General features: G+C 41.7%; 2 protein-coding genes and 1 long non-coding RNA gene across 5 annotated transcripts; 1 reads left to right on the forward strand and 2 right to left on the reverse strand.

Moving 5' to 3' along the window:
* Positions 1-7,411: 7,411 nt before the first annotated feature.
* Positions 7,412-32,614, reverse strand: LOC120743090. Of its 3 annotated transcripts, XR_005698051.1 has the most exons (5): positions 14,041-15,380; positions 10,203-10,541; positions 9,924-10,022; positions 8,858-9,377; positions 7,412-7,448 (listed from the first exon to the last, which is right to left on the reverse strand). XR_005698051.1 is itself a non-coding variant. In XM_040046621.1 (4 exons), exons 1-4 carry the CDS (start codon positions 32,543-32,545, stop codon positions 8,932-8,934), a joined length of 921 nt encoding a protein of 306 aa, XP_039902555.1. In that variant the 5' UTR covers positions 32,546-32,614; the 3' UTR covers positions 8,316-8,931. The 3 variants fall into 3 exon arrangements, 2 of the variants coding, with proteins under 2 accessions (XP_039902555.1, XP_039902553.1); XM_040046621.1 differs by lacking the exons at positions 7,412-7,448; positions 14,041-15,380 and adding an exon at positions 32,509-32,614 and having other exon boundaries at positions 8,316-9,377; XM_040046619.1 differs by lacking the exon at positions 7,412-7,448 and having other exon boundaries at positions 8,316-9,377.
* Positions 32,615-55,185: 22,571 nt separating this feature from the next.
* LOC120743094 lies at positions 55,186-62,499 on the reverse strand. The gene is made up of 8 exons (XM_040046623.1): positions 62,481-62,499; positions 61,628-61,723; positions 61,478-61,539; positions 61,098-61,212; positions 60,801-60,862; positions 60,133-60,235; positions 57,821-57,886; positions 55,186-55,899 (listed from the first exon to the last, which is right to left on the reverse strand). Exons 1-8 carry the CDS (start codon positions 62,497-62,499, stop codon positions 55,673-55,675), a joined length of 750 nt encoding a protein of 249 aa, XP_039902557.1. The 3' UTR covers positions 55,186-55,672.
* A 6,369-nt stretch (positions 62,500-68,868) lies between these two features.
* On the forward strand, positions 68,869-71,034 carry LOC120743092. Its single transcript, XR_005698053.1, has 3 exons — positions 68,869-69,339; positions 69,641-70,021; positions 70,396-71,034. It is a non-coding gene; the product is annotated as an uncharacterized LOC120743092 (long non-coding RNA).
* The last annotated feature ends 1,055 nt before the right edge of the window (positions 71,035-72,089 follow it).

Here is a 72,089-nt window from a genome sequence, read left to right on the forward strand (position 1 = left end):
TGAATGTGACAGAAAAACACGACTAGAATTTACACAAACGTGTTTACAGGCTGACTTTAATGTGTTTCTGCACATGCTTGTCCTCTGGTCATGTGATCATGTGGTTTGTAGGAACGCTCCTCTTCCTCAGAGGATCCACCTGTGCTTCCTCTCCTCTCTCCTCCACCTGTTACAGTGAGGGAACGTCCTCCATGATGGAGGAGCTGCTGGAAAGTGCTGAGAGTTTCCTCCAGAGTGAGACCTCTGTCACAGTTCAGAGGATCTACGGCAGCAGAGACCTTCATGGACACTAAAAGTCTCAAACACACAACAACAACATCACACTGACTCCACTCTGACATCACTGATCAATAATCAAAGAACACACAGATCAAACTGATTGATCAGCCATCAGAGGAGTCGGATCAATGGAGCTGCTTCTGTTCCTGATGTCCCCTGTTTGATCCTGGACCTGAACTCTCCCTGCAGAGGAGACACAAGACAGTCAGAGACACACACACACACACACACACACACACATAAAATACAAACCTTTGACTTTGAGCTGCACTGTTTTCCTTCTGATGATCCATTCATTCCTCACAACGTCACATCTGTATTCTCCACTGTCTCTCTCTGTGGGCTGTTTCAGGGTCAGACTGAGGTCTCCAGTTTTCAGCAGGTCTTCATTCATCTTCGTTCGGTCTCTGTAAACCTGGTGCTGTTCTTCAGGCTGCTCAGAGCCGTTCTCATACTGGTGGACCATTATTAATGGTTCAGGTTCAATGCGCTCCCACTCCACTCTACTATCTCCAGGCAGGTTTTGTGTGGTTTTGAAGGGCAGCTGGACAGACTCCGCCCCCTCCTCCACCTCCACCTGACAGACTGAGAGGACAACAAACACAAAATCAACATAATAAACAAAGTGGCACAGATCATGTAAATATAAATTCTACTACATCTTTTATTTCATGCCAGAACCTGCTGATATATTTATATAAATGTATATTTAACACACAGCTGACCTCCATCACACTGCTGGAATAAAAACTACTTATTGTTGCTGGATGAAGAATGCAGAGCGATCTGGACCAAATTGTTATGAAAATAGGATTTTAGTGTCATAAATATTATTGTTTTGTTTTCAGTTAAACTCATGGAAGGTGTTGTGTCTCATTGCGCTGTGGATCAATCTCAGACACCTGTCAGAATCAGTTTGTCAGGTACGCTGCTGTGTTGCAGCCTTTAGGCTTCTAATGGAATCATTTTAACTTCAGGTCAGCTGGGATCAGTGATGGTTGGAGGGAATTTTACTGCAGTCACAGAAATCCTAAACAGGGAGGAGGAAAAGAATTCCACTGAATCATAGCAGGAAAATGTAAGGAAATAAGATTTTATTTGATAGGCTAAGGGACAGATTAACTAAGTGAGGCAAATTATTGTGATGTCACAACCACATGGTGCTCTATTAAAAATGCACTTTAATTTATATCCACCAACATTTTGCAGAGTTCAGTGCAAATTAGTGGCTCAAAAATCCTGTGTGAGCTCAGGTTTAAGGCAAGTGTTTCTCTTTGAAAACAGCTTCCCAGTTACTCTGGTACTGTGACACGCACATGAAGGCACAGACTGCTTCTTGTTTTTTTACAGCACACTGAAGAATTCATCATCATCATCACCTTTATTTATAAATCACTTTAAAACAACCACAGCTGACACAAAGTGCTGTACATTGGAACTATAAAATAAAATTACATGAGACAATTAAAAGAGAAACTCAATCTCACTGAAGTTAAAAGCCAATGAATAAAAATGGGTTTTAAGTCGTGATTTAAAAGTGGACATTGAAGGGGCCTCTCTAATGTGCAAGGGCAATTTATTCTGTAATTTAGGAGCCACGATAGAGAAGGCCCTGTCCCCTCTGAGCAGAGAGGCTTATGAGTTCCTGTTAGGAGTAGGGATGGGCATCGTTTAGGTTTTATCAGATACCGGTGCCAAACCGGTACTTTTGAAACGGTGCCAGTGCTTAAACGGTGCTCGAACCGGTGCTTAAAGAATGTCCAAAAACCTCTTATGTTTTTATTTTTAGCAGTCTCTTTTTTTCTGCAAAATTATAAGCACCGTTCAGCCCCACGCACGGGGCGATCCGCGCTAACTCGCTAATGGAGATTTACCACACCCGCAGTAGATGTGCTCAGTGTGAGGTCTCGCAGCAAGCTATGAAATACGGCGCATTTCTCAGCTTTTAAAAAAACGCTATAGGTCGCCAGGTGTTTCATCAGATTCGAGGAGTTACCTCCTTTGCACAGTATCAGCTTAAAGCACTTGTTGCAGGCTGCTGAGTTTGCATCTTTTGCTGTGAAGTACAGCCAGACTTTGACCGCTTCGCCTTGGGCATTTTTAATCTGTAGCTCTGCTCTAAAAGAACGCGTTTGAACCAGCTGCAGACATTTGAGCAACAACTGACTGACCCCGACATAAAGTGCGTTACAGTGGTCCAGAGCAAGGGTTAATTCAGGCATTGATCATTGCATGCATGAATTATGACAACCTCCCACGTGTGACTCGGCCTCCACACCTGGCTCTCCTCTGTGTGTGACTCCCACAGCCTGGGCTTTAGAGACAACTTCAATGTTTTCTGGGACAGGAGGCATCTTTCTGCAGCAGAAGATTCACCGTTCCAAGTCATCTATTTTCTTGTCCTTGTCCTTTATGAGGTTATTTTAGTTGTTTTATTTCATCCATTAGGTCATGTAGCATACCTTGTTGTTTAGCCACTTTGCTCAGTTCATCAGACATGAGTGTGTGAATAAAACACAGGCTCCATAGTCGAGACTACTTCTGAAAGCTCATTGTCTATGAAGCTGCAGTCAGTCGCCCTGGTCCTTTAACCGCGTTACAAGTGGCGAGGATCAGCTGACTGTACATGAACATGATTCAGCATCAGATCTGATCACTTACACACTCTGATAACATCTCCCCTCTCTGTGCAAATACATGAACACTGCTAGAAGCAACAACCACATCAGGATCAATCACATTCTGATTGCTTTTTGTGTTACATTGAGAACAATCTGCAGTAAAGTGTGCGTCACACACCTGATTTATTTCAACACTTTACTTTGAAAGTGAAACAAACACATATGAAATAATCCAGCCACAGAAACTGTCCACAGCTTTCAGTCTCCACATTTGAAGCTCTGCAGGAAACCCTGACAGCAGCTTTTTAGCTCCAAAGCAGGTTTAGCTCTGGTGCAGACTGTTGGTGACTCTGCCCGTGGACACAGTTATTTCTGCAGGTGACCTTGTTACAGGTGCATTTGGAGGAGACTCAAAGCTTTGTGGCAGGGAGTTTACTGCAGACTGCAGCATGTTTAATAGCAAGCATGATGTGAGCCTGATGTGGCTGATAGCTGCTTCTAGCAGTCTTCATGTATGTGGAAGGAGAGGGGAGATGTTATCAGGACCAGTTGCTGATTGGACGTCTCAAAGCTGTGAGCGCAGCGCTGAAACTTTGTCCTGTAGCTCTTCACTCAGTCCTCACCCTGAGTGTTTAGAGCCCAGCCCCACATATTCCTGCTCCTCAGGAATTCTGGGATTTGGAGGAAACACAGCTAAACTGACCTGAAGCTAAGGGGGAGGAGCCACAATACAAGCTGCATCCAGCCAATGGGTGCACTGTTGAGCCATGAATGTGCAGAGGGTCACATGTTTAGTCCCATTTGTAGAAATGTGTCCATAATGAAGACAAATGCAGTCACACAGCTCTGCAACAGCACAAATCACTTTGATGGAGTTTGTTTGTGCTGCTCTCAGATCTGTACAACACTGACATGTGTGTCAACATGCTGCAGACTCACAAAGATGTGCCGTGTTAGCTTCATGTGTCCATCTGACACTATATTATAGTGACTTGAAGAAATCGCTGCAGCATCAATGCAGAACAAACAGAGGCCACGTGTGGCACAGTTCCTGTAACGGGATGAATCCGTGGATGTGTCGGGATCTGACGCTGAATCATGTTGCTGTTCTTTTCCACATGGTGCAGGTCAGCTGTTCCACACAGATGTCAGCTTTCTAGAAGAGTTAGTCTGGAATAAAGCAGCTCTCCTCTGGACCAATCCTGCCTCCAGCTGAGCCGTCACACATTCACACACAGTCCCAGCAGTTTGTAGCACAGCAGTGATGCTTCTATCAGAAACATGCTGCTTCTCCTTCATCCTCCTCTCATTGATCTGAATCAGCTGTTTTCACAGAGAAACGCTGCACAAATCCTTCACTCCACTATTTCTGTCAGCAGAGGACTCGCTCTATCATGGCTGCTGCTCCTTTTTCACTCATTTGTGCTTTGAATCCAATCTGTTTCTCATCATCACCATGAACAGGCTGCTCATCAATCAGCACATTAGCTGTAGATCAGCTGCACACTGATGAAGATGCTCAGACAGACGGGCTGGGCACACAGAGGACTTTATGATCTGTTCTTCAATTCAGTCCAACATGGATCATTTCTGCTCACAGTCCAATCATCTCTGGAAACTTGTGCTTCCATGGCACAGCTGGGCTACTTCAACAAATAGCACTACACCTCTGGTTGTCAGCTTCACCATCGCTCTCCCCGTGGCTACAGTACAAGTGAGCTGACACATCCATCAGTGGAGGCTGTGGGCCAGTAAGGAGCAGCAGCTGCCTGCAACATGGGCTTTACATTGAAAACAGCCACAAGTCTGGGCCTAACCACGCCTTTGGACTTCTTCTTCATTCCAATGAGATTTACATTTCAGGGAGTTCCCCTGGAAAAAGAGCCATTTTGAAAGCTGTTTGCTGACTTCATCAATAATCTGCTTCAATCATCCAGATGAGAATCCTGAGAATGGAGCAGCCCTGATAGCAGCTCATAGGATCACAGTGTTTTTCATTCAGCTGGTTGATTTCACAGGTTAGGAGGTGAACAATCTAACTGTGCTCCTCCTTCCACCTTTGGACCACTCATTTAGTGACAGCCAGGATGTGACAATCAGCTGTGACACAGGAAAACATGAGGTGGGAAACTCTGGAGAAGATCTGCTTTTCTCTACAGGGAGGCTCGCACATCTAATCTGCTCACCATCACTCAACTCACTTCAACAACATGCTGACTCAGTCATTTCTGCACGTTTCCTCATGTTACAGCCCTGACTTCAGTTCAGCTGAGGAGGAGATGAGGGAGGAGAGAGCAGTGGTGGAGGAGGCAGATAAGGAAGAAGAGGAGGAGAAGATCCAAAGAGGAGGCAGGGGGAGAGGCTCAGGAACAGTTAGATCAGAGACTTTGAGCCATCATGGACTCCCACTCCTTCCATCCAGCCCTGTGTGGATCAGCAGCTCCAAAATGTCTGCTCACTCATGTTCTTCCTGTCTGTGCTCTTCTTTCATTTCACTCATTATATATGAGCTGCTCCTAAATCACACTGGATATGGATTTTCTGTCCATCCACACTAATTCTCTTCATCCTCACCTGATTGTTTGGATGCTCTTTGACAGCACATTGAAAATCCTCACAGTGACTTCTATTGCCACACTGACTGGACACATACAAAGTTGAAGGCTTCATGTGTTTGGCACAAATAATACTTTGGTAGGTCTGAGTTGTGTTTTGAACTATCTCTCAGGACCAAAGTCTTTTTGCTTCCTTCAAAAAGAGCTGAAGGCTTTTTACCTCACAGTTTGTCCTTTGATATTATTGGATGATGGACTGTGGGAAACACAAATGTGCACTTCTTAATGGCTCATATGTGCTGTGAAAGAGCTCTTTGTGATCTTGAAGCTTTTCAATAGTTTTTCTTTGGCTGTTTGTAAAGTTTTCTGTGTGAACTCTCAGGAATCTGGAGCAGTCTAATAGAAGTCTACTGGGGTATAGAGGGAGGAGCTTCTGTCAGACTCTTTCTGATGAGGAACTGAAGCCGCTCTCATGGTCTCATCAAATCATCAGACTCTGCTGAGAACAACAGTCATGTGACCTCTCAGAACAAACAGCCTGTTAGTTTCCTGCTGCCTCCATCACTCACTTTCATTCACTCTCAATCACACCAACATGTTAAAGCAGCGCTATAGCTCACCTGGCTGAGCAGGTGGGCTGAAGGCGGGGCTTACTACAGGTGCCTGTGTGTCCCTCACTCTCTCCCCACTTTCCTGTCTACTCTCTGCACCTATATAATAAAGGCAAACATGCCTCCAATAGAAACCTTTGCAAACACAAAGTCCCACAGCAGCCCCGTGTTCTCCGGCTAAAATGAGAGTTTTTGTCAGTGGAGTCTGGTGGCTTTAACCACACAAACATTACAGCTGCGCTCAAATATCACAAAGAGCTGTGACAGCAGAGAAACACATGAGCATCCTCCAAATATCATCTAGAAATAGAAATGTGTCCACTGTGGGACGTGTGAGGCTGACATTAATATGTCTTAAAGTGGGAGATGAAGAAATGACTCCAGGGCCCAAATCATGGAGACAAACATCAATCCACACTTCACTTTGTTTCCTGTCTCTAAAGTGGGAATATTTCAGTGTGATGAACAAACGGCCTCCAACAAATGAAGCTGATTTCCTTTTCCTGTCTTTTCTCCAGCGGCCTCAGCTTCTTCCTCTTTCCCCTGTCTTCTTCTGCAGACGCTCCTCTGTAGCTTCAAGCTGTTTCTCTTTACAAGGAGAGCTACAAACCTTTGCATCCAGCCACAAACACCCCATGGGCTCCTCTGGGTCATCACACTCAGCATTTTCACAATAAAAGCCTCGTATTTATGGCTGCTCCACCCTGACATGTGACAACATCCAAATGACTGGATCAAAGTGTTTGAATGATCTCAGCAGCTTTAAAACTATTGATATTTATACATTTACACTGATTTGGACTAAACGAACAAAACTATTGATTTGATCCAAACTCACATCATGCCAGAGGCTTTTATTTTGAAGTTAGGATCATTTTAATGGTCTTCTTAGTTCATTTAAACACACAGTTGCTCCGCCTGACATTTTTGGCTTTTAGATCAAAACATCAAAGAATTTATTTTATTTGAATGAACTGAAAATAGATTCAAACTAAAAGCTTTTAGAGAATAAACTCCTACATGACCTCTGACCTTTGACCTGTATCTACAGCACTGACCTCTGACTTTCAGCTCCACTTGTTTCTTCAGCAGGATGTTTCCCTCCCTGCTGTAGACGGTGCAGGTGTAGGTCCTGTTGTCTCCATCTGTGGGGTGTTTCAGGGTCAGACTGAGGTCTCCAGTTTTCAGCAGGTCTTCATTCATCTTCGTTCGGTCTCTGTAAACCTGGTGCTGTTCTTCAGGCTGGTCAGAGCCGTTCTCATACACGTGGACCTTCCCATATCCATTCTTCCACTCCACTTTAGCGTCTTCAGGCAGGTGAAGTGTGGTGTTGAAGGGCAGCTGGACAGACTCCACCCCTGAATCCACCTCCACCTGGGGGACTGAGAGGACAACAAAGCACAACATGAGCTTGGATGGAGACATTTGTGTTGCCTCTAACAGGCTGAATGCTGCTGCTTCACTGGGAGCTCACTGTTAGATAGAAAGTGGTCAGTGTGAAGAGGAGACGCAGCAGAAAGATGAAGACTGACAGGAAGAAAGCAGTGAACAGACTGTTGGAGCTGCTGTTAGTGGGACAGGACTTTATTCAGTCTCTGAGGACCAGATTTGACTTGATGAAGCAGAGAAACACAGTCTGAGTGTTTCTGTCACACTCACTTCATCACACAGCTCAGTTTGACAACATGTGGAAGAATTTGATAGAAGCTTCCTTTAGTAAAAGCACCAAGAAAACACCATGAAAACACCTCACTACACACTAAAATGCAGTACTGGCAAATTGTACATAAAGTATGAAAAGTCAAAGTACTTATTGTGCAGAAAAATGTTCCCATCAGTGTCTGTGGATCAATATTACTGCTGCACATGTTTAAGGCTGAGCTCATTTCAAATCCTTTCTATTGTGTTGAATCTGCAGTAATGCATCATATTCTATAAAATCATATGTTTGTAGTGGCTGTCCTGTGAGGACCACGTCTCTCTAAACAAACAGCTGTTAATGAGCTCACAAACACAGGCCTACAGCTGGATTTGAAAAAGTCCATTCAATAGAAAATCAACAGTCACAGCTGGATTCAAAGGCTTGAGCTCTGTGTGACATGGTTACCTGTCAGCATCTACAGGGGGATTCAAATATGAAGGAAACATGAAGGTGGTGCATTAGAAAAACTGCTGCTTTCAAGCAGAGCAACAAACTGTTTGAACTGATCCAACTTTATTCACACAGACAAAGATTTGTGCATCAGCTGCTGTTTGCTGCTATAGATATAATCCAGCTGATGTGGAGAACTACATGTGACACTGTGATGCAGCCATGAATCTGACTGATTTCTTTCCATTTTCAAAGGTTGATGCATCAGTTAAAGTCCTTAAAAAGCTCAGAAATAAAGAGAAAGGTTGGTTACAGCAAAGAGAGGCACTGGCAGCCTTTAAGACACTAAACAAGAGAAACAGATCAGAGAACATCAGACTGAATAAGTGGAATAAAGTGAAACAGAGAACTAACGCTCCCTAAGAATGGAGCTGTCAGAGGAAGAGAGCAGCAAACTGAAAGTCTCTGTTAGCTGCAGAGCTCTGAAACTTCACACAGCTTTGGATGATAACATGGAGAAAGGATGTGGAGATGTTCACACTTCTGCTAGAAATCATCTTCTAGTTATTGTGACTCAGATATGACTGATTATAGATGAGGACCAAAGAAGGTTGTTACTGAGATTTGAGCTGACTTAGCTTAGCCTGTGTTTCAGCCACATGCTAAACAAACACATGTTCAGAAACTAGAAGATGTTACCTTTCAGATGAAGTCTCACACATGAACTTTGCTCCTACAGTTCATCTGCTGAAGCTTTTACATTTGGCTGGAAATCAAATAAAAACCAAAACAGCCACAAACATCAGACATGCTAACACTGTAACATTATTGGATGGAGCCACTGAGACTGAACCACCATCATGAGTCTGACCTCTGACCTTTGACCTGTATCTACAGCACTGACCTCTGACAGTGAGCAGCACTTCTTTCTTCAGCAGGATGTTTCCCTCCCGGCTGTAGATGGTGCAGGTGTAGGTGTTTGTGACTGTGGGGTATTTCAGGGTCAGACTGAGGTCTCCAGGTAAGTTTCTCTTCATCTTCGTTAGGCCTTTATAATCTTGGTGCTGTTCTTCAGGCTGGTCAGAGCCGTTCTCATACACGTGGACCTTGGTGTATGAACCAATCTTCCACTCCACTTTAGCATCTTTAGGCAGGCAAACTGTGGTTTTGCAGGGCAGCTGGACAGACTCCACCTCTGAATCCGCCTCCACCTTGTAAACTGAGAGGACAACAAGTCACAACATGAGCTGTAGTAAAAGTTAATAATGATCTTTTATCCCTTCCTGACAGTGTACTCATTCCTCTGCTTCACATTTGTGCAGGATTTGATTGCATAGCTGATCAAACTTTCCTACAGAAACACAGTGTTTGTATTAAAATAATCAGACTGCAGTGGTTTCAATCATTTCTATCTGTTAGACTCCAGTTTGTTTGCGTTTTCCTCACTTACAAACATTATTGATGGAATCCACAGGCTTCTATGCTGGGAATAGTACATCATCTTTACTTCTGTTAGACAACATTAAAAAAAACACTGCATACATTTGCATTGCTTTGCAGATGATACTCAGATATTTGTATTCATAATGAAAGATCAGTCAGTCAAACTACAGGCATCTCTGAAATGCATGAAGATCTGGATCACCTAATTTTGTTCCCCTAAATTCAGACAATGCGAGGTTATTGCACTCTCCTTTAAAAACCTCAGAAACACAATCATTGATCAACCATCGGCATTATGGGTAGTGTAGTAGGAGACACTCACCTGACATGAAATACTGTCGGAAATGAAATAAAAGACCTCCAGAAACCACAAGAAGAACCAGGAGAACCAGGAGAGCTTTGGCCCAGGATGGAAACCGTTCTGTGGAGAAACACAAAGAACAACATGACCTTTGACCTCTGACTCATTGATATTCACAAATCTAATGAATAGGCCAATACTTCACTCAAAGAGCCAACATGTTTATTCTGACAGTTTTAAAATAATAAAGTTTTCTCTAAGTGATGTCAGATGTGTCTACAGCAGGTGTTTGTTGCTGACCTTTGACCTGCAGCTGTACATCACTCCGACTCAGTTCACCTATAAAGTCTCTGACGGAGCAGGTGTAGGTGGCGCTGTCAGACAGTTGGAGGTTGGTCAGGGTCAGGCTGAGGTCTCCAGTATCCAGAGCGTCAGTCTTCATGGATGTTCGGCCGCTGTAACGCTGGTTTTGATCTTTCAGTTCGTCTCCTTGAAGCTGACGCTGGTGGACGGTTGGAGGACTGAGGTCGGAGCGACTCCACACCACTGAGGGGTTTCGAAATCTTTCTGTGGGAAACTGACAGGACAGGATGAACGAGTCCCCCTCATACAGCTCCACTCCTGAGGCATGCTGGGAAACTGAGGACACACAGACAGAGACTCCATGAGTCACTTTGAGGTAAAGATCAAGTTTAGACACATTTACAGAAACCAGGAGACAGAACGACAGAAACATTCAACATTTTAACAACTCACAGATAAAAACGAAAGATGCAGGAAGTCCAGAGGAAGTGGAGGAACGATCTGATGTGAGGCTTTAAAAGTGATGAATACAAGTTTAAAGTCAGGTGTGTATCTAACAGGCTGCCTGTGCTGTGAGGATGGAGTGATGAGGACTCGTCTCTTTCAGTTTGTTAAAAATCTGTCAGATTAACTGTGGATGAGCTGGAGGACACTTTTGGCTGAGAGCCGAGTAGAGAGAAGTACAACAGTCCAAACATGATGAGATGATGGAGGACTTTTTCAAGCCTGCTTCAAATATTAATGTGTGATTTTATTTCTTAAAGGGGACATGAAACCGTACACACATAAAGGCTCATTTACAGCACAGCTCATAGATGTAACTCTGTCTCTGAAGCTGGATTTAAGAAATAAGTGCTTAAAGTGAAGTTTTACAAACATGGTTCAGAACTGAAGAAGCTTCTCGGATGAGAGGTGAAACGTCTTCAAGCAACTTAAAGAAGTCCAGACGCTTTTCTTTGCAAGCTCCTTAGACTACGATGACCTGGATGACTGAGAACCTTCACAGACATATTTTATAAACATGTTTAGCACCATCTTGTGTCCGTACGGGACGTAACATCATGTGGTTGGTTGGGGCTAATAGACTTCCATTAGTTTATGTTAGCTAACTAGTGACTGGATCAATAACTCAGAGGAAAATAAGGACAATGAAACTGAATCAGTTTAAGTGCTGCAACAATGAGTTTGTGTTAAACCAGGATAAACTGTCCGCTTTACTGTGTGTTTAGCAGTAAGAGGCTGCTCGCTGCTCTTTGTGTATAAAACACTTTATAAATGAGGACTGTGAGCAGGAGAGCCTGTTGGATCCAGCAGACTGACACTCCAGCTTTTCCTCACCAGGTCAGGTGGACCAAGCTGTGCAATCAGCGCTGTTTTATGGGATCAAATATGATCTCTGTCACCAACACCACAGGTTAATACATGCACATCACAGCAAATACATAACAGCTTCTTACCAAAGACGATTGGAAACCCTGACATCCATCAGCATGTCAGCAGCAAAAATAAATCTCGTTACAGTTTCCTTCACTTACGTTTGGGCTTCACTTTTCTTCACTTCTAATATGAAGGAGTCAGTGAGGTGATGGAGGAAAAAACAACAGGTCTCCAGAAAGTGCGCCATCTCTTCCTCTGAGCCTCGCTGTTTTTCCTTCCTTCACACATCGACCTACACAGTTATATTTGTGCTGTGATTTGCACGTAGTAAGTGTGATGTTGTAAACTGTCTGCATGTGTTTTGGGGAGAGAAAGATTATTTACCGCATAAAATAGCGCAGACTGCATCAGCTGATTGCGCCACTCCGCCAGAGGAGGAAAAATCTTTTTCTCTCGTTTCTGGTGAATCACCTGTCTCAAACAGGCTCTCATTGATCCCATTAAACTGATTCAGAGTTTCAGTGTCCTTTTTTTCCTCTGAGTTATCAATACTGTCACCAGTTAGCAATGACATTATGTCCCGTTCAGACACAAGATGGCGCTAAACATGTTTATAAAACTTCACTTTAAGCACTTATTTCTTAAATCCAGCTTCACAGACAGTTACATCTATGAGCAGATCTCAGGGCTGTAAATGAGCCTTTATCTGTGTCAGGTTTCATGTCCCCTTTAACTGGAGAAAGTAGGACTGTAGGACCTTTGAGATCTGTGTACAAACAGAGCTCAGGGTCAAAGGTCATCCCCAGAGTGGAAGTCCTGATATTGGAGGACAGATTTTCAAGATTTTTCCAAATTAAAGATTTGGGGGTGACTGAAAGAGCTCACATGTGAAATCAGTGAGGTGAAGGAAGTTTGTGAATCTGATCTATTTAACATCAGATCAGCATCAGATTCAGATTACATCTGTGTTACTGCCATCAGTGCAACATACAGTCATCAACATGACAGTGGAAATAACAGTATTTACATCTGAGCTGATGACAGGAGAGGGAGAATAAAATGGGGCTAAGAACTGAGCCCTGATGAACTCCACATGAGAGCGAGGCTGAGGATGATCCTCCAATCACCACAGAAAAGGATCTGACTGATAACGAGGAGAGAAACCAGGAAGGATATCATGGTGGACCACATCAGATCCAGAACTGGGATCCAGAAGAATCAGCAGAGATCAGAGCTGTTTCTGTGCTGTGGGGAACAAAGCTGAGAGATTTCTAGAAATATTGCTGCTGTTCATGTGAAGGATTAACTGAGAAGCAGCAGACTTTTCAAAGTTTGAGATAAACAGGAAGTTTGAAGTATAAGATGAGCTCAGGACCGGATCCAGAGGTCTTATTACCCGGAATAAAACCGCTGGGTTGTTCATCTCCTCACAGGTCCTCTCAGCTCTTCTGCTTTGTGTTTTCTATATCTCTGCTGTAATCACTGAGCATGGAGGACTTAATATTCTGATGTTTCCCTCAAAGGGCGATGTCATCAAGGCAGATTTCCATGTACAAATAGGAAATGATCTAAGAGTCCCTGAGATCAGGGCTATGAGGGGCAAGAAAGCTAAGAATCTGCTGGCTGACTCTGAGTTTTAGACGCTGAGATGGATCAGGTTTTTTGTGAGCAGGAAACGAAGCCAGGGATTGTAAAGAATAGATCCTCGGGACCACAGACAAGCAAATAAACATCACATCATTCAGAGAGAATCCAGAGAGCAGCACACGCTCAGATAACTGCAGTATCTGGAGGAAGATTTTTTTTTTTCAATAAATATTAATGTTGGCCCGCGACCTTGTTCCAGTTTTGAATTTTGGCCCACTGTGTATTTGAGTTTGACACCGCTGCCCTAACTACTCATGCTGATTAACACAACACACACACGTTACATGCACTTCTCTCCACCACCACTAGATGTCTCCACACTCTGTGCTGACTCCAATGATCAGAGCTGCTGAGCCTGTTTGCAGACAGAGGAGGAGCTCCTGGTGATCCGTGTGGCACTAAAAAGCTCTGATAACGTCCATCCAGCAGCTGATAACAGGGACATTTGGTGCCATGTCAGAGCTGCACAGTCAATCATCAGTTTGGCTCTTTAGTTTGAAGAGTTCAAAGCAGCAGCAGAGAATCTAAAGTGTGTCACACAGCACCAAGTTTCCTTTGGTCACATATGAAATGTGAGTCAGAGCTTCAGCTACACAACAACACACACAGCAGCTGATTGTAACATGAGCTCATCTGAAAGCCACCAAGAAGAATCCAGAGATTTGAAAGTTGCTGCTTTGGATTGTTAGTTTGATCTGAATCAGAATCCAGTGTTTGATGGAAATCTCCTCCTGCTGCACTTCAACACATTAAAGAGAGAGAGATGAAAGAAAAGCTGATGATGAGAGCAGAGAGAGGAAGGTGTACTTACCGTGCAGGAGGATCACAAACACCACAAACATCTTCATGTTCCTGTCAAACTCAGAGACTCTTTAAAAGCCCTTCAGGACATCAGCTCACAGCAGCCTCACTTTCCTCTGCTGATCATCTACTGACACTCTCACACTGCTTCACTGTCACAGCTCAGAGTTCAGCTTCACACTTTGTTAAAGCACATCTGTGGAATGAAGTCCGGCCGGCCACAGATCACTTCTGAGGAAAGAGGAGGACGTCGGCTTTCCTCCTAGTTTCACGCCCGAGCGCTCCGGTTGGAGGCGGCTGCTGCGGCCTCACCCTGACACGCACAAAGCTCCGCCTCCAGTCCTGACGCTGAAACATCCACTGTAGCTACAACGATGCAGATGTGACCCTCAGCAGCTGGATTTCCTCTCCATAGATGTGTTTCCATGCAGATCATGGACATAAAGCAGCTCCAGGATGAAGAGTGTGAAAGAACTTCTTCCACTACAGTATTCATTACAGCACTGTGGCACTCCACAAACCCTCACACTGTCTCAATCCCTGTTTCCAGTTTGACTGAGAGAAGGCCTGAAGCTCAGCCAATCACAGGACAGGAAGTGATCAGCTGACACAGTGATTTGAAGCTGTCAGGGTGAGGCTGCTTCATGCAGGTGTGAAACTATGAGGAAGCTGAACGCCTCCTCTTTCCTCAGAAGTGATCTGTGGCAGTCTGCCATCATGTTTGGCTGCTCACACTAAGGCTACGTCCACACCTACTTTGGAAAACTGAGATTTTCTGTTTGTGTTTGTAAAGAAAATCTCGCCAAAAACGCAGTCAAACACGGTCAAGAACATGTCAAATCCACGCCGTGTAGAAATGTTGGCCAATCAGGAGTCTAGAAGCCTGGGAGGGAAAGAGTGAGCAGGTTTGATGCAAAGCTGAAGTACTTCTGAAAAGTGTTTGTGTTTTTAAGTGGCTTCATCAAATGTTAATAACCAAAAACAGTACTCTGGCTGCTGCAGACTCACAACTTAGGAATGAACAAATACATACAGCATGCATAAATTTAAATTAAATACAAATTAAATTCATTAAAAACCGACAACGACGTGGCGTCTGGATTTAGGTTGTGAGAGCGTCTGTGTTGACTCTGTTCACTCTGACGTCTTTGTAAATGGAGGGACAGTAACTGTGTGTGTACATGTACGTGTGTAAAACTGCAGATAGATTAACAGCAACAGTATTTTGTGTATATCCACCATTGTAGAAATTCATCTCATCTAAACAATAACGTGGCGCACAGCGGCACGTCAACAAAGGCGCACACCTTTGACGTTGTGTGACTAAACCTCTGTTTTCCTCGTCAACACAGGATCAATAAAGTTTACATTATTATTCACATAATGTGAGGAATAAAACTCTCCTCTTCTCCAGAGTTGGGCAGTAAGTACTTAAGTACAATTTTCAGGTATCTGTACTTTACCTGAGTAGTTTTTTCTAACTACTTTTTACTCCCTACAATTTTAAACACATATCTGAACTTTCTACTTCTTACATGTGTTGGGATTTTCCCAAGTGCATCATTACTGCTTTTGCTATAATGGTCATATTTTATTAGACATTTAGGAGTTTTTATTTTGAGATATTAGAATCAGAACAGAAAAGAAAAAGAAGAAAGAAGTTGGTGAAGAAGTTTACAGAAGGAGAGGGAGAAAAAACACTGAGGATCTGCTCCAAACTGCCTAAATAAACAAAAACCCAACAAGGACCCCCACCCCCAAGCAGGGGCCTGACAGAGCCAGGGGGCCAGGCCCCCCAAGCAGCCATTAGCCAGAACACACCCGAGCACCAAGAACCACCAACTCACCAGAGGATGGGGGCACCAGCCACCAACAGAGAGTGTTGGGGGGAAATAGTGTCTAGTTTGATAGTTTATCAGAGATTTCCATCATGAATTCATTGTGGAAACTGAGCACAAGTTAAAGACCAAACACAACTAAATGTGTTTATCATCCAAATATAAAGGGTGTTATAATAATATGTGGCGCCTGTTAAAACCTGCCTGGTGACAGATGACACTGACAGTAATCTGCTGATGATTGAACTGCAGATTTAATGCAGGAATATTTCCTGTTTGAACTCTTCAGGGACCCGTGTATTTCCTGAGCAAACACTCTTCTCCTCATGCTGCTGCTGTGCTGGCAGCTTTAAGATGCAACAATAAATATTTCTATTGATTTGCACAGAAAGCTTTGAAAAAGCAACAGAACAATAAAAGCAGCAGCAGCTCTGACTGTGTTCATACCAACTTAAATATGTCAAAGTCAGGTTTCTGTTTAAAACACTGAATGTTTGACTTACAAATACACAGATTTAACTACATTAACTTAACTGTGGTATAAAAACTGGATTCATTGACTGCTATGTAGCAAACATAGAGCTCAGTTTAACACACAGAGTAGAAAGGTCTGTATAAGAATGAAGCTGCTGATGCAGGACTGAACACAGTATGAGGAATAAAGGACTTTTCTATGGTTTCCTTTAGCTGTTGCTAGCTTGCCATATTTATGCCTCACTATTAGCAACTTGTAAGACATGTGCTATTTAGCCAATTCTGGGTCTGCAGTGACCCCTTGTGGACATTGTGAGATGTTGCTTGTGTTGAGTAGATGATGTGTTGTGATTGTTTTCCTAGTTATCTATGACTCTACTAATTATAAAATTGCCCATTTCTGTTTCCAGAAAACCATGTTTATAGTCACACGTGCTGTTTACTATAAAACAAGAAGTTCAAGTTTGGCTGCACCGAACTCAGATTCAGCCTCACAAACATTTTCATGTAAACAAATCTTTTGTGGGACTTAATTAAAGACAATTAACAAACTCCTGGACTGCTGCAGTCTCTCTGACAGAAGACTTAGACCAGACTTGTGTCCCCAGTATAAATATATTTTACAAACATCCTTCAAAGAGCTACTTTTTACTTTCTTATTTGAAGTACATTTCAGAGCCTCTACTTTTTTACTTTTACTTGAGTAAAGAAGTTGAATCAGTACTTCTACCTTTTACTGGAGTATTTTTAATAGTAGTATTTGTAGACTTATGTCTACAAAGTCTATTTGTGGACTTAAGTACTGAATGTCTGTACTTTGCCAACTCTCCTCATGTCCTGATGTGTTTACCTGTCCAAGCTGCACAGGTGAGTCTGACTCTGAGCTCAGCAGGATTCAGCCTGAAGCCTCTGCAGTGAGACAGCACCCTGACCCTCACACTCAGCTTTTTATTCTGCTTCTTATTACACTTAACCTCCTAAGACCTGAACTCTTCCACAGCAGCATTTTTAATTTCTCTTTGATATTTGGGAATATTGGGACCTGATGAATGTAAAAACAAAGAATTACCAGATTTTTTTTTACCTTATTTTTGTTTTTAAGAAAAATAGGAGCCACATATGAGGAAATTCGTTTAAAATTTTGATGGAACAGTAGCATTATAATGTCCTCGTAAGTGGATATCAGGCCCTTGTAGAGCAAAATTGAGTATTTTGGTCTAAATAACCCAAAATGTGATGTCCACATATGTGGACGGCAGGTCCTAGGAGGTTAATGGTCTGTGTTTGATATGTGGACTCACTTATATATTTCTCATTGTTTTAATCCACAGCTCAGACTGTTCTTTTAAACTAAACCAATCGTTTCCTCCTCTTGCTGTCAGTGTGGTTACTGAACATGAACTCTGATCTCTGAGTGAGAGCAGCACAGACTGAATACCAGGATAACAACCTGACATACTGTTTGGTTTTTACATGTATTATTATTAGGGCTGTCAGTTGTTAACGCGGTTAACATGAATTAGCCCACGTTAACGCACTAGCCACTCAGCAAAGACCAAACAGACCCCTGGATGGGCTCAGCCAGCAGGGGGGCTTCTGCAGAAAGGACAAACTTTGGACAAACTGCCCAAAATGCAGTGACAGAGACATTTCAGGGATTTTGAGTCAGTCTGCGCTCCAGATGGATTAATTGTTAATTGCGTTAGTCATGATGATGGCATTAACGTGTTAATGTGGCTTAAATGCGTTAACGCTGAGTAACTCCTTATACGGATTGATCTGTGTTAACTTGTTAATGTGAATTTGCCCATTTTAATGTGTTAACACTGACAGCCCTGATTATTATTATTTTATTTTTTTGCCTGTCCTGTCCGGCAGTGTAGCAGGACAGGACGAGAATGAGAATTATTGTCTGAAGGCCAAAAAAACAGAATTATTTTTCCAAGTGCATCATTACTGCTTTTGCTATAATGGTCATATTTTATTAGAAATTTATTCGAATTTTTTATTTTGAGTTATTACTATCAGAACAGAGAAGAGCGTCTGAAGAAAAGAAAAAGAAAGAAACTGGTGAAGAAGTTTACAGAAGGAGAGGGAGAGAAAAATGGAGATGGAGAAAAAACACTGAGGATCTGCTCCAAACCTGTGTAAAACACACACACACACACACACACACACACACACACACACACACACACACACACACACACACACACACACAAACAACAACAGAGAAACCGTGGCAACAACCAAGATATGTACAAGTACCAATAAATGATAACATTAAATGTTACTGAGCAGCACACAGGACTACATGATATGTTTAGAGGCTTCAGCCAACCAAGATAGTGTGTGTCTGTGACTATGTGTGTGTGCACCTGTGTGTGTGTGCGCTTGTGTTCAGAAGGTTTCACCATGTAACTGTCTAATAGTGGGTATGTGGAGCCATAGCCCCCCCCCCGCAGGAGATGAAGCAGGCATGGAGGAGATGCAGGCCCCAGACATCTAGATGCCCCCAGAGTACGAGAGTCCAAAGAGGCTCACCGCAGGGGGAATCGCACTACCTACTCAGAAAAGACCAAAGCAGACCCCTGGATGGGGTCAGCCAGCAGACACAGTGCAGAAGCCCCAGGGGGCCCCGGCAACGAGCCAGCAGGCCACACCAAGCAGATGCCGGGAGTGACTCAGTCCACACCCGAGCACCCAGCCCTGGACTGGTGGACTAAGGGTCCACCAGTGAGACATGAAGTTAAATACCCAGGATCCTGATCTCCATGGATGGAAAACAGAGAAATTGAATCAAGTGGAAGATCTTTCAGACTCATTGATCCAGCTCATTCTTTGGATATAATCAGAAATTATATCAGCATCATTTTGTACTTTCTTTGGGAAAATCAGACAAACACAAAAACATTATTATATTTTGAAAAATATGACAGCCACCAGTGCTCCCCTCAGCCTCCCAGTAGATGCAGCTGTGGTATAACTGTCTAAATCCTGCATCACTTTGTTCTTGTGTATTGTTCACAGATACTCATGAGAGTAAAGAGTAACTTGATTATTTAGAATTCCCTAATGCACCAAAGGTTAATAGATCATATATATAGTGATCCGTGTTGTCAATAATTGTTGAGAATACATTTTTAAACTCAATGAAGCTGGGACTCAAACAGCAGAACATTTTATACCACATTTGTCTTTTTAATTCCTTGAATATAATGGTATCTTTAAAATTACATTTATTATTATTATTATTATTATTATCATAACAACTGAAAAAGCTTCTCGGATGAGAGGTGAAACGTCTTCACGTAACTTAAAGATGTTCCAGAGTCTTTCCTTTCCAAGCTCCTTAGACTACGATGACTGAGAACCTTCACAGACATTCCGATTATTATTATTTGATTTCTTTCATATTTATGCCTTTAAGTGTTTTTATTTAATTGTCACCTGGTTTACTAAGTTGTATTTGACATTTCTGTTCAGCTGGAGCTTACAGACAGATTGAACATTCCAAATATCACCGTGTTATTTCCGGTTTGTTGTCACCGTTGATCAGGTGCACCTGTGATGTGTTTACTGCGGAGAAACGGAGCTCAGAGGGCTGAATGAGCTCGGCTCAGACCGGAAACAGCGCAGACACGAGGCTACGTTAGCATGGTTAGCTAGCTCTGCCATACCAATCTGCAGTGGCGTGCACAGACATTTTGGGGGGCAAGTGCTCCAGGGGGAAAAAGGGCACTTTTTGCATATGTGGAAAACCTTTTCTTTTTATAATAAAAAAATCGCACAGGTTAAATGCAATTTGACTTTTATTTCAAAACATTCTCTAAAAATCAAAAATCACACCACAAAAAGATAAAATCTGTATCCAACTCTAAACTATACATACATATTCTCAAGTGTCCATTAAATGGAGTGTACTGCTCTAAAGAAGCATCCTTCTTGGTGCCATGTCTTTGTAGATGTTGATGACCTCGTTGTAATTGATCTCCACATCTTTCTCAATGGCCAACAAGAGGAGATCAGACAACCTTTCTTCTCCACACAAACTTCTTAGTTTATTTTTGATTATTTTTAGCTTTGAAAAGGATCTTTCAATCTGTCGCAGTTGTCACTGGTAGTGTTGCGTAGATCTGAATCATTTTGACAAAGGCAGGAAAGATCAGCTGGCCATTGTTTTCCCTCAGTATCAGAAATATTTCTCTGAGGTCTTTTGAACTAAAGCTGGAGTGGAAGACCTTTAATTCTGTTTTGAGCTGGTCCTCATCTTCTCCATAGAATTCACAGAGGATGTGGACAGCTTCAATGGCTTCTGGTTGGTGGGCCTACCAGTTAGCATGCACAGTTAAGGGCTGGAAGGACTGAATGATTCTGGCCGTTGGGCTTCCAGTATTGTCCCCTTTGAACCTCCTGTTCAGTTCCCCAGTCATGATGTCCAGAAAGGTGAAATATACACCACTCCTGAATATGCCTCCACTGACTCAAACTGAGCACCTACTTGAGACACTGTGGTGCTGTGTTGGAAACGCACTGGAACTTCCGCTTTCTCTCCTGACCAGGCACCACGGTAGGTACTGGAATGTTGAAACTCTCTGCCTTCTCTGATGCACATCTAAATATCTCTCCAAAATTTCTCCTCAGACCTCATGGTTTGCAATGTGTGAAGCACACCATCAATTACCTTGTAGGCAGTGGAATGGTCCAACCCTTTCTTCCTGCAGAGAATCTGATGCCAAAGCAGTGACTTCGAATACTGGTGTGGTGATTTCCATGCAGAGAATGAACATAAAATTAATGGCATTTCTGTACATCTGAGCATCACCTTGGGCCAGGTTAGGTGGGTCACTGTCACTGATGTCATCAAGGAGCATCAAAATGGCTTTCAAATTTCTCTGAAGTGCCTTCAGTGCTTTTTCCCTGCAAGCCCATCCGTATCTGACAGCTGCTGGAGCTCCATAACACGTTGTCCAGGAAAGAGAGACTCCTGAAATTTGACCAAGGCAGCATGACGCTTTGGGGAGCCTGAGCAAAAGGCATACAATTTCTCCACCAAGTTGAAAAATGTCACAAAATGCTTGCTGGACTTTGATGCCTCCACTAGTACCAAATTGAGGCAATGGGCTTTGCAGTGCACATAGAGGGCCTTCTCATTGTGTGCACGGATTCTAGCTTGGAGACCTTTATACATGCCACTCATGTTGGCTGCTCCATCATAGCCTTGACCATACATGTTCTTCATCTCTAGGCCATTCTTTTGCAGAAGCAAGAACACTGTATTCTCCAGCTCCTGGCCTGTAGTTGTATCAACATTGCACACTTCGATGAATCTCTCCTTTATTTGCATATGATGAAAATATCGCACAACAAATGACACTTGCTCTTTGTGTGAAACATCAGAGGTTTCATCAAGTAGAATGGAATACATTTCAGCCTCTTTTATTTCACGTTGTATCTCCTTCCTGATGTAAGTTCCTAGTGCTGCAATGATGTCATTTTGACTTCTGTTGGAAAGCAGTGACACCTGGGGCCTTGTCTTGGTGGCTTTAACTGTGGCAATTTTTTCCAAATGCATTTTCAGCACACTATCGTAGCGGGAAAATACATTGACTAATTCACGAAAATTGCCACGGTTATCACTGGACTCACCTCATCATGACCTCGGAATGCTTGTCCCTGACGTGCAAGATACACTGTTAGGTCAATTAATCTTGTCAGGATTTCTTTGTTTGTCTGCCTCTCTCGCTCTCTAACTTCCACCCCTTTTACGTCTGAAACATCAAATGCAGACTGAAGGGCCTTTTTCTGGAAATTGATCCATCTAACCATGCTTGTCATGTGCATCTCTGCGCTGGAGTGTTGTTTGATTTTTTCAAGAGCAGTACTCCACTTTTCTGATGCCATCAGTTGTCCAGGCTGTTCTGCTTTTATATTTTTCATCCGAGAGGAAAAGCCGACAACTAAAACAATGCATTGAATTAGCAGTGGGTGAGTATTCCAGCCACACATTAGCAGAAAACCACTGTTTCTGGAATGATCTCCCCTCAGTTTTTGGGTAAGGTATATCAGGCTGACATGGGCCCACATTGCAGCACATTGAAACGTATCTGTCATTGCGCTTTATTTTAAATGTATGGATGTGTGTTGGATCTGTTGGGTAAAGCTGCTAACTTTGACATTATGTGATCGATCTGTTCTTCCTCATTGTGGTCTTCAGAGAGCACTACATCAGTGTCTGTAGGCCTAACTGAACCTGTTGCTGCATTGGTCGCGGCTTCATCTGTTTCTATATCTCCCTCTTGCTATGCTGGTAGATGGCATAGAGCTGCTTCCCTGCTGTGACTGACTACAATGGAACAATAATAATAATAATAGTATTATTATTTATCATAATAATAAGCTTAAACAGATAGTTTTAATAATAACCCATACTGCAAGTCTTGTAACATAGAAATAACTTTCGTAGGTACAAAATAATAGTTAGCTCAATGCCTGCTGATTAAGTTCATTAAAAACTAAGTGTGAACAGCTTTTAAGATTTTTCAATAGAATTAACTGCAAGGAGCAGGTTACATTAAAACATTAAAATAGAACCTGACTCTGCCCTTGACTCTGACCTTTCATCTTCATTTTCCTTTGCTTTCATCCAGGAGAGCAGAGAACTGCTTCCCTGGGCTGCCTGTTGTAGATCCCTTTCTTTCTCCTTTCTCAGCCTCTCTTTCCTAGGCATTATGCTTGCTGAAATTAGTAAATAAATAGACCAAAATGTATGAGAACGAATAAGACTGACTGTGGTCATTACAAGAACAGGGCAGAATGGTCGTTTTCACAGGCAATTGGGAACTGCCTATTTTTCCTTTAGCAAATTAATGTGTTAATGTTGCCAATATGTTACACCAAAAAAAATTAACATGTCTAACCAGTGCTTCTCAAAACTTTTAACATGCACCACCCCCAACACCGTACCCTTCAAACTACCAATAACAACGTCACTGTTCTGTCACAATCAGGTCACAACACAGTGCGTAAATGTCTGCGAGCATCGCTGAGTCAGTAACAACCAGTTAGGCTAAAGACTGCATCTTTAGACAGTTGGACGGTGTTCTAACTTTCTCACAGGAGAGATCTTTAAAATTACATTGATTATTATTATTATTATTGATTATCATAACACGGAAAAGCTTCTCGGATGAGAGGGGAAACGTCTTCAAGTAAACTTAAGAGATGTCCAGAGTCTATTCTTTCCAAGCTCCGTAGACTACGAGGACTGAGAACACTCACAGACATTCCTGATTATGATTAGTGAGTGGGGGGGGGGGGGGGGGGGGGGGGGGGGGGGGGGGGGGGGGGGGGGGGGGGGAAGTGCTTTCTCTTTCATATTGAGTGCCTTAAGTGTTTGGATTTAATTGTTCACAAAGCTGAGTTTACCTAGTTGTGATGTGACATTTCTGTTCAGCTGGAGCGTACAGACAGAGTTTAGCAGTTCCAAATATCACCGTGTTATATTTCCGGGTTGTTGCACCGTTGATGCATGTGCACCTGTGCTGTGTTTTACTGCGGAGAACGGAGCTCAGAGGGCTGAATGAGCTCGGCCTCAGACGGAAAAAGTGCAAGACCGAGCTGAGTTAGGCATGGTTAGCTAGCTCTGCCATACCAATCTGCAGTGGCGTGCACAACATTGTGGGGGCAAGTGCTGCCAGGGGGGAAAAAGGGCATTTTTGGGCATATGTGGAAAAAAAAACGCGTTTCTTTTTAAAGAAAAAAATCGCACAGGTTAATGCAAATTGACTTTATATTTCAAAAACATTCTCTAAAAACAGAAAATCACACCGACAAAAAGATAAAATCTGGAGCGCGACTCTGAAACTTTACATAACATATCTCAAGTGGTCCATTAAATGGAGTGTACTGGCTCTAAAGAAAGCATCCTCTTGGTGCCATGGTCCTTGTAGATGAGTGATACGCTCGTTGTAATTGATGCTCCGACAGCTTTCTCAATGGCCAACAAGAGGAGGATACAGACAACCGTTCTTATGCACAAAAAACTTCTTAGTTTTTATTTTTGATTATTTTGTAGCTTTGAAAAGGATCGTTTCACTGCGCAGTTTGTCACTGTAGTTTGCGTAGACTGAATCATTTTGACAAAGGCAGGAAAGATCAGCTGGTGCCATTGTTTTTCCCTCAGTATAGAAAATATGTCTTCTCTGAGGGTCTTGTATGAACTAAAGGCTGGAGTGGAAGAACCTTTAATTCGGTTTTTGAGCGGTCCTCGATCTTCTCGCATAGAATTCCACAGAGGATGTGAAGCTTAAATGGCTTCTGGTTTTGGTGGGCCTACCCAGTTAGCAATGCAGCAGATTTAAGGGCTGGAAGGACTGAAGGATTCTGGCCGTTGGGCTTCCGCAGTATGGTCCCCTTTGAACCTCCTGTTCAGTTCCCCAGTCATGATGTCTCAGAAAGGTTGAAATAATACACCACCCTGAAATATGGCCTCCACTGACTCAAACTGAGCACCTACTTGAGACACTGGGTGCTGTGTTGGAAACGCACTGGAACGGTTTTCCGCTTCTCTCCTGACCAGGGCACCACGGTAGGTACTGGAATGTGAAACTCTCTGCCTTCTCTGATGCACATTCTAAATATCAATCTCGAATCAGTACTTCTACCTTTACTGGAGTATTTTTAATAGTAGTATTTGTAGACTTATGTCTACAAAGTCTATTTGTGGACTTAAGTACTGAATGTCTGTACTTTGCCAACTCTCCTCATGTCCTGATGTGTTTACCTGTCCAAGCTGCACAGGTGAGTCTGACTCTGAGCTCAGCAGGATTCAGCCTGAAGCCTCTGCAGTGAGACAGCACCCTGACCCTCACACTCAGCTTTTTATTCTGCTTCTTATTACACTTAACCTCCTAAGACCTGAACTCTTCCACAGCAGCATTTTTAATTTCTCTTTGATATTTGGGAATATTGGGCCTGATGAATGTAAAAACAAAGAATTACCAGATTTTTTTTTACCTTATTTTTGTTTTTAAGAAAAATAGGAGCCACATATGAGGAAATTCGTTTAAAATTTTGATGGAACAGTAGCAGTATAATGTCCTCGTAAGTGGATATCAGGCCCTTGTAGAGCAAAATTGAGTATTTTGGTCTAAATAACCCAAAATGTGATGTCAACATATGTGGACGGCAGGTCCTAGGAGGTTAATGGTCTGTGTTTGATATGTGACTCACTTATATATTTCTCATTGTTTTAATCCACAGCTCAGACTGTTCTTTTAAACTAAACCAATCGTTTCCTCCTCTTGCTGTCAGTGTGGTTACTGAACATGAACTCTGATCTCTGAGTGAGAGCAGCACAGACTGAATACCAGGATAACAACCTGACATACTGTTTGGTTTTTACATGTATTATTATTAGGGCTGTCAGTGTTAACGCGTTAACATGAATTAGCCCACGTTAACGCACTAGCCACTCAGCAAAGACCAAACAGACCCCTGGATGGGCTCAGCCAGCAGGGGGGCTTCTGCAGAAAGGACAAACTTTGGACAAACTGCCCAAAATGCAGTGACAGAGACATTTCAGGGATTTTGAGTCAGTCTGCGCTCCAGATGGATTAATTGTTAATTGTGTTAGTCATGATGATGGCATTAACGTGTTAATGTGGCTTAAATGCGTTAACGCTGAGTAACTCCTTATACGGATTGATCTGTGTTAACTTGTTAATGTGAATTTGCCCATTTTAATGTGTTAACACTGACAGCCCTGATTATTATTATTTATTTTTTTGCCTGTCCCGTCCGGCAGTGTAGCAGGACAGGACGAGAATGAGAATTATTGTCTGAAGGCCAAAAAAAAGAATTATTTTTCCAAGTGCATCATTAGCTTTGCTATAATGGTCATATTTTATTAGAAATTTATTCGAATTTTTTATTTTGAGTTATTACTATCAGAACAGAGAAGAGCGTCTGAAGAAAAGAAAAAGAAAGAAACTGGTGAAGATGTTTACAGAAGGAGAGGGAGAGAAAAATGGAGATGGAGAAACACTGAGGATCTGCTCCAAACCTGTAAAACACACACACAACACACACCACACACACACACACACACACCACACACACACACACACACACACACAAACAACAACAGAGAAACCGTGGCAACAACCAAGATATGTACAAGTACCAATAAATGATAACATTAAATGTTACTGAGCAGCACACAGGACTACATGATATGTTTAGAGGCTTCAGCCAACCAAGATAGTGTGTGTCTGTGACTATGTGTGTGTGCACCTGTGTGTGTGCGCTTGTGTTCAGAAGGTTTCACCATGTAACTGTCTAATAGTGGGTATGTGGAGCCATAGCCCCCCCCCCCGCAGGAGATGAAGCAGGCATGGAGGAGATGCAGGCCCCAGACATCTAGATGCCCCCAGAGTACGAGAGTCCAAAGAGGCTCACCGCAGGGGGAATCGCACTACCTACTCAGAAAAGACCAAAGCAGACCCCTGGATGGGGTCAGCCAGCAGACACAGTGCAGAAGCCCCAGGGGGCCCCGGCAACGAGCCAGCAGGCCACACCAAGCAGATGCCGGGAGTGACTCAGTCCACACCCGAGCACCCAGCCCTGGACTGGTGGACTAAGGGTCCACCAGTGAGACATGAAGTTAAATACCCAGGATCCTGATCTCCATGGATGGAAAACAGAGAAATTGAATCAAGTGGAAGATCTTTCAGACTCATTGATCCAGCTCATTCTTTGGATATAATCAGAACTATTAATCAGCATCATTTTGTATTTCTTTTGGAAAATCAGACAAACACAAAAAACATTATTATATTTTGAAAAAATACTGACAGCCCACCAGTGCTCCCCCTCATGCCTCCCAGTAGATGCAGCTGTGGTATAAATGTCTAAATCCTGCTATCACTTTGTTCTGTGGTATTGTTCACAGATACTCATGAGAGTAAAGAGAACTTGATTATTTAGAATTCCCTAATGCACCAAAGGTTAAATAGATCATATAATAAGTGATCCGTGTGTAAATAATTGTTGAGAATACATTTTTAAACTCAAATAAGCTGGGACTCAACAGCAGAACATTTTTATACCACATTTGTTCTTTTTAAATCCTTGAATATAATGGTATATTTAAAAATTACATTTATTATTAATTATTAATTTATTATCATAACAACTGAAAAAGCTTCTCGGATGAGAGGTGAAACGTCTTCAAGTAAACTTAAAGATGTCCAGAGTCTTTCTTTCCAAGCTCCTTAGACTACGATGACTGAGACCCTTCACAGACATTCCTGATTAGTATTATTGCTTCTTTCATATTTATGCCTTGAAGTGTTTTTATTTAATTGTTCACCGGGTTTACTAAGTTGTATTTGACATTTCTGTTCAGCTGGAGCTTACAGACAGATTTACATTTCCAATATCACCGTGTTTATTTCCGGTTTGTTGTCACCGTTGATCAGGTGCACCTGTGCTGTGTTACTGCGGAGAGAACGGAGCTCAGAGGGCTGAATGAGCTCGGCTCAGACCGGAAACAGTGCAGACACGAGGCTACGTTAGCATGGTTAGCTAGCTCTGCCATACCAATCTGCAGTGGCGTGCACAGACATTTTGGGGGGCAAGTGCTCCAGGGGGGAAAAAGGGCACTTTTTGCATATGTGGAAAACCTTTTCTTTTTATAATAAAAAAATCGCACAGGTTAAATGCAATTTGACTTTATTTCAAAACATTCTCTAAAAATCAAAAATCACACCACAAAAAGATAAAATCTGTATCCAACTCTAAACTATATACATACATATTCTCAAGTGTCCATTAAATGGAGTGTACTGCTCTAAAGAAGCATCCTTCTTGGTGCCATGTCTTTGTAGATGTTGATGACCTCGTTGTAATTGATCTCCACATCTTTCTCAATGGCCAACAAGAGGAGATCAGACAACCTTTCTTCTGCACACAAACTTCTTAGTTTATTTTTGATTATTTTATCTTTGAAAAGGATCTTTCAACTGTCGCAGTTGTCACTGGTAGTGTTGCGTAGATCTGAATCATTTTGACAAAGGCAGGAAAGATCAGCTGGCCATTGTTTTCCCTCAGTATCAGAAATATTTCTCTGAGGTCTTTTGAACTAAAGCTGGAGTGGAAGACCTTAATTCTGTTTTGAGCTGGTCCTCATCTTCTCCATAGAATTCACAGAGGATGTGGACAGCTTCAATGGCTTCTGGGTTTGGTGGGCCTACCCAGTTAGCATGCACAGTTAAGGGCTGGAAGGACTGAATGATTCTGGCCGTTGGGCTTCCAGTATTGTCCCCTTTGAACCTCCTGTTCAGTTCCCCAGTCATGATGGTCCAGAAAGGTGAAATATACACCACTCCTGAAATATGCCTCCACTGACTCAAACTGAGCACCTACTTGAGACACTGTGGTGCTGTGTTGGAAACGCACTGGAACTTTCCGCTTTCTCTCCTGACCAGGCACCACGGTAGGTACTGGAATGTTGAAACTCTCTGCCTTCTCTGATGCACATCTAAATATCTCTCCAAATTTCTCCTCAGACCTCATGGTTTGCAATGTGTGAAGCACACCATCAATTACCTTGTAGGCAGTGGAATGGTCCAACCCTTCTTCCTGCAGAGAATCTGATGCCAAAGCAGTGACTTCGAATACTGGTGTGGTGATTTCCATGCAGAGAATGAACATAAAATTAATGGCATTTCTGTACATCTGAGCATCACCTTGGGCCAGGTTAGGTGGGTCACTGTCACTGATGTCATCAAGGAGCATCAAAATGGCTTTCAAATTTCTCTGAAGTGCCTTCAGTGCTTTTTCCCTGCAAGCCCATCGAGTATCTGACAGCTGCTGGAGCTCCATAACACGTTGTCCAGGAAAGAGAGACTCCTGAAATTTGACCAAGGCAGCATGACGCTTTGGGGAGCCTGAGCAAAAGGCATACAATTTCTCCACCAAGTTGAAAAATGTCACAAAATGCTTGCTGGACTTTGATGCCTCCACTAGTACCAAATTGAGGCAATGGGCTTTGCAGTGCACATAGAGGGCCTTCTCATTGTGTGCACGGATTCTAGCTTGGAGACCTTTATACATGCCACTCATGTTGGCTGCTCCATCATAGCCTTGACCATACATGTTCTTCATCTCTAGGCCATTCTTTTGCAGAAGCAAGAACACTGTATTCTCCAGCTCCTGGCCTGTAGTTGTATCAACATTGCACACTTCGATGAATCTCTCCTTTATTTGCATATGATGAAAATATCGCACAACAAATGACACTTGCTCTTTGTGTGAAACATCAGAGATTTCATCAAGTAGAATGGAATACATTTCAGCCTCTTTTATTTCACGTTGTTTCTCCTTCCTGATGTAAGTTCCTAGTGCTGCAATGATGTCATTTTGACTTCTGTTGGAAAGCAGTGACACCTGGGGCCTTGTCTTGGTGGCTTTAACTGTGGCAATTTTTTCCAAATGCATTTTCAGCACACTATCGTAGCGGGAAAATACATTGACTAATTCACGAAAATTGCCACGGTTATCACTGGACTCACTCTCATCATGACCTCGGAATGCTTGTCCCTGACGTGCAAGATACACTGTTAGGTCAATTAATCTTGTCAGGATTTCTTTGTTTGTCTGCCTCTCTCGCTCTCTAACTTCCACCCCTTTTACGTCTGAAACATCAAATGCAGACTGAAGGGCCTTTTTCTGGAAATTGATCCATCTAACCATGCTTGTCATGTGCATCTCTGCGCTGGAGTGTTGTTTGATTTTTTCAAGAGCAGTACTCCACTTTCTGATGCCATCAGTTGTCCAGGCTGTTCTGCTTTTATATTTTTCATCCGAGAGGAAAAGCCGACAACTAAAACAATGCATTGAATTAGCAGTGGGTGAGTATTCCAGCCACACATTAGCAGAAAACCACTGTTTCTGGAATGATCTCCCCTCAGTTTTTGGGTAAGGTATATCAGGCTGACATGGGCCCACATTGCAGCACATTGAAACGTATCTGTCATTGCGCTTTATTTTAAATGTATGGATGTGTGTTGGATCTGTTGGGTAAAGCTGCTAACTTTGACATTATGTGATCGATCTGTTCTTCCTCATTGTGGTCTTCAGAGAGCACTACATCAGTGTCTGTAGGCCTAACTGAACCTGTTGCTGCATTGGTCGCGGCTTCATCTGTTTCTATATCTCCCTCTTCTGCTATGCTGGTAGATGGCATAGAGCTGCTTCCCTGCTGTGACTGACTACAATGGAACAATAATAATAATAATAGTATTATTATTTATCATAATAATAAGCTTAAACAGATAGTTTTAATAATAACCCATACTGCAAGTCTTGTAACATAGAAATAACTTTCGTAGGTACAAAATAATAGTTAGCTCAATGCCTGCTGATTAAGTTCATTAAAAACTAAGTGTGAACAGCTTTTAAGATTTTTCAATAGAATTAACTGCAAGGAGCAGGTTACATTAAAACATTAAAATAGAACCTGACTCTGCCCTTGACTCTGACCTTTCATCTTCATTTTCCTTTGCTTTCATCCAGGAGAGCAGAGAACTGCTTCCCTGGGCTGCCTGTTGTAGATCCCTTTCTTTCTCCTTTCTCAGCCTCTCTTTCCTAGGCATTATGCTTGCTGAAATTAGTAAATAAATAGACCAAAATGTATGAGAACGAATAAGACTGACTGTGGTCATTACAAGAACAGGGCAGAATGGTCGTTTTCACAGGCAATTGGGAACTGCCTATTTTTCCTTTAGCAAATTAATGTGTTAATGTTGCCAATATGTTACACCAAAAAAAATTAACATGTCTAACCAGTGCTTCTCAAAACTTTTAACATGCACCACCCCCAACACCGCACCCTTCAAACTACCAATAACAACGTCACTGTTCTGTCACAATCAGGTCACAACACAGTGCGTAAATGTCTGCGAGCATCGCTGAGTCAGTAACAACCAGTTAGGCTAAAGACTGCATCTTTAGACAGTTGGACGGTGTTCTAACTTTCTCACAGGAGACACCTACTAAAGACAGTCAAAGACATTAATTTCAATCTTACCAAAGTAGGACAGTAGTTGACGTTAGTTATGGAAAGGCTAATCCACAAAAACGGAGAAACGTCCATAATTCTATTATTCATAATCATGTCAAGGTTTTAGGTTTTTCTGCAGTTCCATCTCTAAAAAGTGTGATGTCTTCCCGTCACTGACTTCAGTTTGAAAACTTTGTATTTATTCACAGATTTCCGTGAGATCATCCTAAAATTTGTAACGAAAAATAGGCTCAAAAGAGCCCTCTGCCTAACGGCATGTAGCCTATAGCATAACGTGATATTTTCAATAGTGTATGCAAAAAGGTCGGAATTGATGGAGAGTGGGGTTGCCTAAATGGTTTAGGTTACATTTTAAATGTGTCGTTTTTTTGTTTATCCATATGGATGGATGGAGGGGGCAAACTGGCAAAGTTTGTCATGTGCAGTTTCTGACAGGCTACTTCACAACAAAACAATTGCAGGTTGGTCTTAGAGGGCAAACAGAATAATTTCACTCGATTCATGGGTTACCTGACTGGTTGGGAAGGGAAAGAGCTGCCGTGTTGTCCGCCGTGGCTCCCAGTCGCTATAGTTAGCCTACTATGCCTACTCCAAGTAGTCCTATATCATGCCGCTGCTACACGCCTCACAACAAATGAACTGCAAGCGTGTTCACGTGACACGGTGACAGTGAAAAAGCGACAGGGTTCGGGTGTCTTTGAAGAAGGGGCACAAATCAAGCCATTATTTTCACACCTTTTTAAATCGCGCAGCTTTAAAAAAAAAAAATAAAAATCACGTCTTTCAAAAGGGCACTTTTTTGGACTGAGGGCAAAAGGGCAAGTGCTTCAGCACCACCTCGTCTCTATCTGTGCACGCCAGTGCCAATCTGTGGCTACAAAGTCCACAGTCTGTTAGTCTGGTCTGTTTCTAACCTTCCCTCATACTTTTACTATTAAAGTCTCATCATTAAATCTGTATTTCCAACACTGTGTGAATTTCCATGACGTCAGAGGCGCGAGCTGCACCTGAGTGTAGCACTTCCGGTCACAGAGGACTGTCTGCAGAGCTGCTGCAGGTTAAACAGAGACTTTCTTACCGTTCATGAGGAGCAGGAACACCACCAGCGTCTTCATCCTCCTTTAAAAACAAACCGACACAAAGTCCCGTTAAATCCTCTGCTGACCCAATGAACCCACACCTGGACACACCTGCAGCTCCAAACACGCCCACGCACAAAGGTTACTTTCTGTTTAACAGGAAGTCTCCGTGTGTCGCCGATATCAGATAATAAAATGTGAAGTAGATTTGAAATGAAACGTATAAATGCGCCACATGAACACAAACAGCTGGATCATTGTGGTCTGACAGGCCTGTTAAAGAAAGTCTGAGGCTCAGTGATGTTTGTGTGAATAGTTCATGGAGCTGTGATCACCTTCATGCAGGAAGTGAACTTTGTTATGGTGAAATCATAAAAGTGTTTCCATTTAAAATATGCTTTATAAAATTAAAACATTATTATATTGTGATTTAAAGCTTCAGCCTTTAAAGTGGTGAGAGAGTTAAACTGAACACATCCTGTTAAAATCTGATTCATGAGGCAGTAATAAGATCTGCAACAGATTAATAACATTATGTGAGTTATGGAAGAGCCTCAATAAATTAAGAGTAATATCATCACCTTTCATTAACTTTCACTTAAATCATAAATTTTATTAATTTGGGATCTGACATAACCTAATATGTGATTTATGATATAAACGCTCATGTACTGATGAGAAAAGAAGGAAAATGTGACTTTTTAATTGTCTGTGTTGAAACCATCAAAATTTACTCTGATAAACATTTAAGTAGTAACAATGGGAGATGTTGACATCAGTGGGAATCTGCTTTGTGATTTTTGTTTATTTTACTTTTATTTTTTAATCAGTAAAAAAAACATAATAAAAACTATGAAATTGTAGTCATATGCTTTTTATGAGTGTGATGTGATTAGTGGTAGATCCTGTGTTTGTGTATCAGAGCCTGTGAGCAGTCATTGAACCAGCAGCACACATGCTTCATTCCAGCTTAAATGGGAAGATAAGATGATAAGACAAGATAATAAGATAAGATAACCTTTATTAGTTCCACACATGGGAAATTTGTTTTGTTACAGCAGTGGACAGTGCAAAGTTACATAGAAAAATTAAAGAAAAAACACTGGAATAATATATCCATAAGATACTGTACACAATAGAACAGAATAAAATAAAAATACTATATGCAATCGAATAAAATAGAATACAAATGCTATATACAATATGAGTATAATACAACGATGCCAGAGAGAGAGAGTATGGCACTTAGTGTTATTGCACATGTGTGGATGTGTGTGTTTGATCAGTTAAAGTCTTTGTTGTGGAGTCTGACAGCAGTGGGGAGGAAAGACCTGTGAAATCTCTCCGTCCCACACCGTGGGTGCTGCAGCCACTGAAGGAGCTGCTCAGTGCTGTCAGAGTCTCTTGCATGTGGTGGGAGATGTTGTCCATCAGGGATGACAGCTTAGCCATCATTCTCCTGTCACTCACCACCTCCACTGGGTCCAGAGGGCATCCTAGAACAGAGCTGGCCCTTCAGATCAGCCTGTTCAGTCTCTTCCTGTCCCCAGCAGAGATGCTGCCACCCCAGCAGACCACACCGTTAAAGATAGCTGAGGCCACCACAGAGTCATAGAAGGTCTTCAGGAGTGGGCCCTCCACTCCAAAAGACCTGAGTCTCCGCAGCAGGTACAGCCTGCTCTGCCCTTTCCTGTAGAGGGCGTCTGAATTATGAGTCCAGTCCAGTTTGTTGTTCAGATGAACACCAAGGTACCTGTAGCTGTCCACAGCCTCAATGTCAGATTTCAGTGACAGAAGTCAGATTTCCAGCTGGGAAAACCAGAGAAGCTCCACCTGGACTTCAAGATGGTGACAGCGTAGTAAAACCTTAAAGAAGGATCTTTGTTGGTTCTTGGAAGATGTTTCTGCTCTCATGTGATACCTGGAGAGTCTCAGGTGTGTGACTCCTAGAGGGGCTGTCACCTTGGAGGTGGTGCTGACGGTTATTGACAGACTACTGGTCACGTGACTCATCACATAACCAACATGTGAAACATGGCGTGGGTCATTACCATCACAGGTGTGACTTGCCTCACCCTAACATGTGACCTGCTGAGGTCACCTGATTGTGAGTGGGTGTTGAGGCGTCTGGGAAAGATCTCAGACTGCATTGTAGGTGGCAGACAGTTGGTGTCATAAGCCACGCCTCTGTTCAAACATGGCCGTTCACAGTGAACATAGATGCTTCTTTCACTCCTCTTTCAAACCATCTGTCCTCTCTGTCTAAAATGTGAACATTGGCATGCTTGAAAGAGTGACCTTTGACCTTTAGATGCAGACGGACAGCCGAGTCTTGTCCTGTGGAGGTGGCTCTTCTATGCTGTGGGTTTATGAAGTGGCTGTTTGGTCTCTCCAATGTACACTGTGAAAAAATTCCACAGAAAAACGAAAAATGTCCTGGTAATTTTCTGCTGGTACATTTTCGTTTTTTTTAAGTTGACGGACTTTTCTGTAAATGATAAAACAGAACATTCTCACCTTCACAGGATATTTTCTGTATCATTAAATTATATTTTCCGTTAATAGAAAAATTCAAAGTTCTGTTTATATTACTATTTCTAAGCACTTCTTTTCACTGTCATTAAATATAGTTCTTTATATCTTTAAACGTACATTTCTGTGCAATTACAACCTAATACACCATTAAAACTTTTTAAACTAATCTGTGCTTAGTACACAACAACATTGGTACAATTAATGTTAAATATTCTTTTATTGGTAAATGGCCTGTATTTGTATAGCGCTTTAGTTAGTCCCTAAGGACCCCAAAGCACTTTACACTACATTCAGTCATCCACCCATTCACACATAGGTGATGGTAAGCTACAATCACAGGCATGCAGGCCCACACACTGTGATTGGATGGTTGGGACACATGCAGACTCTGATTGGCTGTTCTCTTCTTTGAGCTGAAAAAGAAGTCTCATAGTAAAAACAAAACAAAACAGGAGTAACAGAAAGAAATGGGGAAAATATTTTGACAACTTTTATTTTTCATTTGTTTCATCACTTATACAAAAACCTTTTCTTACAGAGAGGAGACATTTAAAAAATCATAAATCTGATATATATCGCACACACACATGCCTTGTTTAGGACGACAAAGCATCATATCCACAGAGTGTTTTTAACACAACAACAATCCAGCTTTATTATCTGTCACATACAGGATCACACAGAGTACAACATGCAGTGAAATGTTCTTGTGTCCGTGTTGTGGACAGGCTGCAGACGTAGCCGAGCCATTCCAGGGCCTTTTGTTTGTAGCATGAAGGGTCTAGCCAGGACCCTTACTGGATACTGGATGGGAATCGAACTTGCGACTCCCGCTCCAAGGATGTGTAGTCTTACCACTACACATCTTTTTTGTTTTTTAAACAAACATTCTGTTTGTGTGTTTTCTCAAACAGGAGACATTAAGATGTTTATGGTTGTCAGAAAATCAGCTGCAGCTATCCAGATAAAAACGGACACATGAAGATGAGGTCACTGTGAAAACACACAAACATAAAAGAAAATCATGTGCACACCTTTGATGGAGATTGATCAAAAAGTGAGCAGCCTGTTGTGCAGCATCAGCGTGTTTCCATGAATGAACCACATTCTGTGGATGTTGGCTGCGCTGGACATCAGGAAACCAGAAACAGGAACCTTATAAATGCTATTTGGGCTCCCATGAAGCTTCCAGAGAAACCTCTAAACCTTCACTTTAAAATGCTCCGCTGCATCTGAAACGTCCCCCATCACACAGGCTCCACCCACCTGGCACACACCGAGAGATAAACCAAACCACAGCATTTTTTCAGGCATTATTTTAACCCTGAAAACCTGTTTGTGATCAACCAGGCATCACAGGTGTGTGTGTGTGTGTGTGTGTGTGTGTGTGTGTGTGTGTGTGTGTGGTGTGTGTGTGTGTGTGTGTGTGTGTGTGTGTGTGTGTCCTCCTCAGGGTTCAGCAGGATAAAGAGAGTCACTCATTGTAGCTGTCAGTCCGTCAGCTTTAGCTCAGGAAACGTTTGTGTCTCAGTTTCTCGGTGTTGTGAGTTTTGCAGAGGAGACGGTGGTGAAACAAAAGCTGAAGAATGAAGTTTGTTAACAGGAAGGGAAGAAGAGAGAGGAGGGTCCAGTGATACAGGAAGGTGGAGGTTAAAAAAATCTCCAAAAATGTAAAAGAATTCAGACAAACAGAACCTGAGCGCTGATTAAATCCATGGTTTGGGGTTAAACGGTGTTTCTGCTGAGACAGACGCAGACAGAGGGGTGATGGGAGCCGTGTCTCTCAGTCAGCCATGAAAGTCAGTTATCAGACTTACATCCAGTGATCAGGACGTCTTCTTTAGTATGACAGCCTGAAAAACAAGGCAACAGAAAACAGTGATTAGCACTGACCACGTGTTTGTGCAGCAGTGTGCTTGACAGCAAGGAGCCGTGACCGTCACACAAACTGTGCTATCAGCTGAAGGTTCACAGTGTGAGATGTTCAAATATGAGCTCAGGTGAAACATACTGAAGATAAACCTGCGTGCAACATCAAACTGATGCTCCCATCAGATCCCCTCCAGATCTCTCTGTGGCCCCCACTCCCACATGTTTCCACTGTGTCCTTCTGAAACAGACCTCGATGGTCATGTGACCACAGAAGTATTCAGGGAGTCGGCATTTCTCAGACTCAACATCAGCGAACAAACAAAGAAAAGAAGTTTTGGTTTAATCGCTGAATCTTATCACAGAGTCTCGGCTCCTCTTATCTCTCTGGGCTGGTGAGGGCGCACCAAACATCAGCTTCAAAGAATTCACTGCCTCCTAAAAACTGTTTCAAAAAAGAGAAGAAATCAGGGACAAAGCTGAGGTCAAAGGTCAGAGATAAGGAAATAAGCGAAGATGCAGTGAGCTGGAAAACTTGTGAGCAGCACCGACGTTATTGGACTTACTGCTCCATAAATCTGTTTGGTCCTCGTTTCCAAAAGAAAACAGCTTATTAAATAAAACCTCATGAAATCAAATCACTTCTATTCAATGTTTGTTATTTTTTAAGTATTTCTTTATATTTATGAAGGAAACCTTCAGTGATGTCCACCAGTAAAATGCTTTTATGTGTATTTAGCTGTGAGAATTAAGAACAGCTCTTATTATGGCTGCCACACAGTGGGTCGCAACTCTCAGTTAGAAACTTTCATGAGCCAAATGGACTTTCTCGTGTGGAGACTCTCAGTGTGAGGCCTGTCTTTAGAATCACTACTATATCTCATAGTTTCTTATTTATTATATTGGTGCAGACAGACCTGCAGGCTCGTGTTTGTGGACATGGTACTCTGCTGATTCTGAAATATTGTTGCACTGCTCGCCTTAGGCTTAGGCCCCGACCTGCTGGGTACGACACAGGCCCCGCCCTGCTGGGTACGGAGCAGCCAGAGCTAATATAACATAATAATGGTGAGAATAGTCTCTGAGTCAGGACGTCCCAACAACATATCCTGAACTACACTGTGGATCTAATGGAGGCCATGGAGGGAGATGCTTTTCTTTCCTGTCTCTCACAGAAGAAGGAGCAGAAACCAGGCGAGGTCAGACTGAACGGGGAGGAGTCACAGCAGACTGTGTGGTTCTGGGAGAAGACGGCCATAATGATCTTTGTTACTGTCACATGAGCTGTACGGCCCAATGAGGGTCATCCTTGGTGTGAGGCAGACTGTTGTGTCACACTGCGCTCCAGTGCTGTGAACTTGTCATTTCAACTGCTGCAGCAAATTCAATCTTTTTAAAGGACAGAAATTTCTCCTGAATTCCTTCTGGAAAAATTGGATTTGACATTGTCCAGCTTAAGCATGGCGCTCTGAAGGAATCTGCACTTAATGCCACCATACTGTATCTCAGCCACTGCCTGTGATTATCTCACAGTCACGCTTTGATCTGCAGACACGATTCATCGTACTACAAATAACCACGGCGAATAGTTCCTCACAGGCTGAAGCGATGCTGGATTTGAAGTCCCTCTGTCCTCTCACAGTCAGTCAGGCTCTGTGGGAGCTGCTGACAGCTTCCTCTGCAGCATCAGGCTAACAGTCAGCTGCTGCCTGAGCCTGCAGACCGGTCAACACTTCAACGCTCAGAAGTCGGTGGATATGTTCCCAACAGTCAGGTCTATCCATGCCTGCTCTCACGCAGGGAACTCCAGGCTTTGTGTGAAAGACGGAGGCAGTGTTTCCTTAGTGTTGCAGTAACTGCACCTCTAAATAAACAAGCCCACTCTGCTGAGAGATGGATGGGTTTCTGGTCTCCAACACAACAATGTTCATGCTGTAGCCACACGTTACTGCTGCGTCAGCGTCCCCTCACTTCCCTCTCGCCAGTTTCTAAACACCAGGCTGGAGGCTTTAAGATGGGACTGTGTGAGTGACTGGAGGCTTCATCCATCTGCTACATACAGCCTGTGCTCCTTGTTTCCATCTCAGATGTGCTCTTACTCCAGTCCATCTACAACCACCGTGCACTATAGTGAACTCTGCTGCAGGGTCATGTGTGCTGATCTGGAAACCGTCTGTTCCTCTTTCCTCATTTTGACTCTGATTGAATATCACAGCATCTTTACACATCTGTGCTCCAGATGTTTCTACATTTTTATTCATATGAAATATTTGGGAAGCATTTTTATTCCTAAGAAGCAAATTAAAAGCCTGTTATTCACCTCAACACACAGCCTGTGTGTGTGTGTCTGTGTGTAGATCTGCAGTCATTGTTGTGCAGTGAGCTCATGTTCAGTGAAAGGTGCATTTAGCTTTAGGGTCATAGTTCACTCCCAGTGTGACAAACGTTTTGAAGCTTGTGACATGAACGTGCATCAAACTAGACTATGTGGAAATAAACCGAACGCCAGCAGGTCAATGATAAAGTTAAGCCCACTTTAGTAATTAGTTCCCAAAACACAGAAGAACATCAGTAGCATTAATAACTAACGCCTAACATTAAGCGCTCACACCTCCAGGTGGTTCAAGGGGACAATTGGGGGGAAACTGGCCCCAGCAGGGCGCAGCAGCAGCACTCGTGGTTGTGAGATCAGGAAATCCAAAGCGTCCAATCAGGTCCCCACAGTTCATTCCTGGTTCTTTGCCTTTACCTGCTCTCACAAACTAAACACTGTGTTTATATAAGCTGTCCTGTCTGACAGCTTTTCACATCTGAATTATGATCTGAATGTTCTGTTGGAACAAACATGTTTGTCTTTGCAAGACCAGAAACTCTCTGCAGGCTCCTGTTGGTGCTGTTTATCTCTTTATTTATTCATTTCTATTATTATTATTTACATTATTACTCACAGCACATGTGCAATATAAGACTGTGAGAGCTGACAGGCTGGAAACAGGAAACTCTTTGTGACACTGTGATAAATGAAGCCACAGCTTCAATGAAATGTTGCTCTTATTTTACACTTTGTTTGGAATCATCTGGATTACAGACGTTTTTAGATCAATCTAAACTCTGTGTTTTACTTGGACATCACATCAACATTTATGTTGCTCATTGAAACAACAGAAATATTTGAACATGTGAAACTTCAACAACATGAAGGTAAATGTTTGTTTGTCAGATTTGACTCTTTCTAAAAGTTCATTGTTCAGCTGTTAAATTAAAGTGTGATCATCAAAAACATGGTTCAGCTTTCAGTGAGTCACATTCAGTGTGAGCAGCCAAACATGATGGCAGACTGCCACAGATCACTGCTGAGGAAAGAGGAGGCGTTCAGCTTCCTCATAGTTTCACACCTGCATGAAGCAGCCTCACCCTGACAGCTTCAAATCACTGTGTCAGCTGATCACTTCCTGTCCTGTGATTGGCTGGCTGGACTTCATCCTGCTTGCAGGGATTTGAACACTGTGGACGTCCAGTTCAGTGAAGAGTTAAATCCATGGAGCAAAGATCAGCAGAGGGTTAGAGATGAGTTTGTGCAGGGATCATAAGGGCTCAGAGTCATGTGGAGTTTTTATGATGAAAATATAGACGGAGATTAAAGAAACACATTTTCACTGTTTGTCAGAAAGATTCAAAAAGGATCATAAATGAAAAAGCTCCAGTGAGTCCAGGGCCCTTCTTGTGCTGCTCTGAACCCAGAAGAACGATAATACAAATGAAACCTGGTAGATGGACGGACGTGTTGGGCCTTCCATCAGATAGAAACATGGAGCAAACATGTGGCCGGTCCATCGGCCCAAAAGGCCCGTATGCTAGATTAGCAGTCCAGCCCTGACACAGAGTGTAAAGATAATAGTCAGGACCACAGGCCAGTTCAGACCCTTTTTAATGTTCAAGAATCCCCAGATTTTATCAGAGCACCCCTAAAAACAACCATGTTAATAGCAGTAATAATAGCATATTTCAGTGTTTCTTTCTGGAATTATCTTCAAATGTTATATTTTCTTACCTTGTCTCTTGACGACAGCACAGACAGACTCGAAACACCAGCTTCAGATGTCATCAGTCCATTCAATGGGCGTTATTAGCAGTAACCAGTTCATAGATGTGGGCCAGTAGGACCTGCTACACCTGCTAGTTTGTTCACAGGGTTGTTCTCATCCATCCAGATGGAGGATCACTAACAGGAGGATGGGAAGACTCCAGAATCCACTCTCACTGGATTCTGGTGGATACAGCAGTGTTTACAGGTAAGACCATTTAAATGGACAGCATTTATAGAGTTTATCATCCTCGTACTGACCCAGGGTCAGTGTGAAATACAATCCTAGCTGTGTGAACAAAGTCTGGCTCCTTTAATCCTGCATGACAAACCTCAGGATGCCGGTCAGCTAGAGACTTTGAAGTTTCGTAGCATTGGGCCTGATGATGGTGTGTAGAGCCTCTACTTACCTTCTACACTGTGTTTTTGTTACTAATTTATTCATAAGTTTTGCACTGTTTGCTGTTGTTTATCAGTCGGGTGTAGACAGATTTCAGAGGAGCAAAGAGGAGCACTGTTGCTTCATCCTTAACACTTTAAAGCAGAACTGGATGGAAATCAAAGGTCCTTAAAAGCTTTTTCTGCTCCCCGACCCTCAAAGCCAAACTTCACCCATGAGAGCTGACGGATACGATTATTAAAAAGTGACGTTATCAGAAACAAAGGTGAGCAACAATATTTAACATGTGCTTTTACATGACTGTCGTTTATATATCCGTCTTGTTCATAAACAGAAGTTTCATTTATCGTGTGGGACTGCTGAGTCACCTCACTTCATTCATTCTCCACACGATGTTCATTTACAGAAACCTTTCAGAGAAACTGATTTCTCTACCAAAGTGTGAACCAGTGTTTCCATAGATTACTTCTTATAGGAAGGTCAGTGTTTGTCCTGTTTCTGTTCCTCAGGTTCAGTAAATATCAAACACTTCACTCTCACATATATTTTGTGTTTGCCCTGCGATAAACTGTCCTGCTTTTGCCCCGTGGCAGCTGGGACAGGCTTCAACCCTGAAGTGGAAATGTTGTATTCCAAGTATGTAATCTGATCATTTACAAAGTCAAAGTGTCTCATCAACATGTAAGCAATGATTATAAAAATGGGAAAGCAGACATAAACGTGACATATGAGGACAGCTACATGTAGTGTGTTTGCAGGTCTATCAGCACATAGAAGAGTTAAAGTCTGATTCAGTGAACCCTGATTGGTCCAGTCTGTCTGGATGAATTCAGTTAGCTGATCTGTGACCATTTATTCACACATTTTCTTAACTAATGATTCAGGATGACAGAGGAGCTGGATATGTTCAATAAATACACCTTACAAAGGTCAACAACAAACCTGCATCCATGTACGTTGTTGTCCACAGGATGAGAACATCCAGATGATCAAAGTGGAAGACTGTGGAACATGTGAATGCATGTTTGTGTTTATGCCTGTGTCTTTCAGAGGAGGCTGGAGGCTCTGAAAGGCTCCCCCACCAGTTCCTGCTGAATCAAAGCAGCAAACTTGATGCTACAGGCTGCATTTTATTTAATGGTAGAAAAATAAGGTTTCATATAAGTGGGTAGCAGATGTTATTACCCATTTGGAGCCCACTTCTACTATCAGAGATTTCCTGGAGACGATGCAGAGGGCTTATGAATTTATCCTGACTAAGAGTGAAATCTGTTTGTGCTCACAGCACTTTCAGTTCAGTTAAATGTCATGTATGTAGCAGCATTTCACAACAAGTGGTCTCAACCTGCTGTCAGAATCAGACATGATTTATTCATGAAGTCAGGACCCTCAGTGAAGAACAGGCAGAGACTCTGATCAACAAGCAGGCAGAGCCTCACCGAGGAGCATCAAGCTTCTCCTCGAGGAGCCTGTCAGACGAGCAGATAGAGACTGTTTTTGTTCTACATCTTCTTCCTTTATCTCCTCCTTCTGGTCCAGGCTCCCAGTCTTTCCAGAAGAAGAGAGAAGCACCTCTCCAACACCTGCCACCACCTGTTAAACCCACAGACCAGACATCTCTGCAGTCTCTTCATCCACCTGCTGCCACCTCCCAGTCTTTAAGTCAGGGTGGCCAACATGGAAATAAGAGGAGGAAGAGTAAGTTTAGTTTTGCATCGTACGTCTTTAGATTCTTACGTTTGTTCCTAAATGAACGTCACTTCAGAAAATGATGCACATGTTGTCCTAGAGAACTTACAAACCAGTGCACAGCATTTTATTCACCAGTTATTTAGCTGTATTTTGGTGGCCGCTCTAAAATGACGATGGTTAATGTCAATCCCTGACTTCAGTTAAGAGGACTTTGTAATTCAACCTGATTTGATTGAGGCTTTAAAACTTTGTGAGGAGGCAGAATTTCTCAAAAGTAGAAACACTTCAGCCTTCAGAATGATCGACAAGAAATCCAAATCACATTTGGAGAAATGTTGTTTCCACTTTGCAGAAAGTTACGAAATGTTAAACTGAAACACAAAAACTAAATCTGTGGTACAAGTTTAGTGAACCTGTACACGAGTGTTTTCTTTGGACTCACTCTGAATTACAAAGAATGGAGCAGAAGCAAAACTATCCATCGAAATGACAAATTTGTGTTTTAGTGCACTACTAAAGTCAATGTATTTATTATACTCCACCACTGGTGTTAAACATAAAAGCATCAAGTAATCCCCAACCTGATTTCATGTTTTTGGTGCTGTTTGTTTCAGGAAGGATATTTTCCAGTGGGTAAAATCTGGGATGACACGTGGGAGCCCACCAGTGAATTTCAGCAGCACTTTGCCTGATGTGCCGCCTCCTTCAGCCAGAGAGTCTTTTCATTGTGTTGGTCGTTTTTCTATGTTACAAACAAGTCACATATAATATCTGCAGACTGTACTTGTGTCCTGTCTGCGGGGAACAGTGTCATAAATATGTGGAGCCAAAGATCCATCCAGATACCACATTGGTCACCGACAGGATGTCTTCATTTTAAGCACTTTGATTGGTTACAAGTGTCAGACACACATTTATACCTGTTTAAATGCATTGTTTTATGCAGAAACCTGTATCTTATGTTACTTAGTTGTGTAATCTTATGTTGAATGTTTTCATTGTACAGCATGTTTTCTGCTGCGTTCTGTAAAAAGTGAGAGCAGAAGGTGAAAAGTGCTTCTCAAACTGGCTGATCCAGTTTGAGCATCACTGTGTTAGCTGGGTCCTTCTGACTGTACTGGGGGCTGTAATCCACAAAATCAGTGACATGTTGCAGTGAATCTGACCTGAAACCAGCAACTGAGCCCATAAACTCATCACCCTGTTTGCTTTACCTTCTCAAATAAACATGTGTTTGTTTATGTATAACTGTGCAGGCTGGTGTGAATGTACTGAGTACTGTCACTGCAAATATGAACAACAAACAGAAAGTTCATTGAGATGTGAGAACTTGAAGCACTTTTTTATGTTGAGACTTCCTGTTTCCATGATTATTATTTAGTGTAAAAATGAGAATTTCATAACAAACACCTTCAGACACATAATCTGTGGAAACATGCTGTAATTTAATGACCAATAAACTGAACGTCTTTAGCTCACAGTGAGGATGCATTTGGACTCTGATGTATTATGGTGCACAGATGAACTGAATAAACTTTTTAAACATGTTTTGTTACTGAATCCATGTAATGTTTTCAATGTTTCAACAATATAGAAAAATATATACAGACAAAAGAGCTCTTATTACAAGGCGTTGCCACAGCTTCTGGCTCGGTCTGTTTGATTTGGGAGATTTTACACTGGATGCCTTTCTGACACACATCCAACTGATCTCTGAGCTCCTGGAGTCAAACAAGGCAACTTTTGCTTGTGAGGCAAACGTGTAAAACACTAAACTGACAAATGCTGAAACTGTAATTAGCCTGATTACATTTGCTGTTGTTTGTTCAACACAGGGCCGGATCTAGAGAAATGTTCTTCGGGTGGCCTGGAAATCAACTGGGGAGGAAAAATCAAAGCCTTTTTCTTTTTTACTATTTGTTACACACATGCAGGTGTTACATATGGTTAAAATACTTCAAATACAGTAAGTGTTTCATATAAATATAGTCCATAACTTCATTATTTTCTTTAGCCCACATAATGAAACATTTCAGTTCCATAAACATGTGAATTATTTCATGTACTGTATAACCTGTATAATAAATAAATATGTAGCCCAGTAAGTATAAAATCCAGAAAGCTACACAACAGTTACAAACACAAGTCTAACTTAAGTGTCACACTTTTGTTAAATAATCACATTGTTGCTTAAATTTACACAAAATGTCAGAAATCTGTTCTGTCATGAACACGTTGGTCACCAAACATTTAAAGCTAGTTTTTCACGTTTTGTTGGGTTAATCTGGGGTCCAAAATATAATTGGACATTGTTGACTACTTTTGATTTTACATTTGTATTTCTCCTTTAAATGTATTTATTTTCTCACCCTGTTTGGTCTCATTGTTTTCAGTTCAAACTCACATGTCTGAATTTACAGTTATTTTTTAATTGGCTTACTGTTTTAACACAACTGATCTGAAATCACACAAAAACATAAAATCCTAGTAGTAGTTATATTTTTACTGTAAAAACCACAAACATGTTTATTGAATTATTGTCATAACTTGAAATGCAAATATAAAGTTTACATTTAAAAAACTTCAAAGACTAAAAGAAGTTACACACAACTATTTATCTAAAAATGAAGTTTGTACAACCATTTAAAAATGCTACTAAAACTAAAACGAGGGAACAATCAGGTGTCACACAAATTATTTGTGCCAGTGCAAAAAATAGTTTGTCCACCACAAGACAGAGGAGAACATCACAGGGATCAACCTGCAGGCCTGACAGCAGCAGGAGTATCACTGCTCCTTCGAACGTCGGCCGAGCAGCTACTAAGAAAGGACCTGGTACAAGGTCCTCTGACCTAATGGAAACCCTGCAAAGAGGGCCTCCTCACTGACAACAGCACCCGCCAGGTGTGGAGACGTATCCAAGCCCTCACCAACTACACAGGCCAGAGTCCCCCAACCCCCGACAGCAGCCTCGAGCTCACAGATAATTAACTTTTTGAGATTTCCTTACCTGGATGACTGAGCATGCATCAAGACACTGAGCAGCATGAATAAACAGTGTGTATTTGACAAAAGATTAGTGTGCAGCCAGGGTAATTCTCACTGAACAAAAGTGTTTTTACAAAATACATGAGAGCATTTTATCTGTTCTTATTTGAAGCTGAATAAAATGAGTGCAACAGCACAAAGACTGGGAAGAATCTGACATTCAGGGGTGAAACATTGCACTGCGTTTGAGACACATTAAGCAAAATTATATTTGCACGTCTTAAAGCAGAGCCCCGTGTTTTTAACAGTGCACTTAAAGAAAACCTGTCAGGTGTCGTTTCTCAGGAGGGGCCGACATGTTTGCGTGCATAAATGATTTAATAATCTGTTCTCCTTTCAAGCAGCCCTGCAAGACTGAAACTAAAGCGCTTCAAAATACCTCAATGAGAATGTTTACAAGGTGAGCCTGTCCAAATTACAACGAGCTTTGGAGAGATTCACCTTTCTGGAACATGTGATCACATCAGATGGTGAGTCCATCTGTCTGAAAAGGATTGCATCGATCCAATCCAAACTCACAAGGATTTTCTTTTCTTTTTACATGACCTCATATTTCTGTCAGTGGAAACCCAAACATGCTGCATGAGAGGCTCCACAATCAGCAGTGACACATGTGAGGGGACTGACTGGACATGACAGACTACAACAGACTGATGATGCAGACAAAGCTTTGACTGACTTCAAACTGACACTTTAGACTGCAGCTAGTTTAGGATGACCCTTGTTGTAGCTGTTGTATCACAAACTTGTGGCTACAGCCTTATTACTCCCATAAATTACAGCTGTTTGTAAATGTGAGGCTTATATTAACCCCTTAGCAGTCGGACGTACCGCCCACGGTACGTCCGACTCCTAACCCTTTTAGGCAAAATTTGTAGGACTGCTAAGGGGTTAACTCAAAGATTCTGTTTCCTGGCAGGTATAGTGTGGATGCAGTGGCAGAGCCAGGAGTCAAACACAGTATGGAACCAGAGGATTAACATGAAAACCACACTAACTTCATCTCTTAACACAGATTTACAGGCCCAGAGTAAAACTACCCCAGAGGAGAAGCCCTCAGAAAGCCCAAGAGACAGTGTACCTAACTTTTTTCTTTTCTCATTCTCCTAATTATGGTAAATTAACACAGGGAAGGTCCATGTGTCAAAAGGAGGGAAGGTCCAAAGAAATGCAGCTCACACAAGAAAAGGGATTCCAGAATTTAGCAGTTTTTCTATGATTTGTGTACCTTTGTTGGGTTTGATGTTTGTATGGGATTAGTAGAATCTAGTTTGTTACTGATTATTAGTTATATTAGTTATTGCCTAGTCGCTCGCGCTACTTAGAAAGCTTCAACCTACATCAGTGTAAAAGAATGTGTGGAGGCAGCTGTTTGGGCTCAAACTGTGGTCATAAATAGTTTGTGCTTGTAAGTGAGACTGCGTAGTTGTGAACTAAGTTTTGTAACCTTGTAAATCAAAAAATCTGTAAATGTTCTGTTTGTGCATCTATAGATGAGAATTTGTGTGTAAAAAAGATTTGTTCATAACAAATAATAACACAAGTCACATATTGTTTTTGTTAAGGTTGCACAATTCTGCACACAGTGGTGTGAAAAGTGTTTGCCTCCTTCCTGATTTCCCTTTTTTGTGTGTTTGTCACATTTACATGTTTCAGATCAAACAAATATTTACTATTAGACAAAGACAACTTGTGTAAATAGAAAATGCAGTTTTTTTAATGAAACACTGTTTGTGTCGGGTCCTTTTATCACATACTCCAAAAACTTCATTTTGTTTGTTTTTTAGCCAGTCAGAGGTCGACTTACTGGCATGTTTCAGATCATTGTCCTGCTGCCTGAGTGCTCTTAAGCTTCAGGCCATGAACTGATGGCCGGATGTTCTCCTTCAGGATGTTTACACAGCAGAACTCATGGTTCCAGTAAAGGGAACCATCTCCTGGGTCTGGGGGCAGATAGCCCCTCCGGGGGTGCTGGTGCCTGGACCCAGGAGTATAGATTATGTATGAGGAGTGTGAGTGTGTGTACCCCATACAGTTCTGCAACTGGTTTATTAATGTTTGTCTTTATTGTAAATGTGTTGTTTTGGATTCGAAACAGCTTTAAGAGAAGAAAAATAAAATATATATACATGCTAAACATGTTACGTTGACCTCTTCTCTAAATGAAATTCAAACCTGACACAGTCTAAACAAACACACCAACAGTTTATTAGGTTTCATGCAGACGTCCAAAGAGCACAAACATCTCCAGGGGAACAAAGTGAAAATCAGAGAAAACAGAAGAAGCTTCAGAGTCCAGGAGTGGAAGCAGACGACCAACAGACAGGAACTTAAAGAAATAAAAACTCAGAGGGGAGCAGAAACAGTTCACGAGGGCATCCACAAGGTGGAGCCAAGAAGAGGAGCACTTCAGGAGAATGGACAGGCTGCTGAGTCTGTAGGCAGCAGTGGAGGCGAGGCCTCTCCAGAGGTGTAGCACACAGACAGCAGTGCAGGTGGAGACCCTTTGGAGGCAGAGGAGGAGGTCAGTGGGAGCAGAGCAGTATTCCAGCAACACTGCAGTATAAGGGACCAGCAGAGGGCGGCTGAGCTGGAGGTTGAGGGCAGTGGAGGCAGCACCATCCACTGGACTCTGCTGAACTGGAAAGTGTTGCTTTTTGTAGGAAAGCTGGGAAATGGAGTCCTGGTCAGAAGAAGCTGGAGAGTGAGAACTCACCAAGTCCCTGAGCCACAGCAGCAAAACATCTACAAGCCATCATTGTTCCAGAGTCTCCTCATGGATCCTCCACAAAGCTGCTTCTGTGGAGTCTGAGCTAAAGTCTTTGACCACAGTGAATCTGCTGGATCCATGACTGCTCAGAGCATCCTGTGATGACAGAGCAGGGACTGGACCTAAAGGTTAGATTAAGGTCAACATTAGAAACTCATCTTGTGTTGGTAAACTCATCGGTGGGCCGATGGTGATTTTTCGTTTTTATGGGCCGATGATTTTTTTTTTTCTGGTAACGGTATAAACAATGAAATAACTCAGTTGTTTGGTGGCTATCGGAGCTTCCACAGGTTCAGTAACATTAGCAAGTGGTGGAGGCCAGCAGGTGGATGAGAGAAAGGGGAGGCAGGAGGAGGAGAGACCCGAGGCGGCCGCCGGTCCAAGAATCAGGTGAACTGAACTTCAGGTAAGAAGTTATGACCTGCAGTCTCTCTGGGTCAGATATGAACCAAGTTTAGGTGGAGTTTATTTTCCTTGTGCTGACTTTTTACAGTCAGTTACAATAACTCGTACTGCTACTAGCTAGCATGACGGAGTTTCTATACAGCTGGGTGGTGCTATGATGTTACTGATAGTGAACTTTATTTTATTCACAAGGTTAATTATTGGAGTTGCCAACCATCCCCTCTGAGTTTTTTAGCCCTAAAAAACAGAATCGTCTCGTGTTCAGAGAAAATATTACGCGTTTCGTATTGAGGTGAAACGAAATGCAGTTTGTCTTCAGCTACAATGAAAAAGACACAAAGCTGGATTTATTCTGTCTTTGCTGCACAGCTGCCTCTTCTTCTCCCCCCCCCCTCTCTCCTGTTTCTACTTCAATCATGAAACTGATCAATGATCAGCTGATCAGCTTTTCTCTCTTGTTTGTTTATCGCCCACTTTGCGCCACAAAGAGGAAACCAGCAGATGTCGCGTTAAACAGCAGCACGTTTAAGCTTGATCAGCTGTTGTTATTTAATATTAATTTCTAGTATCAGCTGATGTTTGCTGGAGCCACAGCTGTAAAGCTGCTGGTCATGATGTCGGTTTGGATACGTGGTGAGAGGGAAACATGAAGATGAAACCAGGAGATGTCCTTACTGGATCATCAGAGCTGAACAGGTGATGGAGAAACAGGTTTACCTTTTAGGTGACATGAATGAGTTGAAGTTATGAACTGTTTCTGAGAGACAAATAACACCAGCATCCTTTTCTAAGTAGCTGACAGCTGGTAACTGTGCAGGGGCGGGTCTAGCAAAGTGTTGCCAGGGGGGCAGGTGGGGCATTAACAGGGAGAGGGGGGGCACAAAGAAATACTTTTATTTCTTATTCTCATTTAAAATGTCTCACTTTTATTAAATAATTATCAGAATCTTGCAAACAAAGTTTTTATCTGATGTAAAATGTATAGAAATCATACATATACCAACAAGACTGTACATCACTGTCACAACAGCGTCTGTTTTCATTCAAAGGCTTTATGGCTTTTCCTATAATACCTGGGGGGCGGTCTCTAGTCAAAATGCCCGGGCTTATTTTTTGTCCCAGTCCAGCCCTGGTTTGTAGACAGAAGTCCAAAGAATACAAGAGAGAAACCAGGTGTCACGGCTGCCGGCGTGAGCCGTGTGGTGTAGGAGGAAAAGGACCCAAAATGCAGGCAGTTGACTGGTGATGAGAATGAAGTTTTATTTGCAGAAGTGGAGCGACTGAACAGGTAGTGAGACAAGACGAATGACTGAAAAAAACCTAGACTGGGAAAACTAAGTAACAAACCTAAGCATGAAACGGAGAGCGGAGAATGCAGAGAGACGTAGTTACACCGAGAAACACAGACGATCCGACGATGAACAGAAGCCAACACACACTATAAATACACACTAGGTAATGAGGAGATGACATGCAGGGGTGGACACAGCTGACACTAATGGACATGATGAGAGGCAGACCTACAAAGTAAAACTGGAAACACCCAGACTGTTTTACAACAAAACGCAGGGACCTGAACGGAGCACAGAGGGGAGACACGGGTAGGGATAATAAACACGACAACCAACCCAAAGAATTAATACAGAATCAGAATAAACACCAAACACAAGATGAACCCAAAAAGAAACACAAAACGCTGGGTCAACGACCCAGGATCATGACACCAGGAGCACATGAGGGAGGATCACAAGGAAGTGGGAACATCAGCTTTGACAGAGAACAAAGGAAGAATCTGTGAGTCACTAACAGTGTGTTGGGCAGCTGAAGTTTCACCAGGCTTGTGTTCAGCAGTAGAAATGCTCATGGGGAGTAACTGTGGGTTAAGGACACAGTGGGTCTAAACCCTTTTTTTGCTCTGAGGCTGCAGTGACAGTTGATGTGTGGACACATGGAGGTTTGTAATGTCTATTATACTCCCTACAGGAAGTGCCCCACCTATTTTAATGGTTCAGCCCAGATAATGTTAGCTGGGGGAGTTCAGCTCTTAGTTTTATCATCATCACATGTTCTTTATCCGTCTCCACAGCAGCACTAACTAACAGTTTGTAGCCTCAGTATCTGAATTATTTCTCACATGTTATCTCACCATGTAAACCACAGCAGCCACTGGGGACATTTACACACTTCTTCTTACAACCAGTAGATTTTACAAACACAGTTTATTAGAAAACCTGTTTTACCTTTGACTGGTACATAAATATGAACATTTCACAGGTTAATGTTGGGAACACGAGACCGAACACCATCACAGATCAATCCTGTTCATTTATTAATCACATAAAAGAGACCAAAGAGTCAAACTGTGAGTCACAGTCAGGGCTTAAAGTGGGCCATGTTTTTATTTGATATGTTTTTGGGACGACACCTGAACGACTGCAGGTAAGTGTTAGCGCTACTTTAGCATCTAGCTAGCCCTGCTGAAGAGCAGCGAGCATAAAGGGAGGAACGTTATTATTCTTTATTTAATATTCTTTATTGTCATTGTCACAAGTACAATGAAATTGAAAGATGTCTCCGGTCAGTGCAACATCACGAAAGATAAATACTTAAAAACTATAATAGATATGATATAAAAGATAGAAATACATATAATATTTCTAATAATAATAATACATGTAATATTAGAAACATGAAGATATTACACACACAATACAGACTGCAGCTCAGACAGCTGCTGGAGACAGATGTGTGTGTGTGTGTGTGTGTGTGTGTGTGTGTGTGTGTGTGAGTACTTTAACTCCTTTATTTCACACAGACAGCTTCAGCATTTGTTCTGCTTTCTCTGCTTTTATTTTTTTTCCCGATATTTTTATTAAAGTTTCTGCATCAATTTTTACAAAAGACAAATTGAACAATTGAACAAACATCAGCAAACACACAAACTGTTTGTGTGCAGTTTGTCTCACAGTGTGTTGCAGCTAAAGGTCCAGCTGCTGTATTTCACAGGGAGAGAAAGAAAGAAAAGCTGCTGTAGGAGAGGAACCCAAGCTTTGGCATCGCTCTGAAAACTATCGCTGATCCTTTTACTCGCTGGCTTTCAAATCAAAGCTGGAATGAAATTTGTGGCGTTTGCAGGATCGAATCAATCACACAGGATCAGGAGAGAAGACAGCAGAGCAGCTGATTTTACACCTGAAGATAAAACTGTAATATTAGAAACATGAAGATATTACACACACAATACAGACTGCAGCTCAGACAGCTGCTGGAGACAGGTGTGTGTGTGTGTGTGTGTGTGTGTGTGTGTGTGTGTGTGTGTGTGTGTGTGTGTGAGTACTGTAACTCCTTTATTTCACACAGACAGCTTCAGCATTTGTTCTGCTTTCTCTGCTTTTATTTGAATGTAACAGAAAAACACGACTAGAATTTACACAAACGTGTTTACAGGCTGACTTTAATGTGTTTCTGCACATGCTTGTCCTCTGGTCATGTGATCATGTGGTTTGTAGGAACGCTCCTCTTCCTCAGAGGATCCACCTGTGCTTCCTCTCCTCTCTCCTCCACCTGTTACAGTGAGGGAACGTCCTCCATGATGGAGGAGCTGCTGGAAAGTGCTGAGAGTTTCCTCCAGAGTGAGACCTCTGTCACAGTTCAGAGGATCTACGGCAGCAGAGACCTTCATGGACACTAAAAGTCTCAAACACACAACAACAACATCACACTGACTCCACTCTGACATCACTGATCAATAATCAAAGAACACACAGATCAAACTGATCGATCAGCCATCAGAGGAGTCGGATCAATGGAGCTGCTTCTGTTCCTGATGTCCCCTGTTTGATCCTGGACCTGAACTCTCCCTGCAGAGGAGACACAAGACAGTCAGAGACACACACACACACACACACACGCACGCGCACGCACGCACGCACGCACGCACGCACGCACATACACACACACGCACGCACGCACGCACACACACACACGCACACACACGCACACACACGCACACACACGCACACACACGCACACACACGCACACACACACACACACACACACACACACGCACACAGACACACGCACACAGACACACACACACACACACGCACGCACACACACACACACACACGCACGCACACACACACACACACACACGCACGCACACACACACACACACACACACACGCACGCACGCACGCACGCACACAGACACACGCACGCACACACGCACACACGCACACAGACACACACACAGACGCAGACACACACACACGCGCACAGACACACACACACGCACACAGACACACACACACGCATACGCACACACAGACACACACACAGACACACGCACACAGACACACACACACACGCACACAGACGCAGACACGCACACAGACACACACACGCACACAGACACACACACAGACACACGCACACACACACACACACACACACACGCACACAGACACACACACACAGACACGCACACACACAGACACACACACACACAGACACACGCACACGCACACAGACACACGCACACGCACACAGACACACACACACACAGACACACACAGACACACACGCACACACACGCGCACACACACACACACACACACACACACAGACACACGCACACACACACAGACAGGCACACACACACAGACACGCACACACACACGCACACACACGCACACACAGACACAGACACACACACACACGCACACACACACACACACGCACACACACACACACACACACAGACACGCACACAGACACAGACAGGCACACACACGCACACACAGACACAGACACACAGGCACACACACACACAGACACGCACACACATACCCGTTTCTTGGGTTAGAGGGACAATTTCTGAAATTTTTGGCAAATCAGACTGGACATAGGGGTATGGGGACACCGGGTTCCAGAGGTGCTAGAGCTACAATATGCATATCAAAAATCATGAAAAAAATCAGCAAACCTATACACAACTTAAAATTTAAACATTTTCTTTGCTCGACTGAGATATAAAAAAGGCTATTTTTTCAGACATTCTGGTGGTTTGTAGAGACTTTTCTGTAGCTCGGTCTATAAGGACAGTCTGGTGTACAAGGTCAGTGATGTCATCATACATATACACAAAGTATAGTCTGTTCTGAAGGGACACATGGTATGTAAAGCCAGTCTACTGTACACACACACACTGAGTAAATCTGGTTTAAAAGGACACATGGTGTGTAAAGCCAGTCTACTGTACACACACACACACACTGAGTAAATCTGGTTTAAAAGGACACATGGTGTGTAAAGCCAGTTCACTGTACATATACTCACACATGCACTAAGTATAACCTTCTTAGAAAAGAACGTGTATTATAAGACTGTGACTGATACATCATTATAGTAAAATTGAATAAATTTGCTTAGGCTGCTGCCCCCGCGACCCGGCCTCGGATAAGCGGTTGAAGATGGATGGATGGATGAATAAATTAAAAAAATAATAAAAAGACTATATTTTGGTTTTCTCTGATGAGCATTACAATCTGACATACAAGCTTACATAAAACACCACAGATCATATCTGTTGTGATCTACTAACAGGTGGTCAAAGTGTCATTAAAACAACTAGAAGCATAATAATAATAATAATAATAATAATAATGGATTGGATTTATATAGCGCTTTTCTAGGCACCCAAAGCACTTTACAATACCACTATTCATTCACTCTCACATTCATACACTGGTGGAGGCAGCTGCAGTTGTAGCCACAGCTGCCCTGGGGCAGACTGACAGAAGCGAGGCTGCCATATCGCACCATCGGCCCCTCTGGCCAACACCAGTAGGCAAGTAGGAGTAGGTAAAGTGTCTTGCCCAAGGACACAACGACCAGGACAGAGAGCCCAGGGATCGAACCGGTGACCATAACACAACAGTGCTTGCATCAACTAGAACAAACTATGTATTATAGAGTTTTTCATTGTCCTGAAGAAACTGGCACTGAGTGGCTGACCAATAAAACAGCACCTTTGCACACCAGGGGTGAGTCGGGCTGACTTATACATAAGACTTATATCAACACATAACACATTTGTTGAATTACTGAACTATATTTAATATAACCAACTCAATAATCAATTCCTTAAAAGGACAGCATTGTAACAATTATTGAAGGAAAATAAAAGTGAATCCTGGCATTAAAAGACTCAGGCTAACCACACATCAAAACAAAACACTGCCTGTGAGCACAGTGAAGTCAACTACATACTTTTTGAATGGAGAACACTAACCTTGAAATCAGGCCCAGAAAGGTAAAGGCTCAGACTGTCAAAAAGTGCATTTAGTGTTTAACATTTATTTATTTTTTTTAAAGGCCAGTCCTCTGTTGCGCACAAAATCTCGAATGTTTTGAATAGATCTCGTCTCCAAGATAGGTTGTTCCTTTTCTTTGCACTTCAGACACTGCTGGTTGGTGACAGTGATACCGTTTTCAATAAAAGGCTTCATATGTTTCATCACCGCTCCTATCTCCTCCTCAGACCATGGTCTCTTCACACACCGCCTTGATGAAACACATAAACCTGTTCAATAAAACAAAACAAATTTGAAGTTTAAAAAGATCATGTGAGATGCACTTGTACAGTGGGGCAAAAAAGTATTTAGTCAGCCACCGATTGTGCAAGTTCCCCCACCTAAAATGATGACAGAGGTCAGTAATTTGCACCAGAGGTACACTTCAACTGTGAGAGACAGAATGTGAAAAAAAAATCCATGAATCCACATGGTAGGATTTGTAAAGAATTTATTCGTAAATCAGGGTGGAAAATAAGTATTTGGTCAATAACAAAAATACAACTCAATACTTTGTAACATAACCTTTGTTGGCAATAACAGAGGTCAAACGTTTACTATAGGTCTTTACCAGGTTTGCACACACAGTAGCTGGTATTTTGGCCCATTCCTCCATGCAGATCTTCTCGAGAGCAGTGATGTTTTGGGGCTGTCGCCGAGCAACACGGACTTTCAACTCCCGCCACAGATTTTCTATGGGGTTGAGGTCTGGAGACTGGCTAGGCCACTCCAGGACTTTCAAATGCTTCTTACGGAGCCACTCCTTTGTTGCCCGGGCGGTGTGTTTTGGATCATTGTCATGTTGGAAGACCCAGCCTCGTTTCATCTTCAAAGTTCTCACTGATGGAAGGAGGTTTTGGCTCAAAATCTCACGATACATGGCCCCATTCATTCTGTCCTTAACACGGATCAGTCGTCCTGTCCCCTTGGCAGAAAAACAGCCCCATAGCATGATGTTTCCACCCCCATGCTTCACAGTAGGTATGGTGTTCTTGGGATGCAACTCAGTATTCTTCTTCCTCCAAACACGACGAGTTGAGTTTATACCAAAAAGTTCTACTTTGGTTTCATCTGACCACATGACATTCTCCCAATCCTCTGCTGTATCATCCATGTGCTCTCTGGCAAACTTCAGACGGGCCTGGACATGCACTGGCTTCAGCAGCGGAACACGTCTGGCACTGCGGGATTTGATTCCCTGCCGTTGTAGTGTGTTACTGATGGTGACCTTTGTTACTTTGGTCCCAGCTCTCTGCAGGTCATTCACCAGGTCCCCCCGTGTGGTTCTGGGATCTTTGCTCACCGTTCTCATGATCATTTTGACCCCACGGGATGAGATCTTGCGTGGAGCCCCAGATCGAGGGAGATTATCAGTGGTCTTGTATGTCTTCCATTTTCTGATGATTGCTCCCACAGTTGATTTTTTCACACCAAGCTGCTTGCCTATTGTAGATTCACTCTTCCCAGTCTGGTGCAGGTCTACAATACTTTTCCTGGTGTCCTTCGAAAGCTCTTTGGTCTTGGCCATGGCGGAGTTTGGAGTCTGACTGTTTGAGGCTGTGGACAGGTGTCTTTTATACAGATGATGAGTTCAAACAGGTGCCATTCATACAGGTAACAAGTGGGGGACAGAAAAGCTTCTTACAGAAGACGTTACAGGTCTGTGAGAGCCAGAGATTTTCCATGTTTGAGGTGACCAAATACTTATTTTCCACCCTGATTTACGAATAAATTCTTTACAAATCCTACCATGTGGATTCATGGATTTTTTTTTCACATTCTGTCTCTCACAGTTGAAGTGTACCTCTGGTGCAAATTACTGACCTCTGTCATCATTTTAAGTGGGGGAACTTGCACAATCGGTGGCTGACTAAATACTTTTTTGCCCCACTGTAGGTAGAGATGGTGTTCAAAACTGTGAAAACAAGCTGGTACTTGTCTAAACAAATTGTGTGTGATAATAAATAGACTGTAGACCTGATAAAATTAAAAGTTTGATTGTTTTCATTAACATGATAGTTCATCACACTGCTTGGTAAACACAAAATACATTCAGCTTCTTTATATGTTATATAATGTCTAACCACATGATGTTGGTGTTGACTGCACATAGTGCCTAGTGATGGACATGGCATCTGATTTATATCATACCTTTAGTAACTGAGTCAGGGACAGGAGGTGAACCAGAAGTCACACAGGCATCATTCCCCTGGTCATCTAAAAAAAATAAAAAATTGCACAGTATAAATGTATGGGCTTAAAGAGGCTTTCTGCCTACCAATCAAACACCATGGGCACAGAGGGGACAGTGACAGCCAGTTCTATTATACTAACTATACACATGGCAATGCTGCTGAACTGGATGAAGTCAACAATACCTTGGGTAATAAGTTTACTGGGAAATGATGTAGATTTTGCACAGGCCAAATCTTGCTTGGCCAAAACTGATGAAGCATCAAAATACTAGTCATAAAGCATTAGTGTCACAATTAGGAATGGAACAACTAACAATCAACCATGTAAAAATGTACTGATGGTTAGTAATATTGTTCTATTCACAATCCCAGGTTATCGTAATCAGCATAGTAGTGTTAATAGTAAAGTCTGATTTCATTTTTAATGCAATGAAAAACAGAGATGCAAGTGGCATTAATGAAACAAGAGAACATCGTTATCATACGTGATGTGCGCTGTTAAAATACGTTACTGCACATTTCACTGGACTTGTCTCTGAACAGGACTAACTCACAGATCCCAGCTCATTACATAAGATATGTTGGGCAAACTTTGAGTACAGCATTGAAAATGTACCTTGAGCTGCAGTCTCAGAGACGTGAGGCAAATCAGAAGTCACAGAAGTTAATATTTCTTCATTGTCATTGATAGATTTTTTTGCTTGCTAGAAAAATCTATCTATCTATCTATCTATCTATCTATCTATCTATCTATCTATATCTATATATATATATATATGTTAAATTGACCTGACCAAACTACTCATTATGGGCCACATAGGCCATGTTTCAGAATGCATTCTTGGCTCACAGACTTCTGGCAGAATGATCTAATGAGAAACAGAAAAGCTAAAATGTTTATCCTACATTAATTAATAAGGATTGAGATGAAAAGGACTTCTACTAAAAAGTCACTGAAAATGTGTAGAGACACCATCAAGCATTTGTATTGCAAATTGCCTGATTGATCTATTGGAATAGGTCTGGATTAATCAGACCCAGTACCTTATTGGGCTTCCTATATTGACATTGTAAGAAGTTTGCAAGTTTGATGCAATGTTTACTCAAAGGGTTTATTATCATCAAACATCATCTTCCAAGTTTGTGTGTATATGTGTAATTACAGAATGACAAACAGACTTGAGGGCAGTTTACTTCATACATGTTGATACTCTCTTAAATATAATTAAACATTTGTGCATTTTGCTTTAGCTTTATATAACAGATCAAATCAGGAACTGTGGTTTTTGCATTGTAACATCACAAATAAGCTAAATCAGCATTGTCAGTACGCATGCACGGCGCGGCCGGGTCAGAGTACACCACTACCCACGATGCAAAGGCTGAATTATACTTCTCCGTCAGATATAGGCTTGGTTCTTTTAATACATCCATGGATATAGGCCTACGGGGAAGTGCTGTGCCAGGGTTGCCAGACGTCAGTGGCCAAACCCCGCACGAGCGTCTCCGGGCACCACAGAGGCTGATGGCTCCGGATATGAGGCTTTGAAAGTGAAAGTTTATTTGCAGCTGTCGATTCATTGTACCAACCTTCCCTCAGCTCTAAGGGATCTGGAATTGTCATCTGACAACTGTCAGTCTCGATCTCGAGCAGAGACTTATATCCAAGGTAGCATAGCCTCCCGCTCCTGCTGTTTTGTTAAAACTATAGGGGCTTTTTGTAGTGAAAACGCCCAAGCGAGGGCCACGAATTCTTTCTTTCTCTTCCCAGCAGCACTGTATCCCCGTTTCGTACCAAATTCTTTTAAAACATTGACTTTAGGACGCTCAAAATATTCAATATCGCTATCACACGCGGCAGTGTTTTCTGTTTACGATGCACGCTGGGTAGTCGTGACCCTTGACCTGGACCGGCATGCCTTGCGCGCGGTGAGATGCTTATTTAGCTTATATGAGCTTGATGTTGAAAGAGTGAAACAAAGATTTAAAGTTGTAAAGTTCAACAGTCTAATCAACAAAGAGTAAGAGGGCAATATACATTATTACAGTATGCTCTCTGTTCTCTGCCACACTAAGCAGACAAACTCAAATGCATGATATGTGATAGTATCTGCCATTACACTGTGTATCATTGCAATGGTTTGAATTGATAAAACTTTGAAGTGATTTTTTTTATTCTTTACATATGAAAATGTAGACCTGACTCATGGTAACTTATGGTATAGTGAAAAAATGCATTAATTAACACAAGATAAATAATACACTTACGCTTGCATCTTAGACCGTGCCATCTGATAGCTGTCAAAGGTGAATGGCATATCCCGCATTTGTCAAGTTTCACCGATTCAAATACCAGCCTATGAATTGTACACTGGAAAAATTAAAAACATGAAATGAAACATAAAACATTGTTACCCCAAATATTTTATGACGAATTAAAAATAATGTTTGACCATTTACATATTTTCTACCAATCCTTCAGGAGAGATGGAAAGGGAGATAGGAGTTACTTTTTAGATAAAATAGTGAAGCATATCTATTCAATTCCTGAGATTTGTGAGTTAGAGAGAGGGGAATCTATTTAGATGAAGCAAAAGTAAAATACTAAGAAGCTAAAGTGACTGTGAGTAAAAGGTGCATGTATATGTCTGACACAGAAAAACCCAAGGTTTTCAAGGACACTGTCCATCAGCCTCATAATGACATCTGAGCTCAAACTGATGCTTTCACTGTTTCACCTCCAGTGTGTGGCCACTCGGTAAAACACACTTGTTAAGGGGACACTGTGGTTAGAAAAGACCTCCTGTTCTAAATAGAGGACATTTCCACCACCACTGCCAGATGTTTGCTAAAATACTCAAAATGGAGTTTCATGTAAACACCATAACACTTCTAACCATAGGTCAATTTTAAAACAAAGGTCAATTTCAACTCACCTCACAAGCAGAGTCGTTAGGCACAGCTCTGGATGATTGTGGCACCTCTTTCGATTTGCTCTCTGTACAAGGGAACACAAGGAGATTCAGTGCTTGACTTTCGTTAAGTCAAAAAAAAACACATCTACACATAACGCAATCAATTCACATCCCTGACTGTTACAATTCTACTCAAAATATCCATCAAGACACTATAGAATCATCAGAAATGTCCCAATACTGGCACATTTTTCATGCAGCAAACCTTCAGGCATGTCATGCATTGCCAGAAGTTCACAACATTTACTCAAAACTGACCACTGGTAAGTTCTTCTGAGAACGCTTGGGGTGACAACTCCTGATACTGGACACCAACTTCACCAATTAACTCTTTCAGAGAAGAAGTGCCACGCTGACCTCCAACAGAATGCACCTAAAAAGATGCAAAGATGAACAAGCATCAATGGTACAGTGTCCATCTGATCAAGAGGGACACTCTCAGTCAAACCTTAAAACACCCAAATGATGTTGAGAGGGAAATGCAATGTTAAATGATGACTACCTGTACTTACAATGATTTAAAGACTGTACATGCAGTATAATTGTAATCAATTGATAAACATGATCTTTACAAACCACACTATTTACCAAACTACACATTGATACAATCTTTAGTAAACAGATGAATCCATGCTAACCTCATGCTCAGAGTTGTCTGCTGTAGGTCTAGATGACTGACACTCTGCTCTTAATTCTCTGTCTGTAGAAGACAACACAAGACATGGAGGCATAGTGCTTTGCAAGACCCCAGGGTTTAACATGTAGTGCTTACTCAAGCAGGGACTCACCTGTGAATGAGTCTGTAGAGATCACATGGTGCTCCACGTCATGAGCAATAGGCTCTGCAACACACTGTTGACCAGAGGGATGCTTGCGATCTTTAGCTGGGTATGAAAAGTAGAACAAATATTGTAAACATCTGGCAGCTACAGTGGAAATGTATTTAATCCACTACGAGTGGTCTTTTCTAACCAGTGTCCCCTCAACCCGCGTGTTTTTCTGAGTATGCCAAACACTGGAGATGAAACAGTGAAAGACTCAGTTTGAGCTCAGGTGTCAGGACAGTGTTCTCACATACCTTGAGTTTGTCTGTGTCAGACACACACACATAGTTAAGCATTTTCTGTTTCACCTTCAGTTAAATACAGTTCTAACTCTCACCCTAACTGCAAGGAAACAGAGTGATTAACCCTTACCTAGTTAAGTGAAGCCAAAGTAAGACAATACTAAGAAGCTAAAGTGACTGTGAGTAAAAGGTGCATGTATATGTCTGACACAGAAAAACCCAAGGTTTTCAAGGACACTGTCCATCAGCCTCATAATGACAGTCTGAGCTCAAACTGATGCTTTCACTGTTTCACCTCCAGTGTGTGGCCACTCAGTAAAACACACTTGTGGAGGGGACACAAAACAGATAAGCTTGCAATCATCACTTGGGAAAGTCATACAAATTCAAGATTTAGATTGAATACCACCAAGAGGACATTTAAATATTGTGACTAGGGCTGAAACAACTAATCGATTAATCGAGAACTAATCGATTATTGAAATAATCGTTAGTTGCAGCCCTAATTGTGACATCTAGATATGTAGGTTTTAAACAACAATTCATAGGGGGAAAATTTTTTTTAAATGACCCACCTTTTTCCGCCAGGGCCATTCTTTCCCACCATAGTCATAAGTAATTTCACTTCCTGCCGCAATTTCCTTCAGTGCAAAAAGGCAGAGATGTGGCTTCCCTTCTGCTTCAATCAACTTCATTCTGCAATTTGGTGTCCTGTGTTCATCGTTTACTAGTCGCCCAAATGACCCATCTTCAAGTGCTCCATCAATACTGCAAATTTGGAAACATACATTAAACAAACATTTATAGTGACACGCCTATGAACTATACTATAATTTTTAAGCACCAACACAAACACAACATCCAATACAAGTTTAGTTGTTAAATGCATAGTTGATAAGTTAAAGAGGGTCCATCAGTCAAGGACGCGTTGCTTTCTGACTGAGATAAATGTTTGCGCTTCTACTTGTGCTTAGAGCTTAAACGTGGTTTTGTTGTACTGTCGCGCTGACCTAGTAGGTGTGGCTGTTACTCTTCTCTTCCTCCTCTTGCCCACTACCTGCTCTGTGCTGCTGCTTGCGCGTGGCCACTGATTAGACCTTGTGCAATCTACAGCTAAGCGCAGCCTGGTGCGCACTGCTCCGCCAGGTGAGTTGAATTAGAGCAATCAAGGGCGGGCGTGCCTAGTAGACCTTAAAATGCATGCAGCAGTCATTTGACCTGAGTGTGACATACTGAGAGGACAGCAAACCAAGCACAATCCACTTTCCACTGTGAGGAAGACTTTGAGTTAGACAGGCTATCGGTAAGCTCGGACTCATATTTGCTGCTTATGTTTGGGAACTATGGAAGCTCAATTGTGGAAATGTATTTATGCTTTGGGAAATAGTTATTGCATTTAAGTTTAAAAAATTATATTGATATTAAAATAAATGTTTAAGTTTGAATAAACTGTTTATGTAGATAGTGTTTCCCACACTTATGTTAATTAATACTAAAAGTAATTACCCCAAATCCTTGGTTAAATCTTAAAACTAGTGAAATATGTTTGGTTTAATTTAAGGAAAATAATTCTTTGTAAAAGAAAATCCTTGGTTTCAGTCTTTATTAAAATATTTGTAAACTCTAAAATGTATACTTTAAAAATGTAGTTGTTACAGAAAGTGTAAAAAGTGCAAGGTAGACCACAGTTTATTTCATCTTTGTTGTTTGAAATTACTCACCTCTGATTTAAAAACTAATGAATGTAAAACTAAAACTAGGATAAATGATAGTTTAGACAAAAGAGGCTTTACTGAAGTGTGTATTTTTGTTATTTCGTTTGTCTTCTGTATAATGCATTTAATTTATCTGAATGATTAATGAAATGTTCTTTATTTTTTGTGTTGAAAGGTTTTTTCACCTATCCATCAAGCCATCCATCTACCTACCTCACAGACAGAGAACACTTGACATGTACTATTTTGGCATTGTACATATTATACAGTAGTTTTGGACACAGTATAACAGTGCACGAGTCTCCGTGTCCACATGTGCCAAATGCGCACAGACACAGGGCCGCTCATTCAGCCCTGGCCATTTGAATTTTCTCTTATTATTTTCTCTATATTATATTTTAAATCTTCACAGCAGCGTGAGCACACTGTCTTAGCTGTAAAATGTAGGCTTATATTATTACCCCTCTAACCCCGTACATTACGCCCGTGAGTGTGTATTAGAGAAGGCACACACAGGCTGAATACGGGGACTAACGGGCCCTCAGCATATGTGAGAGTCCCGTCAGTCCCCAGTACTGCGAGTTCCCGGGGACCACAGGGTCACCGGGAAATGACGGAGCCTCAGTAAGAATGAGATCCCGCTATTCCACGGGTCCGTCACTCCCCCTTCTATAGATTCTGGGGACTGACGGGGCCGGGTACCAGAGGTAAGGACTCGTTAAAGAGCAATATGAGATGTTTGCTTCAGAAATCCTGACCTTGCAATAGAAATGTAAACATTCAGTCATTTTGAATTTACCACAATGTCTTCTGCTTCCATATGAATTCAAACATGAAGACTGAACATGCGCTGGGGTACAGGTTACGTCTGTGTTCAGCTTCAGTTGCATCAATAAGCTCCCCTCTATACTCGACCACGAAGTCTCCTTGTTTGAAATTGGCTAAAGTGAAGATGCCACGACCTGAAGACACAACCATATTAGAGACACAGGCGTGGCAGCACTGCAAATAATCAATTCATTAAATATGTATATCTGTAAATTGCAAGTATGCAATGTTGTGCTTTTTTTCAATTCTACATATATAATAAAGAAAACATGTCCAAGCGCAGAAAACATAAATAGCCAGGCTCGCTAATAACTAAATTATTATTAAAATACCTTTAATTTTAATTTATATTGATGTTTGTACAGGTCACCACTGGTGATGCGTAACCCCTCAGTCTAGCCTGCAGTGTGTCAAAGTAACTCACCTTTAACTGAATTAATAAATTTGATTTCTAACATTGAATTCTTGTCTCTTCTTGCAAGGATGTGATTAATGGCATCCTGAAGGGGAGTGGTTCTCCGTGACATGATTTGCTAAGGAAATCAAGATAAAAATGTAAACAACATCAAAACTTCAAGCCTTTATGCTTACAAGGGCACTAGTAAAGCTGAATGAGAAGCCCCCCCCCCCCCCCCATGTTAGCGTATTATTAGTTTAAGGTTATTTTAGTTTGGTGATAAGTGCTGGAGGGATTCTGATTAACAGATAAATGGATGGGGGCGAGGCTGTATTTGTGCAGATTAACTTGACTGTGTTCCACCTGTGTTGATTAAGTCAAGTATCTGACATGCTCCACCCAATTTTTCTTATTTCACTAATAGCATGGATACTGAAACTGTTTCAATTGAGTTCTATGCTCTCATTACATTCACATAACAGACACAGACAAGGCTGATGTCTGAGTTGTTTTAACAGAAAGCATGCACTTGCAGATATTAAAGATACTTAAATGTCCTAATTTAACTAAAGCCTAACTCTGACTTAGCCTAAACCTGTCTGTCAAACTAAGCTTTAGATCTCTCAGGAATCATGTGCTTCATCAACACAACTATAAGAGCAAAACAAATGTTTTTTGTTTGGGTTTTTTTTTTTTTTTTTTTTTTACAATATTTTATAAACAAATGTGTGCAGAGTGACATCAATACTGTCTCAATTTAATTTCATAAATCTACAAGAGTTTTTGTATTTGCCTTCCAATGTTTCCTTGGTATTTGGGCAAAGATCATCTAATAGCAGTAGCAGCCATTTTACATTAAACAAGTGATCTTGTCGTGAAAAAGGCCTTCTTTCAAACTCAGTGAAACATCACACACTTGTGTAATTTCTTACCTTGAAACAAGTGATGAGATTAGGCCAGGGTAAAAATAACCATCCCGGTGCTTGGGACAGTCCGGGAATCCCCGCCCCGCGTGTTGCTGTGACCTCCGTGAACCGTTCCGCGTCCTCCGGCCCGCTCCGCCGTCCTCACCTCGTTGTGGTCCGGTCCCCGCGGTGCGCTCTCCGCCGTATGCTTTCCACCGTACCTCGTCGTCGTTCCCTCACCTGCCGCCTCACCACGGCTGTGCCTACTCTGAAGCACTGTGTTTGTCAGAACGCCCGTCTTTTAAAAGTTTTATAATTACCTTCTTACCTTTTCTCCAAAGCGTGTCAAAACTCTGCCAAAATTGGGCGCTTCTTATTCATCCATCAATCAGTCAGTCTAAATCATTGATGTAAATATCAATGGCCCGGTTTCCGGGCCGGCCAATAATAACGGTGACATTTAACGTATTTTATCCGATAAATAAACACTGTAAAATGTATTTATCACCCCCCCAACAGCCCTTTTGAATGTCTCCCTAATTCTGAGGTCTCAAGGTTGGCATGTATGGCCACAACACCTCACTTTTTTGCCACATGTATTGCAAACCACGTCTCAGCTGTTTGTGGAGGTAAAATACGTCCGCACAATTACGCTCAGCCATTGTTGTGAAGGGGCTGCGAGACATTTATACAGCCGTATTTCGCACATGACTATGAAAGGCGGAAGAGGAAGTAGTTCCTTTGAATGTAGACAATCCGAATGTTATAGTTTCTTTCCACTGTGTTCCTGTTAATGATAAACTACAAATTTACCCTAAATTACTAAAATATCGATATTTTAATGTGAGAATCGATTCTAGAACATAAATGATTGGTATCGGAGGAATCGATATTTCAGGATCGATCCGCACATCACTAGTGTTTTGTCGTCGCACAGCGACCACGAGGATGCCTGCCTGTGATTTTTTGACCATGTGGACTCACCCACAGAGAACTGCACCCCAGGAGCGGACTTCATCTGTCGGTGTCTGCAACAGATGGTCAAGACCACTTCTTGCACAATTTTCGGCTGCTATCGTCTCCACAGCGAATCATCTGTCTCCACATCACTCTGTTCCTAACATCCTCCCCAACACAGCAGCCTTCTGCATGTCCTCCTTCAGTAGATCCATGAATCTTCCTTGAGGTCCTCTTTTCATCCTCCCTGCCAGCTTCAACATCCTTTGTCAAAAATACAAGCCTGTACATGTCCAAACACCTGAGCTTTAGTGAACCCGTCCCTCTGAAAAACTCTTTCTAATCTGTCCGTTCTGGTCAGTCCCAGAGCTGAAGACGTTCAATTAACAGTTAAACCTGATGAGGAAAGGTTTGCTATGACTCAGCCTGAACTACATATATTTTTTCACTACATCCTGAGTGCTCTTATTCAACACATATGAGCTGTGAAATTCAAATTAAGAAAAAAAGTTCTAATTAATAATCTGTAAAACGGCAGCCAAGAACTCTGTAATGCAACAAAAAGTGATTTTCATAGTTTTCATTTTGCCAAGGTTGCTGCTGCTTTGCGCCTTTAGTGACCTGCCTGTAGAGTTCATTGATTTGCTACACAGACTCAATGAGTATTTGAACGTGTGTAGATTGGAAAATGTTAAATTAATTTTGTTAGCTGCAGAACAGCTTTTTACAGCTGTTTGCACCTGTTCCATTTGTTCCATGAGATCAGATGATCAAACTGCAACTCAACAGCAGAAAGCCTATAAATCACAAACTGCATGCTGCAGTATTATGGGCTGGATCTGCCTTTAATTAGCTGTAGGCAAACCTGCTTGCATTCAAACCACATATTACTTCTTTACTTATATAATGAATCAGTCAAAGAGGCTAGATCCTCTTATTTCAATAATCTTATAAATCATCATAAAAGTAATTCAAGAGCTCTATTTGATACCATGAGGAGTATTGTATTGTTTCTCCTCCAACTCAGCATGCTGTGTGACTTTCTGATGAAGATTGCAATACTTTCCTCAATCATTTTGTAAATAAGGTTATGGACTTGAGATCCAAAATTTCCTAAAGTGCCACCCCTTATGAAGATACCCCTTGTTGTCTTGGGTCATTTACTTCCTTTTCTCCAATCACACTTAATGACTTAATTACTATGGAACTCCAAAGTGTTCAAAATTAAATAAATAAATAGGTCATGATGAAATAAATAACTATGTGAATAAATAAGACACAGATATGTAATGTGAGAATGATATTGTGAAATAATGAAACACATTTTGAAAAAAATGCTCATTATTGTGAAATATATTGCATTCTGCTATATAAATTGTATTATTGTGAAATATTATTTCATGGTCATTATTTTTCACAATAATAGAGATTATTCCTGAGACATTTTATTTATTTCCAGACGTTTTTATTCCAAAATGACCCATTTTCAAAGTCAGTCTTTATTTCAAAATCCCGTTTTTCCCAATGGCCTATTTATTTCATAATGCGACTTTTCAGCAGAATGACTTTGTCTGTCAATCAATGTAAGTGGGCTGGACGTTTGCACCTATTGGCTTATTGTTTACCATCGGACAGCTGCTACAGCTAGCAACAGCGTGCTAGGTCAAAAGTCACGGAGGATGGCGGACTGGTGTGAACTTCAGTCAGTTCTGCTCATTTAAGCAAATCAGATAGAGAGGGATCATTTACCAGTAGATACTGTTTTGAGTCGTTTAGATGATAGCATTGATGACAACATTGTCGAAGGTTTAAGATCAATTCAGCAACAGTCTTCAAATGTTGGTCGTCCACGTCTTGAAATCCCGGTGCAGCACTCAGGACTTTAGTGCTGTCCGGGATAACCATCGGGGTAATTGCCGATATGTTTTCTGTGTCTCTGAGCACAATTAGGAGGAAAATGACGGATGGAAGGTCTAAGGTAAGTTTATGCCGTAATTGAGCACCTGTGTGATTCTGTACACAGCATTGTTTAGATGTTGACCTTAATTATGACGTTTGACAATGAAATATTATCGCTTACTTTTTTTTTGTTACTGTCTAAACTAAGTGGGTAGCTACGGCTAAAGCTATCGTCGCCATCTCGGCGTTGAGACACGTTTAGCCGGTGAGTAGACCCACCAGCTTTCCACAGTCTACTTACTTATCACATCTTGTTAGACAACAGGGTCATTAGTGCTTTAAATAGTACATAGTTGAATGTTTCATTGCTGTTTGCAGTTGATTGTTCCCTGATAACGCATAACAAAGTTGATGTTAAATAGCGAGTTTATTGAAATGGTTTTGTCTATTACAGCAGCATTATAGATATCATACTTTCTCTGGTGTCTTCAGTAAAGCTAAAACAAGAATACATTTATATCCTTGGTTCTTTCAGTATTAATTGGAAAACTTTGAGATTTGCTGTTATATGAAAATATGAAAAAATGTTTTATGTGCAAAAAATCTGATAGGTATTCCTCTATTGGAGATGTGGATTTGGATTCAAAAGTGCTGGACATTCAGCGTCATCACCCAAATGCCGACTGCAGAATGATGATGGGACATCTACGATCCAGAGGCATATACATTCAAAGTAAGCTGATATTGTTAAAATATCCAAACACCAGTTTCCGGCCTGGAAAGCATGTGTCAGTGTGGCCTTGATGTGATATTTTAATGTAGCCATCAAAAATGACTAGCATGTTCTTATCATTGTTATGCAGTTATGTTCCTGTTTGAACCAGTCTGTACACGATTCTCTCTCCTCACTAAATCTGTACAGCACTTGGATACTTACCTGACACAATGATGATCTGTCCCATATGCATTACAGTGTTTACAATACAGTCTTTTTGTAGTTGTTAGTACTAAGACATGATCTGTTTGTTAATCAGGATTTCGACTGATGGATTCAATGAGACGAGTCAATCCAGAAGGGGTCAAGATGCGACGGTTATCTATTAAGACTGCAAAGCGTTTTTAGTACAGGGTATCAGCAGCAAATCACCTTTGGCATATAGATGGAAATCAGCATTGAGCGCCTGTGGAGGGATGTATATGAAAACATCTTCACCCAGCTGGAGATTCAAGGACTGCTCAACCCTGGTGAAAAAATTCACTTGTTTGCTCTGCACAGATGCTTTTTGCATCACATTCAACATCATCTTCAGTCATTCCAGGAAGCATGGAGTCAGCACGGACTCAGAAAAGCAAACAACCATTCACCCCTGCACCTCTGGTTGCTGCACAGAAAGGAGGGACAAGATTTGTCACAGGTACATGACTATTTGATCCATATTTGTTCTTGTATGTAAAACTCTGCTATCTGTAGTTGAGATGAGTTTATTTCTACTGTGCAAATTGGTGTACCAAATATTTCTCCTGTAAGTGGAAATGTCTCCCAAGCCATTCTCTCCTTTTATCCCATCTGTCAGGTATAGATGGCAATACTTTAAACAAAGTTACATTTGTTATACCTGAAGAGAACCAATCCTGACCTAGAATGGGTGAATGAATAATTAGTTGGTAGCCAATGCCTAAGCAACTCTCCTAGGCCGATGCTTATTGACAGACTCAATAAGTCCATCTAGGAACAGCTGCAGGAAACACCTCTTCAGTTTAGATTTAAAACATGTGCATGCTCTTTCAGGTTGATGAGGATTATGGTGTGGACTGGACAGGACCACATAATCACCGCCCATCAAATGAGATCACCATTCCTGAGATTCAGCTCCCAGATGCACTGAATGAATGAGACCCTGCTGTGCTACCAAACAACAACGTTTCACTCAGTCAAGCTTTGGATGCCTACTGTGAAACTGTTCAGTCACTCAAACTTATGTTTGATACCACACCTTAACTCTTCAAAGTAAGCAGGTGCAATATGTTCACACCCTATTTCTTGCATAACCATACTTCAAAATCACTTGTAGAAAGACACTATCACATTTAATCAGTTTCTATGTCAGGAGGATTTTATTTGTTTTAAATTTCTACATCTATGGCTTTGTAGCTAATACTGACTCAAAACAGCATAACCAATTTCATTTTCAACAAAACCGTGAGTGGCTATAAAACAGGATTTGTTTTATACAGCTGTCACTTTAATGATATTCATTTCTTGGTTGGATATACTGTACATGTCAACTCTAAACAGATTTAATACAATGAACACAGTACAGTAGTGTAACATCTTAATTCAAATAATTTTTTCTACAAAATTTTTTTGTACCAGTAGCGAGTATAAACAAAAAATACTGTGTAATTTATACTGTACAGTGAACAACTGGTTTTGATATCGGAACTGTTTATCAGTTTATATATAAAAAAAAAAGCCACAAATGCTCATCTGTACTGTGCATTTTTCACTGTCAAGTGTATTAAAAGGAACTAGAACTCACTAGATTGTTTTTCTTTGAACACTGAATACAGTAATGTGATGCAAGAAAGAAGAAATGGTCTAATCTTACCATGTGGTTATGGAATCAATCCTAAACCAGACCAAAACCTGAGTCAGTAGAGTTGAGACACACCTGAATGTCCATTAGAAATAACTCATAGGTACAGTAGTGTGCAGGAAGACGTAGTACTTCAAAACAGGTGGAAGACTGCTGTTGACCACTTCCACAGTCATATCTCTCGGCAAGACTTGCCATCCTGTCCAAAACTTGATGAGGGCTTTTCGTTGTGCACAAGCTGCTGCAACAGAAGATTGTTTTAAACTATAATGACATATCCTATATTCATTATTTTGAATCGTTTATGGAGAAATACCATAAAAGATGACCACTTACATACAGGGCACCAGACATTTTTTCCCCACTCAAATTGCTGTTGTAGCTGTTATAGATATTTTTATGTTAACAAAGCTAAAAGTAGTCTACATACAATTTTAGTGCAACTCATAATGCCACCACTCTGTTTTTTTATGTATTGCATTTAGGCAGTATGGAGCAAATAACAAAACAAAATTACACTATAGTGTACTTTGTTAATGACGCAAGATCACTGGACTGTATGTAATTTACCAAAGTATAATCAGAGAAAACCAATGGCAAAATACCTATCGCAGCACACTTACCATTTTCAATGAAGGACCGAAGGTAGCCTGCCACTCTGCATTTATCCTTGAGAGCATTCCTCTTCTTCTTCATCTTCTGTGGCAGGCCACAGTCATTTTATAGCTTTACTTATCTTGTAGTCTTAAGAGCATCAGCAACATTAGGTGTATTTTTATTAAATGTAACCCAGCTGTTCAACTAACCCAAGCATACAAAATAGTATATTGGTGTTTTGTGTCAACAATTAATGTTCATCCTTCATAAATTAACCAAATACCTTTAC

The sequence above is a fragment of the Simochromis diagramma genome, unplaced genomic scaffold (assembly GCF_900408965.1).
Source record: "Simochromis diagramma unplaced genomic scaffold, fSimDia1.1 OVJJ01000406.1, whole genome shotgun sequence".
NCBI classification, from domain to species: Eukaryota; Metazoa; Chordata; class Actinopteri; order Cichliformes; family Cichlidae; genus Simochromis; species Simochromis diagramma.

Coding starts and splice junctions, on each gene's coding strand:
- LOC120743090 (XM_040046621.1), bottom strand. CDS start 32,545: ATGAAGACGCTGGTGGTGTTCCTGCTCCTCATGAACG. Junction 10,023..10,202: donor TGTACAGCTGCAGGTCAAAG/GTCAGCAACAAA, acceptor GTTTCTCCACAG/AACGGTTTCCATCCTGGGCC. Junction 9,378..9,923: donor CCGACAGTATTTCATGTCAG/GTGAGTGTCTCC, acceptor TTGTCCTCTCAG/TTTACAAGGTGGAGGCGGAT.
- LOC120743094 (XM_040046623.1), bottom strand. Junction 61,540..61,627: donor CTCTACAGACTCATTCACAG/GTGAGTCCCTGC, acceptor TGTCTTCTACAG/ACAGAGAATTAAGAGCAGAG. Junction 61,213..61,477: donor CAGACAACTCTGAGCATGAG/GTTAGCATGGAT, acceptor GCATCTTTTTAG/GTGCATTCTGTTGGAGGTCA.